This window comes from Odontesthes bonariensis, chromosome 8 (assembly GCF_027942865.1).
Source record: "Odontesthes bonariensis isolate fOdoBon6 chromosome 8, fOdoBon6.hap1, whole genome shotgun sequence".
NCBI lineage: Eukaryota > Metazoa > Chordata > Actinopteri > Atheriniformes > Atherinopsidae > Odontesthes > Odontesthes bonariensis.
The window spans coordinates 20,089,184-20,140,922 of NC_134513.1; the positions used below are offsets into that span (position 1 = coordinate 20,089,184).

General features: G+C 42.6%; 1 protein-coding gene across 2 annotated transcripts; it reads right to left on the reverse strand.

Annotated features, from left to right (window-relative positions):
* Nucleotides 1-1,145: 1,145 nt before the first annotated feature.
* Nucleotides 1,146-38,391, reverse strand: ipo8 (importin 8). Of its 2 annotated transcripts, none has more exons than XM_075472047.1 (25): nt 38,029-38,391; nt 35,944-36,025; nt 35,127-35,283; nt 34,863-35,021; nt 34,470-34,626; nt 29,000-29,089; nt 28,674-28,768; nt 28,493-28,577; nt 26,709-26,843; nt 26,052-26,151; nt 25,664-25,740; nt 25,296-25,412; nt 25,122-25,211; nt 21,722-21,887; nt 20,608-20,768; nt 20,231-20,356; nt 20,026-20,092; nt 18,252-18,377; nt 14,004-14,101; nt 13,817-13,912; nt 10,405-10,625; nt 8,199-8,404; nt 7,324-7,545; nt 5,140-5,269; nt 1,146-2,073 (listed from the first exon to the last, which is right to left on the reverse strand). In XM_075472047.1, coding segments are annotated over exons 1-25 (3,048 nt in total). In that variant the 5' UTR covers nt 38,113-38,391; the 3' UTR covers nt 1,146-2,072. The 2 variants fall into 2 exon arrangements, with proteins under 2 accessions (XP_075328162.1, XP_075328161.1); XM_075472046.1 differs by having other exon boundaries at nt 20,017-20,092.
* Between the last annotated feature and the right edge of the window lie 13,348 nt (nt 38,392-51,739).

Below are 51,739 nucleotides of genomic sequence, written 5' to 3' on the forward strand. Positions count from 1 at the left end.
CTTTCTGTAGTTTTTATGTAGAAGCCTCGCTCCACTGTCTGTTTCCTTGAATGACTTGCTGCTATCAGTTGTGTGTTTTGCCTTTAAGTGATATTTTAGACTGGAACTCCTACGCTGAGAAGACAATTCAACTTGGCAGTGTTTACAGATGACTTTGGTTCTGTCGACTCCGCCGTCTGGAAGAACTTTAAAATGAAAATGGCAGAGTAAAAGCTCCGTACCCTTCTCCATGTTTGGTGGATCCGCCAATTACTTTCTTTTCCGGTTCCGCAGCAGACAGCAACAGACTTTTCCAAAATAAAGCATGCGCCCCATGTACAGAGGCTACAGTCTTCGCTGCAGCTGGCCTCGGTTCGAGTCCCACATTGTACAGCCCTGTGCTGCGTGTCGTTCCCCCTCTCTCGGTCCCCTGCTTCCTGTCTCTCTGAACTTTCCTATCCATTAAAGGCAGAAAAGCCCTAAAAAAAATTTTTTTTACTTTTTTTTTTTTTTTTTTTAAATTGTAAAAAAAATAAATAAATAAATACATAAAACAAGCGTTAATGTGTGATAAAATATTTATTGACACCTTAACGCCTATATAGCTGTATATAAAAAAAAAAGTTTTGTGTGTGTTTTAGCCTTTAAGTAGATGGTAAATAATGCTGAGATTATTAATTTCACTTTTGCACAAAATATAAATAGAATTTTTTGTATGTTGCAAATTTGCGACAACAGGCATCCTGGTCAACTTGGAGTCAACGGTTACTCCGGCTACGGTTTGTAGCATATATGCAACAATAGGCGTTAAGGAGTTAAATAATGAATGCGTTAACGTGATAATAACGAGTTAACTTGCCCAGCCCTAATTAATATAGTGTTTAGTTTCCAAAAATCTTTGACACGCCAAAAGTAGTTTACTTACTTTGTTCTAGTGTCAAAGCAGCCACAGTTTCCTTCCCCTTGCTGCAGAAGATGATGATTCTGTCAAAAAGAATTGTAATACACTTTCCCCACCTTTCGAGGCAGCCATGTATTCCCATTACTTTTTCACAGACACGGCCTATTTCTCGCAGCTCTTCAACTCACCCGTTTTGCATGTACGTTCACGACTCCCAAATGCCCACAAAACAAGTGAAGCCAGTAAGTAAACGCCAAACTCCGCAAGCTGTTACATGAACTTTTATGATTTTCTTAAATTAGTTCTGAAAAGGTTACAAAAACAAAACCCATAGGGGAGAAACACAAAGACAAAAACTGCTTCCCCCGTTTTCCCGCCCCCCATTTTACATTTGAAATGTGTGACATCACAGCTGGAGGCCTTTGACCTCCGTCCCACTTGTCCTCCTACAGTCTCTATACAAGGCACCCAGACAGAACGGGGCCCTTCTTGCTCAGCGCGGGCCCTCATTTCATGAAATGAGTGTCTAACTACAGAGATATGAAGACAAGAGCTCACAGTACAAGCACACATTCTGAGGTCTCGAGCGCACGTGCACACACACACACACACACACACACACACACACACACACACACGCGCGCGCGCACACACACGCGCGCACACACACGCGCGCACACACGAAATGACAGACCATAGAACTGCACTGTACAAAACAATTGAACAAATTTTGCTGGTCAGAAACATTTATAATTATAATGCAACTGTAACTCTGGATCCTCACACACATACATGTGCACACGCGCACACACACACACACACACACACACACACACACACACACACACACACACACACACACACACACACACACACACACACACACACACACACACACACACACACACACACACACACACACAAACAGGCCAGCGGTCCTGTCCTTGTAAAATGAATATCAAAGTAGGGACCCTATAAAGTGCACCTCGGCTGCTGTGAGTTTAGCACACCCCAGCCACTGCATCCAGTCCTGATGATACCCTGGATTTGATGAGATCCTTTAAACCTGAAATGGTCTGATCTGGGCTGAGATTGTAGACTGAACCGAAATCCAGTTCAGATCATGTCAGACCAGCTTCTCTCGTCTCAGCTCCCACTTCTTTGATTGCGCCGTCCATGTGTCTCCTCAGCCTCTGAAATAACAAGGAGAGTTCAACTCAAGCCTGAACAACACATAGCCTGGGTGCCAGCCGAACTTAGCCCCGCCCATAAAAGTTTTGGTCGGGAAGTTCGGTCTGGCTCTGCTCAGTTGGGAAATCATTATGCCCGACCAAGAATTGGTCGGACCAATCAGATTGCCAGGGCGGGCTTTATACGATGATGGACAGATGATCAACAGGGACATTATCGACTACGTCACTAAAGAGCTGAACACGGCTGCCGCTGGAGAGCTAGGGCGTGTAGATACTGGCATCGAGTCTGTTCTACAGGATCTCCACATTGCATTCATTTTGAAAGACGAACAGAGGAACGCGATAAAGGCTTTTATCGATAGAAAAGATGTTTTTGCCGTCCTTCCTACAACAAGTGTGTGTCGCTTAATCTACGTCACATACTACGTTGCTCTGATTGGTTGTAGGTCTATCCACTTGAGCGAAGAGGCATTTTTTCTCCTGGTTCGGTTGAAACACGCCCATACCCAAATCTCTATTGAGCAGTATCAGACTCACATTCTGACTAGAATCGTGAGTATGACGTAGTCAGGCTAAACAACACAGGCTTCTCTGCTCACTTTGTTTGCTACATGTTTGCTACTGTTAAAATTGGCTTTGCTAAATGCTGTACTTTTCCACGATGGACACGATACATGACCTTAAGTGATCCAGGAATAGGGAGACAAAACAATTAGCCTGGGAAAGCAGGTGCAAGATTCACACACACATTATTTGGCTTATTCAGAGCATATGACGAAGCATGTTGAACCTACTCATGTCCAATCATACTCGGTCGAGTGTGAGTCCAACCTAGGCATATAAATACAAAATGTTACCGGAAATCGGGGCTCGGTCTGACGGATTTTTCCTGTGTCTGTCATACTGGGTCCAGCGCTGATATACTCCATTTGTTACCACCAATAAAGACTTTATTTAACTTGAGATTCCTCCGGCTTGTTCTTGAGCTTGCAATGAAAGAATCGAGCTAACAATTTGGTGCCGTGACCCGGATTGGCTGATTCAGACTGTCCGAGGCAGGACTGCTGGAGGTGATCGAGGGGGACCCTTTTTTCAGACAATTCGAGGCGCCCGAACATAAGGTGAGCAGAAAACCTCTTATATGTTTATATATGTGAAATTTCTGCACATTGGTCATGCTAAATTAAGTTGTCTGAATTAAGATGTCCTCTGATCATTAAAAATCAAAGTATAAATTTAACGTCTGTTAATTAAAATTGGCTCGGTCTGACGGATTTTTCCTGCGAGAGGTCTGTCATACTGGGTCCAGCGCTGATATACTCCATTTGTCACCACCAATTAAGACTTTATTTAACTTGAGATTCCTCCGGCTTGTTCTTGAGCTTCCAATGAAAGAATCGAGCTAACACTACTAATGCCCCTTTTCCACCGAACATTTTTGTACCAACACAGCTCTACACGGTACGACTCTACTGTGATTGGGAGCTTTTCCATCGCGGGTTGAAGGTGGGACCCGTTACGATTTTTAGCACCAGCTAGTACCTGCTTCAGAGATGGGTCTAGTCGGTACAAGCCGATACTAAAACGTCATGTGATCAGTGCTGTACACTGATTGGTCAGGTGAAATTACGTTATACACGCGACGAAGCTCGGGGAGCTTTAAATAATCACCCGCCATGTATGAAAACACACCTGCGAGAGCAACAGAGAATAAACAGAATTGCGAAGATGGAAGACCAGAGAAGGAAAGCCAACCCATGGACGATGAGCGAGGTGCAGACCTTTCTGTGTGTGGTGGCCGAGGACCGCACACAGAAGGAACTGGACGGAGCAACACGAAATGAGAAGGTGTTCCAGGAGATAGCCAAGCTGATGGCTAGCCATGGCTATCACCGGAATTCTCAGCAGTGCCGAGACAAACTGAAGAAGCTGAAGAGTGATTACCGGCAGGTAAAGGACCACAACAGCCGGAGTGGGTCAAACCGAAAGACGTGGAAGTGGTTCAACCAAATGGACGGCATTTACGGTCACCGCCCAGCGAACCGAGAGAGTGGCGTGGATACGGCGACGTCTTTGTTGGAGGCGATGGAAAATGGTAAGTGTTGTTCTTAACAAATGCATGTTTTATATCGTAACAAATGCATGTTCAGTCTTTAACTTGTGTAAAAAGTTACACAGGTGTCTCATGTAAGTTGTTCTGAGTGAGCTAGCAAACAACGCTGTTTTGGAAGGCTAGCACAGTGTCTCACCTATGCGGTTACGTGTATGCGTTTCGTATGTTCACACTTTTTATTTTTTTTCCACTCAAGACTCGGTTTGTGCAACCGATGAGTGTTCGGTTGCTGAGGTCAGCGAAGATCCTCCAATCCCGCAGGCTTCAGAACCGACACTGGCATCGCAATCTGCAGCTGAGGCAACAGCTGCTATCTGCATTCCACCGGCACCAACACAGACGCCTGTATCTGAGACAACTCCTGCCGTTTACTTTTGTACTGTCTTTTTTTAATAAAGAGATTGGTTTAACCAAACAATATGAACTGTCAACTGCATTACACATTACACTCCATCGTTGTGTTAACTTTTGACTAACCGCGGCGTGACACTTTGTAGTCACCTGAAACCGACGTCACGTTAGTAATGAACGGGCCGACTCCGCCCACTTCCAGGTCAAGGTTTGTGTGGAAAAGGAAATGGTACTGGTGCCATGTCGTGTGGTGTAGTGTCGCGCTATATCGAACCGAGTAAAGTAGGGCTAGCTCGGCGGTGGAAAAGGGGCATAAGCCCAGAAGGGACCCAAGGCTTTAGAAGTCTCAAAGCGTGCGTGTGTGAGTGAGTGAGTGAGTGAGTGAGTGAGTGAGTGAGTGAGTGAGTGAGTGAGTGAGTGAGTGAGTGAGTGAGTGCCTTCAAACTATGAAAACTGTGATAGAACAAGCCTCTGGGCCAATGCAACAATTCAGAGAAGTCTCTAAGTGAAAATCATTCTTTTTCTGCCTCTGCCTGAAACTCCCATCAGGGCCTCCCTCTCCGTGTTCATGTTTGACCGTCTCTTCATCGGCTCTCTCTCACCAGTGGCCCTTGGCAGCAGTGCTCCGCCTTTGCTGACAGATGCTGTAGATCTCCTGCAGCTGTTTTTTCTGGTCATCGCTGAGTGGAGCCGTCAAACACTGGTACCATGCTGCATCAGTATTCTGGATCCCTGTCACACACACACACACATATATATCACAGGGACAGGCTTCTTCAGGTTTTTTTTTCCCCTCAAGGTTTGCACTTAAAGAATGGCTCATCAGCGAGAGTAAATTCTGCCATCCCAACTTTTCAATCACCACCAGTTTGGTGACAAATATGCAGATATAAATATGACTTCAATTGGTCCTCCTGCCAAACTAATCTGTGTTTTATGTCTAAAGTACCACCAAAGCTGCTCATTGCAGTGCTGGTCAATCAAAACTGCAGGCCACATCAAGTGTAAATTATTTAGAAGTTTACCTCTTTAAGGTTCCAGTTATGTCTGTACAAGATGTATTAGACACATGTTGAGTCTAAATCTGTAGATTGGACTGTTGCCATTGGTTGATTTACTTCCGTTTCTTATATACAGTTTAAGTTAGAGGTTAACTTGATTACATTCCGCCTACTAACTTTAGAGCAAATGACTAGATTTTAGGTGCTACTGGAAAACCTCAGGGTTTTCTGAAAACTTGACAGAATTATAGAGAATTATATATAGAATTTTAGTAGTAATGTCCACTAAAACCTTTAGATATCTGAAAAAGTTAAGTGGAATAAAACCATATGAGAGTTTAAACTTCTTTGGCTTTTATGGTAACGAATCAGCTTCTCTTTGGCCTCATGTCGATCAGTTATTAGCAAGAAATCACTGCTCGAGCGTCTTGTAAATGATTACAATGATTACAAGCAGCTTCGCATCGGGCTTGAAAGGTAGATATTGTGTTGCATCTGCTCTTAAATGGTTGATAATGTCCAGTGAACTCGATCGGAAAAAAGGTGGAGTCCAAGTCAAGTCCTGGAAGTATCACAAGCACCACTGACAGAGCTCGGAGTCACCAATCACACAAAATATCGAACTAAATATCTATGTTTTGAAGAACTGAATAAAATTCTTTAACTCATTTTTGGTTTGTCAATGTGGAGCATTGTCAATGAGTCTGAAACAATAACAAGACACAGAAAACCTTCAAAAAGTTCTTAAACTTTCTGTATGGATGAGCGAAAAGTAAGTGTGCGGACGGCGCACACGCTTACCGAGGCTTTTGTGCCGTTTTGATACTGCACCAAATGTGAAACACTGCAATCTTTAAATCCTCTTTGTTTGAACATGTTGGGGGCTCACATAGGCTCCAGACTGTGAACATCACTCTGCCCTTTTCCACCGAGATGAAAACCGCACACGTCACACCTCTAAAATACTCTACTGCACATGTGCAAACCAATCAGTGGTCCCACACGTGTAAACTTTTATGTTTTTATGTAGGGCTGGGCAACGATTAAAATTTTTAATCTAATTAATCACGTGATTTCATTTGTATCAATTGTGTGTTTTGCCTTTAAGTGGTATTTTAGACTGGAACTACTACGCTGAGAAGACAATTCAACTTGGCTGTGTTTACAGATGACTTTGGTTCTGTCGACTCCGCCGTCTGGAAGAACTTTAAAATGAAAATGGCCGAGTAAAAGTTCCGTACCCTTCTCCATGTTTGGTGAATCCGCCGATTACTTTCTTTTCCGGTTCCGCAGCAGACAGCAACAGACTTTTACAAAATAAAAGCCTGTGAGCAATAGACTTTTACAAAATAAAATAAGTAATAAAACAGGGGTGTAGTGGCTTGGCGCCCCAAGTACAAGAGGCCATAGTCCTCGCTGCAGCTGGCCCCGGTTGAAGTCTCACATCGGACGGCCCTGTGCTGCATGTCGTTCCCCCTCTCTCTGCCCCCTGCTTCCTGTCTCTCTGAACTTTCCTATCCATTAAAAGCCCCCCTAATTTCTTTTTTCTTAATTTGCACATTTTTTTTTAAATAAATAAATAAATAAAACCTGCGTTAACGCGCAATAAAATATTTATTGGCGGTAAATAATTAACGAGTTAACTCGCCCAGCCCTATTTTTCTGTGATAAAACCATCATGGAATGAAAGAAGGGCTGGAGGTGACAGAAGGAGGGTCGCTGAAGTTAAGTGCTTCTTCTTTTGTAACAAAAAAAACAACAAAAAAAACTCAAATCATGACTCACTGAGGAGAGCGGAGGTGAAGAACTGATACTCGTCCTCTCCATTGTCATAGTCCAGAGGCGTGTTGTACTCTTCCAGGGGCGTTCCCTCAAAGCCATCTTCGTCCCAGTAGTCGTCCTCATCATCATCTTCATCCTCCCCTCCCTGGCCCGACGTCATGCCGGACTGCTGATGTATGGCGTTGCAACTCTCACTCATCTCATCTTCGTCGCTGGGAATCTCCTCTGAATAAAAAATAAAACGCATCCTTCAGAGTAGCACTTCATCACAGGGTGAGATTTTAAAATCAACATGAGCCGTAACAGGGAGCAGGTGAAGACAGGCGAGCACAGCGGGGATGCGTTCATGCCCTTTTTGTCTCAGTAATGACTCCAACTGCAGCGTTTGGAATCAACTGGAGACAGCAGAGCCCTGACTAATACACGAGCGTACACAATTAAAATAGTCAAGGTGAGAAGAGAACAGAAGCTGCAGAACGTTTAGTCAACAGTTGACAGAAATGTCCTGATCTTTGAAATTGTCTTCCGCTGGAATACAACAAGACTGAACAACATGTGAAAATGTGACCTTTTCCATTTATTCTGGAGCATTTCATGCAATGAAATGAGTACAGTCTAAATATCAGGCCTCAGGAGAAAGCCTGAGAAAGCCTTTGTAACTATTCCACGGGCAGAAGACAAGATTTAGGGATCTAATGCCCATGGTCGACTGTGGGAAAATAGAGCAGGCGGGGGTGAAAAAGTCAAATCTTGAAGCTAAATTTAGCTCAGTGTTGAATCACGGTTTGAACAGTGGAAGATCTGTCCGGCGAAAACAAGAGAATCTCCCTCAGGCCTTCTGCTTTAGCCTTTTTCCAGTGTTGCGGAGCTTTTCTCACCGTTCTGGTCTTCTTCCTGAGCCCCTGCACCGGCCAGAAGGCCCGGTTTGTTGATGAGACGGGAGGTATAGAGGTGTTTAAGACCCAGGAAAAGGAGCAGGACGGAGGGGACGATCTGGCCGGCGACTCTTTCGAGCGCCGCGGGCCGGTTGGGCAGCTCCATCAGCACACTAAGCCCGATGATGCACATCTTACGGTCATGGAGTCTGGGCAGTTTATCAGAGGAGGAAAGGCGGGACACACACTGAGAATGGCCATCACTTTACATTTACGGAAAAGCGTGCTGGCTACAAGGGGTTACAAAGAGAAAGTGCAAACAAACGTTAAAAATACATAACTTTACTGTACATCCACCTGCTTCACCAGGTAGCCAAAACAAACCAGAATGCACAAACTGACAACACAACTGTGTTCCCTTGCATCAGCTTCATAACGTACAGCACATTTATTTGACACTCTTTGCAAGTTATGAGCAATAATATCTCTGAGCTTTGTCTGCCATCCAAAAGTAACATTGGGCCTCATGCAAGAACATTTTCGTATTTTTATTCTAAATTTCTCTTACTTTTTTCGTACGAAGGTCTCGTACGAACACGCCACGTCAGATTCAACAAAAGCTCTTAACTTGGGAAAAAGTGTGTAAACCACCAGCATAAATGATGAATGCCACCCGTGCGTATTTAAGTGCACGAGGATAGTAAATTTGCATACTCCACGCCCAAAATTATACCAAATTAGGAGCTGTGCTTCCTCTCTCCTGTGCCAGGAAGTGTTGAGTGTTGAGTCATGAAAACGGCATCAAGGTGCAAAAAGAACAACTTTACGAGCTCTTAGATTGAAGTTCTGCTTTTAGAGATCCAAAAAGGAAAATCTGTCATTTTTAGCAGAGTCAGCAGTGGAATTACGGGACCTGCTAAAGCGAATAAATGGGAAGCAGTTAGGAGTGCTGTTAATACCATGTCACCGAAATAAAAAAGAAATGGTTTGAGCGTTTGAGCTTTTTTTAAAAAGACGCTATGGCCAGGCGCTCAATGACTGCAACTAAAGCCGTGCAATCAGTTGTTGCCTCATCATGATGGCTCTTTGATGGGGTGGTCCATGAGGGGGGGTCTTCTGGCACCACACCTTCTGGTCTGCCTGGGCTGGTTCAGGTGGAGACCCTCGTTCATGGCAATATTGCGCAAATCTGGCATGCCTTCTCTGGGCTATAGAACAGTTTGCCCCCCGCTGTATGGAGACATCCCCACCTGGCCTTCAGCTCAGTGCGCTCCACGACACCATTTGATGTGTATATGTGTCTCGTGCTCCAATTATGATTGGCAGTCCAGCCACGGCATGAAAGTCCCTCTTAATTTGTACTTGTTGGACAACAGTGTATGGGAATTTGATGTACCATGGGTGATAAACTGATGAGAGTTTTGATGACCAAGGGGAGCGCACGACTCACAGAGGACTGGGACACCCCCGATCTGTCTCCAGTCTCCCTCTGAAAGGCTCCAGTGGCCAACAATCCAAGGGTGGTGAGGACCTGGACGTGTGGTGGAATTGGGTTTGATCGGCGTGTTTCTCTCTGTAGTCGTGGCTCTAGCAAGCTGCATATTTGCAGCAGCACAGTCCTCGGGAATCTAAATCGCGATGTCAGCCATTCGTCTGTCTAAAACACGGTCTCTTCCAAGAGCCTGACGCGCTAAGGCATCCAAAAGTAGCGAGACAGCCGCTGGTTACACTTCCCATTGACCTTGTTTTATACCGATTCAAATTAACCTTCAATTAGTGCATAATTTAAGTCAAACAGAACAATGTCAGCATCATTATGGGGTAAAATGTATATATTTATTTATGTTTGCTTCAAAATAATTAAATATACAATCCATTAGTCAAGCAAACTTGATTAGAATAACAGCGGACTACTTTAGGAAACTCCTACGACAGGTCTGGATCACTCGTGAATTCTGTTCCTACCTGAAAGAAAACGTAAAATACGAAAAGATTGGTGAATGCACAAATTCTCTTAAATCACTCGTACGCACAATTTAAGAACAAATCTGTGCGTACGAACGGTTCTTGCATGAAGCCCATTGTTCTGCTTCTTCCAAGTGGAAAACACAGCCAGGTTCCCTACCTCATGAAACAGAAACACGCCTTTGTGTTGTGCATATCCCCATTCCCATTTACAGTCACATCAGAAACTCAGTGAGTCACTCACCCCAGGAAGAACTCTGTGTCATTCATCCACTGGTTGATGAAGTGAGCTGTGATGGGCTGCGGGTTGTGTGGGAAATGCACATTGTCCATGGTGTGGATGAGCAGGGCTGGATTGTAGTACAGAGCAGCAATGGCCACCTGCAGACACATGGTTCTCAGCTCACTGGACTTCACGCCCCGCATCAAACGCTCCAGCACTGCCTCCACAAACAGAGGGATACACTGTAAGTAGGAAACACACATAGCACTGCATGTTAGCGATCAGTCATGGCTTTGGCGATAGGAGAGAGGACTGTGTGCGGGGCGCAAGAGAGAGGAGTGAAGCCAGAGTCCCCATTCCAAATGCCCCACTGGCAGGACCACTCGGTCACCTGGGGTAAAGCAGTGCAAATTAAGTGCTGATGACACATTTACATTCCACGAGAAGATCCTTCCCTCATCAATATCTATATAACATTGCCATCTAGTGGTTACAGCCTGTAAAATATTTAGTAAAAATGAATAATCATTTTGTTGGAAGTACCAAACATTATCGTCCTGTAAGCATGGGTTACAACACTAAGAGTGGGGGAAATTTTAGGTCCTCTTTTTGTTAATGTGCTTTCTTTCTGTATTCCTTTGGATTCCTCATTACAAATCATTGTGGAACGAACCCGACCACCTCAGAAGATTCGCACTGGGGTTCGCCGAACTAACGAGCGACCCCTTCAACTTTTGAAACGGTCTTCGCGAGAACCCATTTTGGTTAGTTGCGACGCACCACCTGGGACACAAGTTGACATTGCAGGCATCGCATGACGGGAGAGACGACTGCCTCCTGTGACACACTACCCCAGATCCGTGTTTCGAGGGAGGCCAGGCAGCGGAACTCCGCTATCGGCGACCCCCTTTCTGCACCAAAGCAGGGCATGTGACTGAGGCCTCATAAGTAAGATCTCTCTATTGGTGCCTACTTTCCTCTCTGGTTTGCTCAAAGTCACGGTGGTGTCCTAAATGTAAATGTACTTTATTTATACAGCCCTTTACAGACAATCCTTACGGTGTACCAAAGTGCTTTACAGCAGGTAATAAATAAAGAGAAGAATAGTAAAAACAAATAAAAACAATAAAAGAACAGTGAAAGCGATAAAATACAACAAAATCAAATAAGATAAAAGTGTCGTCATACTACTGGGTATTGAAAGCAATCCTAAATAAGTAGGTTTTTAGCTTAGATTTGAAGAGGCCCAGGTCAGAAGTAAGATGCAGCTCAATGGGGAGCTTATTCCAGAGCCTGGGGGGCAGCTTTGGGAAAAGGCTCGGTCACCCCAGTGTTTGTATTCTGACCTGGGCACTTCCAGCAAAAAATTGATTGGTTGACCTCAGAGCTCTACCAGGATTGTGGACTGTTAAGAGCTCAGATAAATATGATTTATTCGATAAAGCTTTAAAAAGAAACATTAAAAGTTTAAAATCAATTCAATAAAGGACAGGAAGCCAATGGAGGGAGTTAAGAGCAGGAGGGAGTTAAGAACAGGAGTGATGTGCACACGTCTGTTAGTGTTGGTTAAAAGATGGGCAGCAGCGTTTTGCACAAGATGAAGGCGACTGAGAGAAGACTGGGAGACGCCAACATAAAGTGTATTGCAATAGTCTAACCTTGAACTTATTGGGGCATGGGTGGCTTTCTGAAGGTCATGACGACTTAAAAACATTTTAACTTTGGCCAGGAGACGTAACTGGAAAAAACTAGTCCTAAGACTGCAGCAGTTGACTACATCACCGTGAATATTCGGGACCACCGTTTTTTTCTGCACCGTCTCAGTTATTAGTCCACCCAAGTTATGATCAGTTATTTGAGTTTTCTATTCTCCGACCTCTTGACCCACGGTTAGTGATGGCAAAATGAGGCTTTGTGAACCAATGAGGCTTTTCAGCCAAAAGGTTCATTACCCGAAGCCTCATTGAAACGGTCTCTCTAGTGACACCTGCTGTGCAAAAGGAATATATGACAAACTAAATTAACTCTGAGTTAGAGCATCCTGCAATAAAAAATAAACAATTGTTGTCACTGTGTCTCAATGAAAATAAATGTGTGAAAACTGCATATATGGAAGTATTATTGAGTGCTATGGTGTTGATCACTCAAATGAAATATATCAATGATGCACACTGACTACAGTGCTAATGGAACTGGGAGTATGAAAGTGCTTATGGGACCGGGAGTCAGGAATAAACTGCAACCGAGCAGTATGGGCAACAAGACAAATATAAGTTATTGGTTTTTATTTTAAAAAATGTGTGTCAATAACGTCGCGGTTTAATATGCCCAGAAGAAAAAAGAGCGACAACAACTACCGATAACTAGGTTCTTCTCTCGAAAAAACACACCTGCACCGCGGGCTTTAGAAGAAAAAAACGCTACAGAGCGGAGTCAGGATGCAGCGGCTCAGTCAGAAGAGCAGTGAAATACACGTGAGTCACTATTTGTCCTACTGTAGCCTACTTTGTATTTTTTTTTTCATAATCATTTTTCATTTTCTCCCGTTCTAATCCAATGACTCGGGTCGCGATGGGGCGATGCTGATCTCCGCAATTTGAAGCCTTCAGTTCGTACTGATGATTAAAATTATTATTTTACAGTAGGCCTACAGTAGTTATTTGTAAAAAAAAAAAATAAAGGTTACTACTTCACGGATTTTGCCTATCACAGGTTCTTTTTGGAACGTAACCCCCGCGAAAAACGAGGGTTCATATCCTATATAACTATTCTAACACTATTCTAACCTAATTACGATATATTCTAATGCAGTATAATAATAATAATAGATGATATGACTGATATAATAACTGAACTTAACCACTAACTCTGATACAACCAACGCACACTCTACTTCTCACCAATACCAAACGCCAACTCAAAACCCTCGAAGTGCCGCAAGGTTCAAACCCTTTTTATGCGACAGTGACGCTCAAAATGAGTCAGTGACCTGTACACTGAATCCGAGGCCTCGTTTGTCATCAGTCACGTGATTTTTATGGAAACGATACAAGCCTCGAACCAACGCTTCATCTGGCTCGCCCCTTTTTGCTCGACACATGCTCCGAGGCCTCGCTTCAAACGCCACATCACTACCCACGGTGTCTTACTTCACACACATTCTCGCTTATCTAAGTGCTGGTAAATACACCTCAAGTCTCTGATCAATGACGATTCCTGATTCGTGAGCCACAGGCTCCTGCCCCCATGCAACCCTAGACTGGATTAACTTTAAATGACAGAAAAGTACAATAGCATGACGTGTACCCCCTTTGAAATGAACCCACATGAAGACGTTAGATGCTCAGGTTTTCCAGACTGTAGGAGTTTAGAAATGCATGTCAGCTTTATGATAAGTGGACTACCCAAAAAACAAAGAGAAGCCGCTTCTGACCTGGTCGATACCTCTGCCTCTGCACTGCAGGATGATCACTTCCAAGAGTTTAGCAGCGTGACACTCTGCGTCCTCACCTGCGTCTACAGTCAGCACCTGCAACGGGTGACAGTCAAGAAGCCGTTTAACCATCATGACACAGAAGCTTGCTGGGAAAAGGTTTTTTTCCAACTGAACACAGCCTGACCTTTTTGCACATGCTGTAGATGACCTCCAGGTGCTTCGGGTTGGACAGAAGCATGTCTGTATCCACAGTAACGTAGTTGTGCAAAAGAGGCATCATGTCTGCAACACAAGCACAACCATTCGTCAGCCTCACCTGCATCGTTTCAAAACACCAACTTCAGCATTTGTGGAGAAAAAACGAATGCGGTCTATGATTCAGTCAGGATAAAAAGGTTGCCATTAACCAATTACTTGGTATCCTGTAAACATAGTAGAGGCAGTCCTCTACTGTTGGAATGCTGAGAAGGCATTTGAGTAGAAAACTCTAAATTATTTGATCTACCGTGTGATGATGTCATTTTAGAGCCTGCGCCAGGGTTATCAGAGGCATCTTTAATTTGCGGTGTTGAATACAATGCGAATACATACACAACTCTTAAAGGGATAGTTCGCCTCTTTAGACATGAAGCTGTATGACATCCCATATTAGCAATATCATTTATGAACATTGACTTACCCCCCGCTGCGTCCTGTGAGCTGAGTTCCAGCTGAGTTTTGGTGTTGACGAAGGTATTCCGGCTAGTTGGCTGGGGTTGCAAAAATAAAGCGTTTTGCTTCTCAAAACAATATGTGTTCAAAAGAGTAATACATTTGCATCACAAAATCGATCATCCAGAAAAAGTCAGACCTCACAATCGCTTGGCGCTATTTTCTCTTTCCCTTCGTATCACTGCGGGCTGTGTAAACCGTGCAGACCGAAGTGCAGACCGAGCAGTAAACACCGTAACAGGTGCGGCTATCGCTAGGTGGCTGAACGCATTGATATGAAGGGAAAGAAAATAGCGCCAAGCGATTGTGAGGTCTGACGTTTTCTGGATGAACGATTTTGTGATGCAAATGTATTACTCTTTTGAACGCATACACTGGAAAAAATCTAAATCTTACCAAGTATATTTTTCTCATTGAGTATCTCATTACACTTGATATAAAGACACAACTGCCTAACAAGTATCATTTCAGCCAGATATAGGGACTTGTTTTAATACAATACATCTTGGATATCTTGTTAAGTGAAAAAGTCTTGAAAACAAATGGTTTTAAGTCATATTTCACATGAAACAAGCCTTTTTTTTCATTTGAAGAGGTTTTTAAATTTTTTTATCTCAAAAGTCCTAAATATCACATCTTATTTCAAGAAATCTTGACAAGCCGATTTTCACTAGTTCCATTGGCAGATTTTTTTGCTTATTTCAAGAAAAAACGTCTTTTATTTGTTGTTTTATTTACTTATTTTTGGAGGGGCATTTTTTCCAGTGTATTGTTTTGAGAAGCAAAACGCTTTATTTTTGTGGCCCCAGCCAACTAGCCGGACTACCTTCATCAACACCAAAACTCAGCTGGAACTCAGCTCACAGGACGCAGCAGGGGGTAAGTCAATGTTCATGAATGATATTGCTAATATGGGATGCCATACAGCTTCATGTCAAAAGAGGCAAACTATCCTTTTAAAGGAGAAGTGGGATCTGTACAAAAATCCAACAAATCTCCTTCTCCTTCAAGATATCGGGTCCTCCATTTTCCTCTTGCTAAAATCAGCTGTGATGTTGGACTCTGCAACTATATGTTTATTTAGCCAATTTGAACATCTTTGGATAATAATTTGATGGCATTCAGCTGCCATCAAGCCACAGCAGAAGACAGATGCGCAATGAAAGGGAAACGGAAAGCACCGGTCAACCTTCAAACTGGGGAAAAACATGAAGGAAATATCAATATATGACATTTTTGCTTGTTTAGTTCAACTGTTTGTGTCAAAAACAAATGGTTTTTAGAAATAATTGCCATTAAGCAGTTGTGTAATAACTGTGACAGGCCTACTGATGATAATGCCTGTCCGACTGGATTGTTTTTCAGGTTTGGAAAATCTAATTAAAATGAAGAATACTCTCTTCAACAAGCCGGCGCTCTTCAACACTCCCTGGGGAGGATTTTAAGTATTTAACGGTTACAACCCGAGACGAAAAACCTGATCCCATTTATCTACCACTCTGCTGCTGAAGTAAACAACAGCTTGGGTAGATAGATAGATGACTCCCCTTCCAGTGCCGTAACCAGCATTGAGGACGCACAGGTCATGACCTCAGTATTTTCACCGGTGTTTTTTTTTTAAATTTATTTATTTTTTTTATTCAGAGAAATGTCAAATTAATATAAGATGAAAATTGTTCTGACTTTGATTGGTGGAAAGATCAGCATGCATTCTCATTTGTTTTTCTGAAAATAAAGTCCACATAATCCCTTTATTATCACGTTATATTTTAAAACCGAGTGGAAAAACGCCACCCGACTTTTTTTTTTTTTTTTTTTTAACGCCACCTGCCATTGGAAACATGTTTATCATATTACACAGCTTCGACGCGAAAGTCGGCTATGGAAGCAAGATGAAGAAATCTACAAACTAAACTCAGCTTTGGAAGGCCAACTGGCCAGGGGAAAAGAGAGAGAGAAGGAGGTGAGTTCATTTCGCCAATCGCCAGTGAGAATGAGTGACAGTTCATAATGTTCATATGCGTTAAAGCGCGGCTAGGAATAGGAGGATGCTAGATCATTGTCCTCAGCATTTCAAGCAACAGTCACAAAGCCCCTTGGTTAGGATTTCGTTTTCCAGTCGGCACAAACACACTGCACACAAATCTCTGTCTCAATTCGATTTTCCAAAAAAAAAGTAGCGACTTGTAATGAAATTATTGGGAATCGTGACACGGCTTGGGCTGTTAAGCTAACCTTTTTTTTTTTTTTTTTTTTAATCAGGGCTTGACAGCTTTTGTGGCTAATGGTCATTCAGCCTCACTAGCTACAGTGTTGTTCAGTGCTATATGGCTTCCTACATGTAGATAAAGCAGACTAATAGAAACTGGGTCAGAAACTTATATTTTTCTTTTATTTAAAACAATTGATGATACACACGGGGCAAAATAACAGAATGAAATACCCCGTGTACTCTCTCATATGACACAATCTTGAGGTTAGTTGTGCTGCTCATGGTGCATTATGAAGCCAAGTTTTACCAGCATTTAGCCAGTTGTCAGGCCCAGCATGATACCTCTGTCTTCTCTGTGTTGAGTGAATGGATTGAATTGAGACTATACATCTAAAATACAGCCAACATCTTGTGGTCTGTTTGGCACATTCTACGATGTTAATTTAGTGGGTGGCTTCAACCAGTTACTTAGGTAAAATGATTGCATTTTTCCTAATGAACCATTTGGATTTTATTGCAAATGGTGTCTAAAATTTTGCACATCGGTTAGACCAATAACCCAACTCATTCATTTGACCTTTTAGTGGGTCATGCACATGCATGGTGATGATGGTGACAATAGTAATAATAATAATAATGTAATATTAATAATAACAATAATATTAATGGTGATGATGACATTTTAAAACAGATGACACAGGAGAGGATGAGAATGAGGGAGTTGAAGAGAGAGAGTCAGTAGAGGAAGAAAGGGGAAGAACTGAGTCTCACTCACTCACTCACTCAAATACTCTACTTTTGTGATCACATTGTTATAATAAACTTGTTCACCTACATATTCACCTCCTTGATGGGCTTGTGATTTACCTCTGTTTATTCACATTTACAAACTGTATTTTAAAAAGTCACCATATTAGGATGTTTTTTTTGTCAAATAAGATTTATCGCAATATTTGACCTCGGTATTTGAAAAATCCTGGTTACGGCCCTGTCCCCTTCCCCACACAGGTGGCACAATCAAACTGAAGATTCCCTCATAAATATTTAGAACCATTCAGTCAACTCTTCCCATAGACGTACCAGGCTTGTTCTCCCAACACTAAACACTGGAGAAAAGAATATGAAAGCAGAACTACCCTTTAAACTGCTCTATAAAAGATAAGAATGAGGAAACAAAAGAGGTCAACAACACAATCTATTCATCAATCTATTGATTTTCCAACTGATATAAAGGCAATTTCATATACACAACATGTATTCATGTGCGAAAGCTTTTTTCCCCCCATTATGTTACTTTCAGCTTATTATTGATACTGATGGCTAAGATCATCAACGAGTTGCTGGTAGGGGTGGGTGATACCTCCCGTTTTTAGAAAAGTGATAATCTACGTTTAGTATCAAAAACAATTTGTGAAGACAAACACACACACACACACATACACACACAGAATTGATGAAGATGCAAGCGGAGTTGCTGTGTACTGTTGGAAAGTTGGAGTGGCAGTTTACCTGTAAAGTAGTCAAAGCAGTCGTGCTGGAAGACCTCGTAGAGGACACCCAGCAGCTGCCACATCTGGGGGGAGATGGTCTGACAGGTGAGGCCAAATGCCAGTGACAGAATCTCCTCGTAGAATTCTGGATTGGCCATCAAAAACACACACAAACACACTTCCATCAATAGAGTTTTTCTTCTTTCCTGATGGTACAGTCATATTCCAACACGACAATGACACTTAAAGCTAAAAACTAGGGCTGGGCAACAATTAAAAATTTTAATCTAATGAATCACATGATTTCCCTGATTAATCACGATTAATCGCATTTGTACGTAAAATCCAAAAATGAATTCAAAAGTAGTGTATAGCTTTTAGCATTTAGTTTTATTTTAAATGTGCTGCCATATGCATGAAAGTGCCATAACATTTGTTGTGCAAACACACTTTTAACATCAGCATCTTTCTGTAGTTTTTATGTAGAAGCCTCGCTCCACTGTCTGTTTCCTTGAATGACTTGCTGCCATCAGTTGTGTGTTTTGCCTTTAAGTGATATTTTAGACTGGAACTACTACGCTGAGAAGACAATTCAACTTTGCTGTAAATGCAGTAGTTTTATTTAAAATTTATTTTGAAATACGTGATTTTATGTTGAAACAAGTAAAACAGGAAGTAGCGCCTGTTAGCTCCGTGAGCTTCATACAGAGACCGAGGAGCACCTGTAACGATGATGTTGCCTGCTAGTTTATTTTTATTTTATTTCTCCATGCTTCGTGGTGTTTGCTGTAACTGTGTGAATGTGATGCATAGGAGAAGTGGAAGTTAAAGAATCCTAGTTTTGACCGTGAAGATTGCCTCTGGGGAATGACTCTGCCGTTGGTTGAGAAGCGGCTAAAGTGGGCAGTATTACTTTGATTATTTATTGGTACCAGCGACAATGCTAAGAATGCTATTTCTTTAATGATTACAACAACTAATGTTGTCTTTTACTTTGTTTACTTGAACATTTAGTTCTACGGCGTTGATGTGGCGTTAATAAACATCTGTGAAAAGAACCTGAGTCTCGCATCCAATCAATGGGCGGCATATTGGCAGAGTTTACAGATGACTTTGGTCCTGTCGACTCGGCCGTCTGGAAGAACTTTAAAATGAAAATGGCCGAGTAAAAGTTCCGTACCCTTCTCCATGTTTGGTGGATCCGCCGATTACTTTCTTTTCCGGTTCCACAGCAGACAGCAACAGACTTTTACAAAATAAAAGCCTGTGAGCAACAGACCTTTACAATAATAAAATAAAAAATAAAACCTGCGTTAATGCGCGATAAAAATATTTATCGGCGTTAAATAATGAACAAGTTAACGCAATAATAACGAGTTAACTTGCCCAGCCCTACTTAAAACTAAAGGTGGTCTCGCTAATTATTCGACTGTGTGACTTTTCGTGGCCCGGTACTGCCAGCCAGCAAACTGGTGCTGTGGGAACCATCACGTGGGTGCCGGTTAAGAGGACGTCCCACACTAACATATGTGGACATACTCAAGAAGGACGCAGGAGTCCAGAGTACCAGCGAACTGAAAAGATGTATGGAGAATCGGGAAGACTGGAAGCAACGATGGAAGGCTCGTCTGAGGACGACCTAGAGAGAGGTGTGCACTTACTGATTCCGTGCTCTAACTTAGTTTTTCAGACAAAGGGACAGCCGAACAATTCCTGTCCAACCAGTGGAATGTGAATGGTGTGTATGAGCTTTAAAACACGGTACGTTCCCAGCAAACACACACCTGCCATACCTATGATGGGCTTCTGCAAGACCAGGCCGATCACCTGCAAACAGATCCCCTCCAGCTGCTGAGTGATCTAAGACATAAGAAGCAAAGTTCAGAGACAGCAAATATAAAAAAAAACAAAAAAAAAAACTAATTTCCATCAAGAAGATGGGAAGGTCTGCATGTGTGTGTATGTGTGTGTATGTGTGTGTATGCGTGCGTAAGACACCTCCTTGTGGTCTTCCATGACAGTAAGGATGGTGTCTATGGTACTGAGGATGCCGAGAGCCATGACAGTCTTGTCCTCATTCTCCTCGTACTCTTCACTCTGAAGGACCCGTGTGAAGATCTCTGCCTGGTGAAAAACAGACGCAGTTGTGTGTCCATCTATCAAAACTAAGTCAAACTTTTCCTGGACTTCCACCTTGAACACGTAGCCCTGCCATCAATGTGAACAAACACATATGCTGACAGGGGTGAGCCCAATATACACACAGCATTTGTGTGTCCTCTGGCACTGTGTGATGAATACGTTTGAGTCCTTTCCACCTTGGAAACTGTAATAAACGAGCTATTTATTTATTTTCTAAAGTGTGTGTTTCTTACCAAGTTATGCGTCATGTCCACGGCAATAGTGGCCATCTCCTGATTGTACTCGCAAATCATCTTCTGAATGACGTTGGTCAGGTCATCGTTCTCCGTCTCTTTGACAACGTGCAGCAGCTCCTGCATCACTGGACGAATGTACGGCTTGATGTACAGCTTGGCTACACACACACACAGAACAGGGCACATAGTGTAAGAGCGGTGCTGCTTCTTACTTGACAGTCAATGTAAGCATCTCATTTGAGGCTGCTGAAAAAGGTCATAACGGATATTTGAACCGTGGCTGTGCAGAAGCAACTCAGTATAATTCATTGTGTGATTCAACAGCAGCTAATTGAGTACAGGTGGTAAAACTGGAACATTACAGCATTAAAGCCCGGCTGTCGTTTGATGAAAATAAATTTGCTAACGTCAGCTTGGAACTGGAGGTATTAGTGGCCACAACCACTAAAAAAAAAAAAAAAAAAATTATAAAACAAATTGATGGAAAAAATGAAATTTTGTTCGATTCGTGATTGTAATGACATGTTAATGTGATGCACAACATCTAAGGAATCGTCCATCTCTCTTTAAAAGGGGTAGTTGCGTTTTTTACTGAATGTCAAAAATAAGATTAAAATGAATTACATAACAGGATGAACTTTTTTGTTTCGCTCCCCAAACTTCATGGAGATAATTAGATTAAATCAATGAATCTAATTAGAATGAAGACAGTTAAAGGACGATTCATTTTTGGAACAGGAAAGCAAACCCAACAACGTCCTGTTTGCACTTTAACATTCTAAATGTAATGGAGTGAGGGATTATCATTTCCACTTTGACTTGTACACAAAGTGTCTCAAAAACTTTTAAACTTTTTATTTGATATATTATTATTATTAGTTAGTAATAGTATTTTTATTAGAATTGCTTTTATATTGTTGTTGTTAATATACAATCACTGTAAATATTAATAATTTTTTTGAGCTACTTGACTAATTTGAATTTCCCCCCATTGGGGGATGAATAAAGTATTTTTCTATTCCATTTCTTTTCTGTACTGTAAATATCAATTTCCACACGCACTAATCGTCGCCAAATTCCCCAATAACAGAAAAACCTCCTTCAAACATACCTTGCTCCTGGTTGCTGACCAGTGTCTGCAGAGCAATGGCGGCTTCCACTTTCACAGGCATCTCTTTGTCGTCTATCAGATCCTGTTTGACCAACTCCACGGCATTCCGCAGCATAACCTCATGATGGAAACGCAGCGGGCTGAAGCAGTGCAGCACCCAGCAGGACTGCCAGAACACAGCAGACAAGCATGTTTGTACAATTCTCCCACATTGCTCCGAGATCTTTGAAACCACCACCACAACAACTGTCATCTGCTTCCCGTCAGCGAGTATGCAAAAGAGATCATATTGGAGTGTAGCAGAGACACTCATTGCGTGGCTCGTGAGCCACATGCGGCTCCTTAAGCTTTAATTGGTGGCTCGCACTCGCATAGTAGCTTATAACAATATGGTAACAACAACAATACATTTTTTCAAATAATATACAGTGAATACCGCACAGTATTAAGTAGTTTTTGTAGTATTAAAGGCGGGGTAGGGGATCTTTTTCTGGAACATTTTTTTACATATTGCTTGAAATACTCTTCACACCCCCATTGCAACCAATTAATTTAAAGTTTTGACACAAATATGAAAAGTTTTAGTGGCCTCTAGAACGTACAATCTAGGAAAAACAGTATCCAATCATTGTGAACGGACCGTTCACAATGATTGGATTCTGATGCCGTCTATCAAACTGCAATCTGCTCCTCCCTCCCCCTCCCTCCACCTGTGCGCGTACCCTGCTCCGTGAACGAATTACACGTCCAGAAGCTTGGCAGGAAGCTAAACTAGAGCCAGCTTGGCTAGCACCTAGCATTATTAAACGTATAGTTATCATTTACTAAATACTAAATACGGCAACGATCGATGCTTGCTGTCAGAACAGCGCTCATGCACCTTAGTGCTCGTGCGCGTTCATGTACTCTAGAGGCGTGCCTTCGGGAAGAAAGTGAAGAAAAGGGTTGGGACTTTTTACCTGTGTAGTTTCAAAATGCAGCTTCGCTGGACTCAAAATCCAGGATCTCCTACCCTACCTTTAAGTATTTTTATTAAGTATTAATTAAGGCTTAATGGTGTTTCCTAAAGGGGGCTCTGTTAAACCTGGCAACGCAGCCCGCTTAAACCACCGTAACACTTGACCGCAGTGCACGCTAGCTCCTTTAGCCAGCGCGAGATGCTGGCACAATGGATCGGTTTTTAATTAAAAAAGGGCAAAAACCAGCACAAAAACCAAACGAAAAGCAGCATGAAGACGCCAGAGAGGGGACGAGCAGGCAAACGTCGGGTGTACTGCGAGATGCAGGCACAATGGATCTGTTTTTAATTAAAAAAAAAAGGGCAAAAACCATGCTCATCCTGAATGTCTCACTATGATTACAACAACAAACTACAAATACAACATGAAGAAAGTCAAGGACATGCATGCCAGCTTCCGCTCAGCCCAGTATTAAGGTATATATGGTCTTAATTGAAAATGTATTGGCTGTGTTGTTTCTTTTTTTGTGGGATGTTTTATATGTAGAAATGCATATTTGCAAAAGGGGACTTTAGTATGTTGTCGTAAAAAGTGGCTCTTCCCTTGATTTTGCTCTGCCAATGTGGCTCTTGTGAAAAAAATAGTGAGTATCACTGGAGTATAGGATAAGTGTAGGAGAGATCATAACAGCTGAGCATTAGCACTGTGTGCAAGACTTTCAAACAACTTCATTGAACAAGCACGGTGATGATTCTCTCTGCAGTATGCGGCATTTCTACATCACCGCAAAGTATTGGATCGCCAGTGACCTGGGAGTTAAGAGGAAAAGGTGTAAAGAAAAAAAGCTAGCAAGCATGCCCCAGCATAACAGCACGAGAGATGTGCGGTGGTCAGGGATTAAAAAGATCACAGGCTTTCAGGTGAAAGAGGATCAGACTGAAGGAAGCCTGGATGGAACCAATGACATGAACCTGCTTTTCAATAGGTTCAGCTCAGATCAACGCTGAACAGCTACAAGGAATTCTACAGCACCTCAAAGTGCTGTGAAAGACACTCTGCCTTGCTCCGGTACCCAACAAAATGTCATGCATCTGCCCTCTATGATTACAGACCAATTGCCCGAACATTCTATACGATCACAGTCCTGGAGAGACTGTTGTTGGCTAACCTCAGTAAGCAAGTGAACGCCTTTCAGGTTCCACAATGAGGATCGGGTTTTAGGATTTCTTCCGAGTTTTTAATACAATAAACCTGTATTGTATATTCCCAATCACCTTGTGGCACGGTGTGGGAACAATCACCTCATCCTGAATGCACACTAAAGAGATGATTGTGGATTTAAGGAGGACCAGGAATAAGCCCAAGATTTTTCTTCATCCTGGGTGAAAAGATGGAGGTGGTTGAGGAATACAGATACCTGGGTGTTCACCTGGACAGCACACTGGACTGTCTTCAAGAGAGGACATAGGTAGAGATCTACCTCAAGATCTGGTTTTGTGAAAAGAGTGGTGACACCTTCTCATAGTGCAGGCCTATGTCCAGATTTGATCAATATTTAAAATGCTTTTTGGGAGAAGTGGAGACAACTTGGACTTGGATCCTTAATACGTACATACAAGAGTCAAGTCAATAAATTACAGTAAAGGACCTCATAAAAGCTATTCTTTCATCTTTCTAGTTTCTTCCGAGCCTGAAAAATGACACGTCTCAAACAGACTTGTGTTTTCCAGGATTTTAGAAAGTTTCTTGAAAACATCCTAGATCTGAATGGGTTAAACGACCTGAAAATATGCCCTGTAGGTCTGTAAACAAGACAGTTTGGGTATAAATGCAGGAACACGGTTAAAGAAATACATATAAGACAGTCAAAGTAAAAATATCTCAACTGCAAGTACAGCAAAACTGAAACGGCAAAAAAAAAAAAAGAATATATCCATTTTCTGAGCTGCTCAAATCAGGCGTCTGTGAGGACCATTTCAGAAGCTCCAGCTTGTATTTCTTTATTTCTTTTAAGTAATTCATGATAGACTTGATGAATTTTGTTAAGTATCTGCCTCGTGTCTTAATTTCCCTTTAGCTGCCATTTCTTAAAAGGACAGTGGAAGCTTTTATAACCTTCCACTGCAGTGCAGGCAACTCTTACCTTCATGTCAGATCTTCTGTCTGTAGTTTAAAGTACCCCATGGTTAATGAAAGGTGAAAACAAGAATCAAAAGGATTCATCAGCTCTGGAATAACTGCCCTGCTTTACAGTCTTAAAATGAATAGGTTAAGAGTCCTGAAACTTCATAGAGAATGGCACTTTAAGTTTTGCCAATGCAATGAGTAAAATAATAAAAATTCTAGCCAGCTCAGGGGTGCCCAAACGTTACTCTGTTCCCTCTCAAAATGAGCGAATAAAGAGAGTAGCCCGGTGAAGGAGCGGTGGGAAGTTGACTCACCCTGGCTCGCAGGTAACCCATGGGAGAGTTCAGCAAAGGGAAGACGTAGTTTTGCAGCATCAGCTCCATTTGCTCCTTGTACATCTGCTTCTGTAGAATGAGATACACAGACACAGCTGTCCAAAATTCCTTAAACACGTTAAAATAACTCGCACAGAGGCCACCTGTGTGTACCTTCAGTAAGAGCTCAGCCAGAGCACCGATGCAGTGCAGCGCTCCATCTTTCCTGCGGGGGTCAGCAGAGGGGTCCATCAGAATCTGGTGGCAGAACTCCATCATTTGAGGAAGGACCTGTCACGCAAAAAGTTCCATTTAGAATCCTGATGCAGAAATTAAACCTTAACGTGCCCCAAGATGCCATGTGCACTTAACATGAGGGTTATAGTTTTAATGTTAAAGATTTGCATTTGATTTAGACTTGATTTAGACCAAAGTAGCTTTTACATGGAAGTAGGAGGATCTCAGGGCAACGTCAAAATAAGAAACGACAGCTGAAATAGCCACTTGAGCTGCTCTGTTAGCAGTGTCAAGAAGTTTCTGACCTCTTTTCTCTTGCGGGCAGCTTTACACAGAAGGCTCTGAGCAGCGGTCGCTGGAAGGGCGTGGTCATCATAGAGATCTGCAACAGAGACATAGACGCTCACACTCAAAGATAGAACAGGACCAAACTAAATATCCCAAAATATGACCCCATTTTTCCTCCACTACTCAGTACCGCAGAGCTGCAAGTTCAAGAACAAAAGCCCGCTCAACTTCTGTAAGATTGCCTGTTTTCATTGGATGTGGCAGTCTTGAAACTGACCTTCATTCAAGCTAACTACAAATGGCTACCATGATTCATCTGCCAGCTGTAATGCTTGACGGCAGCTATATCAATAAAGGTTAGATTTTAAAAAGTGGCATATCACACCAGGATGTTTGAACACTCACTGAACTTCATGCGGATGTATTCATAAGGATCCTCTAGCCACAGCCTCTCATCTTCATCTTTGTAGCACATCAGAGGGAAGATGACCTCTTGGCATATGGTCTGTAAGAGACAAAAGTCTTCAGAAACTCTAGTGGACTAATAAGGGTTCAGGAAATGTTCACGACTTTACAACAGCAACAAAGAGATAGTGGAAACTTTCAATCCATCTAATAGTTGGACTTAAGAAAAGATAACAAATCCGATCAATCTGGTTTAAGGAAATGTATGCAAGGATGTAAAATGGCCGCCGAAGAGAAAGCTTAACACCAATTCATACCCCTGCTGAAGTGGAAGAACATTCTGAATGTTCACAAACATTTTCAGGAACAATGTTCTAGTAGTGGAAATTTCTAAATCCGCAACTAGGGTTTAGGGTGCGACGAAAGTCCAAATTGGCTGCTTCTATTCATCAAATTGCTCTGCAGGTGGTGCTTTGTTGATATGATTGATTGAAGTTTACTCCAAGACAGAGAGCATCATCCATTTACCTACTGCATATTTTTTCCAAGAGCCTGATCTTTACTAAATGATTTCCATAGAGGACTTTTCAGATGCTTCAGTGTACAAAAAACAAACAAACAAACAAAAAACATCTGCTGCATATCATTAGTCCTTACCTGCATATGCGGCTTCATCTGTTTCCAGGTCAGTGAGTGCGACAGGCCCTGGTTGAGGTAGTTGAGGCACTGTTGCAGGACTCGAGGAGTGACATACACCTTCTGTCTGTGCTGGTCCACCACCTTCAGCAGGACCTGGATGGACAACGATCAAAGATGTAAAGCATTACTTAACATGGAACACCATGTCATAGACAGAAGACTTAAGTGGTTTTCCCCAACAGGGGGTTGACTCGTTGTCATTTTCTGTTGTTTCTTTCCTTCTTTTTTCTCCTGGTTTGTTCCGATTCTGTGTTCTTCTTTTCCATTTGAGGCAAGGACTCATCTCCAACCCAGAGGGAGCTTTGGAGGGCCTGACTTTTATCCCAGCTACTTCACAATTGGCTGCGAACCACTCTAATGCGCAGTGAGGGCTTGAAAAAAGAGTCGGAGTGCAACCTTTCAAACCAGACACCCTGACTACTTCATTCACAACACAAATGGGATTGATGACATGGGGCAGCCTTGCTTGACTGTACAAAGGATGCAGACACAGCTCTTGCTTTGGGTATACAAGAACCAAGTAGCCTGCAAAAGAGACTCTGTGGCCCTGTACTCCTGAAGCAGCCCCCACAGAATCCCTCAGGTAACACAGTCATGAGACTTCTCCATTCAGCATGTTGATTAGATGGTCAAAGCTAAAGAGGAGGGTGAAGATCTGGTCAATTTTCCAGAACCTTGGCAAAAAAACTAATTTGAGGTTCGAAAACCGCCTCCTTCCAACACCCTGGGGTAAACTGGATCCCTCTATAGTTGGCACTCACTCTCTAGTCCCCCTTCCTAATAATGGGGACCACTGACCCGGTCAGCTGCTCAACAGGTATTGTCCCAGACCTCCATGTGACATTGAAGAGACGTGTCAGCCAAGGCATTCCCACAATGTCCAGCGGCTTCAGTATCATGGGACGAATCACCGGGAAGCTTTTAAACTACCTCAGCAACCTATGCCTAGGTGATGGGCTAGTCTTTCCCAGTGTCCTCAGACTTTGCCTTTGGAAACGCTGACTGGACTACGGAGCTTGACACAGCCTGACGATATCACAAGTTCGGGCCAGCAGTTCCGCATTCAGACTAAGCACATCTTGGAAAGGGCCCCGTTTTCCCTTTCTGAGCTGTGGACATATTTGCCAGAATTTCCTTGTGACCAACCGAAAGTCATTTTCCATGGTCTCACCAAGCCCACGTTTTGGCTTCTACAGCCACTGACGCTGTGGCCCTCTTGGCCTTTTGGTTATCCTTAATCGTTTCAGTTAACCTCCAAGACAACCAAGCCTGAAAATCCTCCTTCTTCAGCTTGATGGCTTCCTTCACTGTTGGTGTCCACCAGCGGGACTTCTGGTTCTGCCATGACAAGCACCAATGACCTTCTGACCACAACTCCTGTAACCTGCATCTACAATAGAGCTCTTAACATGGACAGTTCAGATTCCATGGTCTACGGTGGCCTGGTACCAAGTACACTAATGTACCACCTAATGCTCGAACATGGCGTTTTTTGTTTTTTTTTTGTACGGACAGTCAATGAAGTCCAATGACAGAAAATGCTCGGTTCAGATCAGGGAGGCTGTTGCTCCAAATCACGCCTCTCCAGGTTACCTCATCATTGCCCAGTACATTGTGTGCACAGGGTAGATGACTTCATTTATCAATGAATTGGTCAAAAAGATCTTCTATATTTACAGTCCAACACCTCAGACATATCAAACTGATGAATCCTTCATCTTTGTACACTGACACAAGCTTACCTGCTGTAAGCCTACTGCATATGTCTTCAGGAAAAAGTCTGCAAACTCGTAGTACTCCTTTGTCACATTGCCAGGGCTTCCATACCTGTGATGCAGATCATAAACATGAGGATGGCTGCTAATGTTACTCTGTTAACTCTAAATCAGTTTCCTAGCGATGTGAGAGCAGCTGTGGACTTACCTCTCAAAAAGTCTGGTAATGATTCGTAATGCCCACTTCTTACACTTCCACCATGCCAGGTCAGGACGATCATCCTCATCGACCTCCAATGTCTCCTGACAAACACAAATCATGGTTAGTTCTAGGAACTTGTGAAGAACTGAAAAAGTCAGACTTCAATCACATAAATAAAAGCTGGGTAGTGGGAAGATCTTTAATTTATCTTTACGAGCAATTCTTATCAGCAGGGTAAAGTTAATTCAAAGACTGGGCCAGATGTACTGAATAAATTTGAATGAAGTCTATTAACACAGTCTATTAAAACCGCTCTGAGCTGCGTGTCTTACAGCAGGAACGTCTCGATCCATTATAACTCGGAGGATTTCCATCCATTGAGTCATCACTGTGTTGTTGATCAGCTGGAGAGGCAGCGAGTACTGCAAGACAGCAACAAGGTTATCTTCATCATCACCATGACAACATAAACATTCTCATTCCTTTTTTTTTTTTTCCTTCCATCCTTACTAAGAGATTTCCACATGAAACTTACAATGATAATTTGACCATGTTGGACCGAACAAAACTTATAAAAATAAAGTAAAAATAAAGAAAAACCCTTGTTATGGTTTCCCACATCCTAACTAGAGGTCTTGAGATGTCTTGTTTTGTCTGACCAACAACCATAAACCCAAAGATACTCACTTTACCCCCATGCAAGAAAAAGATAAGCTGAGGTACTGGAACCCTCATATATGCATATTTTTATGTGTGCCATTAAAATGTCAACACGTGAGGTGACACAAGTAAATATGATGCACAACCACATCAGCAAAAGTCAACTTCAAGCAGTTCCGACCTTTGCTGCGCATCACTGCCCTGTTCTATTTCACACTTGTTTCCCGTTTGATGCTACTACAACTATCCAACGAAAGCATAATATAAAGTGAAAAACGGTCAGAATTCTTCTTAGGTTGAGCCATTAAGTGTCAAACTCTTGCAACATGAATCTCAATTTCACACACAAATTAGGTTTGGTTTATTCTCACTTGTGATGCATCAAATCCAAACTGAGTTTTCACAAGTTCCAGAATTTATATCCAGAGACAACTGGTAAGTTTGAGTTAAAGGGGACATATAATGTAAAAATATATATTTTTTTTTTTTCGCTGTTCTTGAAAACATTTTTGGGTGTCTGAGGTCACCAGTAAATTAAAAATAGATTAAAAAAAAAAAAAAAAACTCTGCTAACCCTAGACCTCTGAACTCCGTCTGTTCGCATCCAACCTGCTCGAGGTTGTCAGCTGTACTGAGAAGCATGTTTCTATCATCTACAACCAGCCTCAAAGGACATAAGAGTCCAGTGGATAAACTTTATTTAAGGGTAATGTTCCAACAACAATTAGACAATCTGCAACCTCTAGAGCTGTACAACTGCCCTTCTGAACTGTACAAGAAATGGGAAGCGAAGAAGAAGTTGTGGAAGTCTGCATTTTGGAACAGTTTTAAGGTCAGAGTGTGGGCATGGGAAAATGAACCGGAATCAGCGCAGAAAGCAGCCCAGCTGGTGGAGACCTTTTCTAGGTGCCAGAGGCACCCAAAAACAACCATTATGAAGTTTAACATTAGAATACAGCAGCAAAAGGTAGTTCTGAAGGAAAGCCCCAGTGAGAGTAAATGGGAATTCAGCATTGGCCTTGATGGAATACAGGTAGTATCCAAACCTTGGTTCATCCATCAGTTGTGAAGGAGGGGAGTAAGACAGAGAGGGTGGGCTGTCAATAACTTGTGTCCATGGAGATATACATTGGTATCCCACAGCTGAGGTGTAGGTGGGGGGCCATACTGACTTACTGGGCTTGTTAGCCATTTAGCTAAGCAAGTTATTCTGGAGCACAACAGGGAAGGAGAGGAAAAGTAGAAGGCAGAGAAAACAAGAACAGAAAGTACTTTGCAGAAATGATGTCAGAAATAAATGGGGAGCAGAGTGGCTCACCAGGTCCAGGGTGTACATTTCAGCAGCAAGATGATTCTTTTCGAGGCAGATTGCATGGAAATCCCTTACATGTTCTTGAGGGTGTGCTGCCGTATCATAAAACTAGAGGTTCTGGCTTGTCTAAACTGGTAGTGGCACAAAATTTGAGACAAAAGGTCCTAGAGCTTAGACACGGTATGACTTGGAATGGTCATTTGGTTTTACTGGCCTGGGTTGAAAAAGGGAGTGCAAGACTTTTTGTCAGATTGTGTCAGATTTCAGGGGATAAAGGAATCCGTAAGTTTGATGTTCCCTTCATCCATATTGCCATGGATACCTCCTAGACAGATAGTGTAAGATTTTCTAGAATGGGCATCCATTTCAGAAATTTTGACAGATTTTGACAGGGCAGCAATTTCTTGTCAAACATCCTTAGGCAGGTGTATAGAATGCTGGGGAATGGAAGTAAACGGATCACCACCCATCATCAGCAGACCGATGACATGGTCGAACATTTCAGTCGCACTTTGAGGAATATGCTGATGAAGTTTGTTTCAGCAAATGTCAAAAACTGGCATAGGTAGCTTCCCTATGTCATGTTTACCATGAAGTTCCGCAGGCTGAAACTGGGTTTTTACCGTTAGAACTGGCCGTTTGACTGGAAAGTTTGAGGTCCACAGAATGTCCTCAGAGAATCTTGGGTGGGTAATAAGGAGGAGCCAGTGTGTCCTTTCCTTTGTGTTAAAGAGGAAGGAGAAAATGCATCAGACTGCGAAGCTGGAGAAAAACCTAGAGAAAGGGCAGCACAATCAAAAAGCCTGGTATGATCAATCGACAACACAGAGGTCTTTTGAGCCTGGTCATCAAGTTCTTCTCATTTTCCCTACTACTGAGAAGTTGCTGGCAAAGTTCCAAGATCCATAGGTGGTGACAAGAAAACCGGGAACCACTACTTATGAAATAGAGATGCCAGAGAGAAAAAAAATCCTTAAAAAGCTTAAAAACCCCAGGATGAACCAGCAATGCCGCAGATGTTAATGCAGTGAATGGAGGTCGATGATATTGTGGGGGTTTATCAAACCTCATCGCTATTGTAATCCCTGATCACTCTCAAATGTCTTCAGCTCAGCAGGTAGAGCTCCAATCCATCACTCCCAATGATCTGTTTAAAGAGAAGCCAGGTAGCACAAATCTTGTCAGCCGTGACCATGGACTTCAGCTCTGCATTTAATACCATCATACCAAGCAGACTGGTCACAAAACCTCTGAACCTGGGACTTTCGCAACACATCTGTTACTGGATTTGAGACTTCCACTCTCACGAGAGTAAGAGTAAGACCCAATATCTCCTCAGCCCTCTTTATACTCTACATCCACGACTGCAACCCCACCCACCTGAGCAATGCTATCATTAAGTTTGTGCACGACACAACCGTGGTGGGCCTCATCACAGGCAAAGAGACAAAGAGGAGGTCCAGCACTTGTCTGTATCGTGTGAAGAGAATAATCTGATCCATTACTCCTCAAAAACCCCAGAACTGATACACAGACTTTAGGAAAATTGAACCGGACATTCAGCCACTCAGCATTAAGGGGGACTTTGTAGAGATGGTCTCAGACTTTAGCTTCCTGGGTACCCACATCAAGGAGGACCTGATCTGTACTGCAAACACCACTGCGCTCCTGAAAAAGGCTAATCAGAGGGTGAACCTTTTGAGGATCCTCAGGAAGAACAATTTTGCCGGGATGTTGGCGTCGTCCTACCGTTGCTCCGTCGAGTCGGTGCAGCGCTATGGCATCGTGCTGTGGTTCTCTGCACTGCTGCAGAGAGGAAAGCGCTTCAGAGGGTCATTTACAGTGCTCAGAAACTCACTGGTGCCCCATTTTCTCCCTTGAGGACATTTACAAAGCACACAGCCTCAGGTGAGCCCAAAGCATCCTCAGAGACTCTTCCCACCCTGGTCACCATGTGCTTAAACTGTTGCCCTCAGGGAGACACTTAACAACCACAAAAGCGCACACTGCACAAACCTGATTACTTAAACATTCAAGTGTGCAATACATCTCTTAGCTGGTGAAATAGCTGGCCGTGCAATATTTAACTCTGCTGAGCCTCTTTTGCTGTTAGTTATTATGTGATGTTTGGCTTTTTATTGCTTAACTTTCTCTTAAAGCACCAAATGTGAGTTCTACCTCAATTTTCTTGTACTTGTAAAATGACAATAAAGATATTCTGATGGCATCAATCTGAAAGATTCGATTCCTAAAGGGAAGAAGGTGCATCGATTACCTGAAAGGTTAGCTCCAGTATCAAAAGATGAGATTCGGGCAATGATTGACCAGGGTGTTATTAAGCCCTCTACAAGGGAACGGAGTAAATCTGCACTACCTGTGGTAAAGAAAGACGGCAGCATTCCATTTTGACCTCAGAATGTTCAGTCAGTTTTTGATGCATACCCCATGCCGAGACTTGAGAACCGTATTGAGAGAGTGGGCCAGGCAAGTACATCATCACTCTTGACTTGTGCAAGGGCAACTGGCAGGTACCCGTAATGGAAGCTGTCAAGCCTCTAACAGCTTTTTACACTCCTCACGGCCTCTGGTAATTAACAAAGATTGTTTTTGGACTGGAGTGGGCACCGGCAACCATTCAGCAGTTGATGGATAAACTTTCGGCTGGCACAGAGTCTTTTGCAGCTGCTCATCTGAAAAATATTGAAATTAACATCAACTCCTGGACTGACCATCTCATTCATTTGAAGGGAATTTCTAATTTCTAATTTCTAAGAGGATTTAATGTGTTGACCTGACCATTATCCAAAGAAATGTTCCTTATTCCAAAAAGAAACCAGTAAAAGAAACCCGGAAACCACGAGGTGTCATCCATCTACAGAAGCACAAGATGGAAGAGATCAAAGTCATTGAGAGACCAATCACCAAAACTCAAATAAAGTCCTTTCTAAGTTGAGTTGGCTGGTAAAGAGGATTCATTTGTGACTTTTCAACAAGAGCTGCCCCTTTGACAAACTTGACACGGAAGTCCCAAGGCAAGTTTGTATGGGGAGAGAAACGAATGGAAGCATTCCTGGACTTGAGGGCAGCTCTCTGGCATGATCCAGTTCTTCAAAGCCCAAACTTCAACCTGGGCTTTACAGCCCAAACAGATGGGCAGCAGGACTGGAGCTGTGTTACTGCAAGGGGTGGGAGGAGACAAGAGGCCAGTGGCGTATATAAGCAGAAAACCTTTTCAGAGGGAGATGTGCCATTCTGCTGACCTCACCAGAAGGGTGGGGGCTTACTCACTCTGCCCCTCCAACAGGCTGGTGTCAGGCGAGGTGAGGGAGGGCCACTGTGCTTAAAACAACAGATATCTCGCACGTTTCAATAAGACCTCAGGAAATAGTGTCAACTCGTTAAAACGGGCATATTATGTCACCTTTAAAGCAAATTGATTAGCTGTTCAGTTGGTGGGGATTTATTTATTTTTTTAACTGGTGTGAAAGCTGACACTTGAACCCCAACATGGACCAAACAATTTTTCACGATCCTATTGGGTGTTTTGTGGTGTGAAAGCAAACGGATTACGTTTCAGTATGAACTTAAGGACTAACCGACAGTTACAGCTGCCGTTCTTTAACTCTTCTGGAAGTAGACTTATAACCTGTGTCCATAAGTTACACTGCAAAATCAAGACATCCACATTCTCAAATATGGTGCGGACAGGTTTTGGTGTGAATGTTCCCCCTGGGTTAAATCAAACAGTTCTCATGCAAACAAAGCAGCCCCTACATCTGGGTCCTGCTGTGACTGTCCCTTGGATTATGTTCAAACACACACACACACACCTGTACAAGAGCATGGAAGATCTTGAGGATCTGTTTCTGAATGAGGACAGAGAAGATGGTGGCATCAGTCATCAGCTGGCTGATGAGCTGCTGAATCCTCGGCAAGAAAATCTGCATGGCTGCCAGCAGCGGCTCCCTCTCATCTGCCTTCCTGTATCTAAAGAACACAACAGGGACTGGATTTAAGTTTAGCCTCGATGAAAATTCATGGACGACTTTGCGCCAGTCTGACCATTCATCTGGAAGATTTAAAAGCACAGCTCTTGACTATTGGACCACATTGGTGGGAAGTGCCCTGGACGACCTGTGGTCCCTGGTGTGAGGATTACAGATGCCCTAGATGGATGTTTAGAGTGAGTAAATGGAATGCGGAAACACAAGTGCGTAACTCACTCGTATGTTTTGACCAGCTGGTAGAGAGCCAGCAGGCTGCCGTACCAGCTGCCACTGTTCTGAGACTGCAGATACATGCCAATCTTGTCCACGATGGCGGTCCAGCGGCCCGGGAAGTCATGCTTGATGATGGCTCTCAGACACATAGTCAGCTGGGCGCTACGGACGGGGAAATACAAACGTGGTCATAGACATTCAGGAGCCCACTGGAAAGTTTGAACGGATTTAATTTATGTCAAATGTGGAAAATGACTGCAAGTGTACCGTATGGATTCTGGACAGCGGATGATGCCCTCCACTATGTGCTCTCTGATCTGCTGCCGGTCATTCTCGTGAATGTTGAAGGGAAAGACGATCTCACCCACAGATGGTTCCCTGTCCTGCCAGTACTGACTCACCATGTTCTTCAGGTAGATGGCGGCTAAGCACACAAGTGCGCACACACACAAACATACATGTATTTAAACATCTTCAGAAGGAACCAGTGGGTTTGGAGCTGGAACTGAGTGGCACTGAGGGGAGCTAGTGGGAGATGAACTAACACACCTCTGCTTTCAAACTGTACCAGAAGTATGCTTTAATGGGGTTACGCCTCATGATTCAATTCAATTCAATTCAATTCAATTCATTTTTATTTATATAGCGCCAAATACAACAAATGTCATCTCAAGGCACTTAGATAATAAAGTCCAATTCAAGCCAATTGAAATTCAATCATTTGTAATCATAATTATTCATAAAATAATCCAATTCGTTCATATAGAGCCAATTCAAAAACAATTTCCTAGCTAAGGAAACCAACAGATTGCACTGAAACTTTGTGTTCGGTCCAATCTCCCATCATGATGATGCATAAAAAAAAAGATTTGATAAATAAGCTTTTGCTTTGAATAAGTCATCACTTTGCCCTCTGTCGGACAGACCTCAGATTTTAAGCAGAACCAAAAACCCTCCTAACAAAATTTTAAGAAAGGGACATGAAAGGTATGGCGTGGAATTCACTCAAGAGACTTCATTTTCTGTATTTGTTTTAGAGCAAGATGAAAAAGTCAATAGTATGAGAAACAGTTGAACGTCTTACCTGCCTGGCGGACAGGGAACTCCACCTGCTCAGACACGATAATCTGAAGCAGGGTTGGGGCAAAGTTGATGATTTTGTAAGACTGCAACACACAGGCAGATGGACTGTTTCAACATGTTGTTCAGAGAAAACTGGAACCATTTCAACAAATTGAAATTCAATGTTTTTGGAGGCTCCACCAAATTGAAAGCCGGGCATTTTTTTGGACGGACATACAAAACAAAAGTGGTTTCCAACAAAATGTTGGAAAATCATCAGGGATGACGCAGCCTACAACAATATTATGACATCTGTCAGTACGTCCTGAAACTATTAAACGATAATAACTGAATGAGGACAATGTGATGTGACTTCACATGTATTGCAGCTGCATTTTGTGTCTAATGTTTGACTAAATTAACTGAAGTCTCACTTGTGAGCCTCTGTAATAATCAAACATGATGGGTGCACACGATCCTGTCACAATTTAAAACACACCTGTTACATAGACACTTAAGAATGCTCGTAATGAACACCTTATTACATAGAAGCACCTGTGGTCCATACTCTGGATTGGACTAAATGGACCTATTCTTTCATTTCTACTTTATAGTACATTGTAGAACAACACATATATCCAGAACAAGGATTAATGAAGTACTTGAACCGGTCCATTTGTTTTCTATCAACACAAGTGATGGTTGACAGCACAGGAGGCCGAGAAAAGGACGACGAGGCTCAGCTGTGAACTGGACCCCATTCCAGCTACGGTGCCCTCCATAATGCTTGGGACAGAGTTCTGGAAAAAGGTGTAATGGACAGATGAGACCAATATGAACCTGCATCAGAGTGATGGCAAGAAGAAAATGTGGAGACGAAAGGGAGCTGCCCAAGATCCAAAGCATAGCAGCTCCTCTGTTAAACCATGGTGGTGAGGGGGGTTGTTGCTTTGTCATGTATGGCTGCCCCAGGTACTGGCACACTGATGATGAACCTGCTGATGGCAGCAGCACAATGAACTCTGAGGTGCATAGAAACATCTCATCTGCTCAAGCTCCAGTAAATGCCTCAAAACTCATTGGATGGGGCTTCATCCTGCAACAAGATAAGGATCCCAAACATGCAGCTTAAGGCAACACGAGTGTTTCTCAAAGCTACAAAAGTGGAGCCTTCTTGAATGGCCAAGTCGGTCACCTGATTTAAATCCAATTGAGTGCGTCTTCTATATGCTGAAGAAGACATTTAAAGGGAAAATCCCCGGGAACAAGCAGGAGGCTGCAGGAGAAGCTTGGCAGAGCATCACCAGAGAAGACACTAGGCACGTGGTGATGTCATCAATCGTCAGTGCGCGTAGGGGTCCCTAACATTACTTTGTCCCAAACATTATGGAGGGCACTGTGTCTCATAAAGTTGCTGCTGATGTGGACAAATGGAGAGCAAAGCTGTCATCAAGGCAAACACTGGCGACTACCGAGAGGATTCCAAAATCGTTTAGCTTTATTTGAGAATTATGACTCTCACCATATAAAATATCATTTAACTGTGTGGCCTTTGGATTAGTTCTACTACAAGATATGTGATAATTTGGCTAATATGTACTTGGATCATCATTAAGTCATTCTCAACAGCTTTTCTAAAAAAAAAAACTGAACACGCTAAAGCAAAATAAATATATAAATAACTCCGAGAGGTGAATCATTATCAATTAACAATAGGCAGGTCAGCATAGGCCTCAGGGGCTTATTGCGGGTTGAGCCAATTCTGGTGCAGTAGCTGACTGACTTGGATTTCGCAGTGGTTCATAATAATCATTCTTCGGTCATTACTGACCACTTGGTGCTCAGTCCGGCGACAGTTCTGCATTGTATTGTTCTTAGGAGCTCAGTGTGTTTGTGTATGTGTGTGTGTGTGTGTGGGCAGTTTTAGTCGAACTGCTGCTCTCTGGCGCGATATACGGACAGTCTGACAGAAACTCTTCCAGCGTGTGCTGCGAGCTGTGACCAAAACACGGCCTTCATCCGTCCACAAACACCGGCACCATTCACGGGGCCCCGAACGGTCCAGGATGCAACATTCACTGCAAACAAACAACTTTCAGCGCCTCACCTGATTGAGCTCATTCTCCGCAGCTATCCTCAGGTTAGGGTCGATGGTCCCCTTCAGAGCCTGGATTATACGGTTCGGGTCCATGAGTGTTCGGTTCCACGGTTCCCTTTAAGGTTTTTTAGCGACAGCGTAGGGCTTCTTTTTTTTTTGCACTAATGATGGCTCTGCATTCAATGGCTCGAGCACAGAAAGACTTCCGGGACTTCCGAGTACAACTTCCCATCATTGCGTTCAAAGTAAAAGGCCACGAGCCTGGAGCCGGTTAGACTGGGGTTTTATCGGCGAAACAACATTTAAGTTGAAGGGACGGTCTCTCTTCATTCCGTTGAGTTTGACAGAAACGTTTTTTCCTTTTTTTTTTTTCTCCAAACTCTATTTGTCTTCGTAACGTATACAGAAATGAAGATAAAATCGACCATTTCTCAGATGTCAACACAAGGTAGCTGCGGATACAAAAAACAATAACGAACAGGGGTCAGTTAAAAAGTTCGGGTCTCCGTCCGCCGTCATGTCAAATGCAGACAAAGGAAAGTCTCTCTGTTTTTTTTTGTTGTTGTTGTTATATTCGAGCTCGTCCTTCCATCCGCTGACTTGCGGCTAAACAGGGGCGATTTTAGGATCTGTTCTTTAGGGGTGCCCAGCCCCCAGTGCTCACAGAGGCACATTATTTCTCACTAATTGAGGCGAACTAGTACATTTATAAATTCTGGAGCCGTATTAGTTTTGCTTTGAGTAGTGTTTTCCCCTACAACATTCAATTTTGACCTCTTCATTTCAAAAGACTGTGGCTTGACAGGGATAACAGAGAGCCTGAGACAAATATTGAAGATAACTCAACATTTATTTTGGGAGTAAAGAGTTGACAAATGCTCGAAAATAAATAAAATGGTCACTAAAATAACGCATCCTTGAGCAAAAAAAACAAAAAAAAACACACTTTGTAATCACCCAAGGCTAATAATATCAAGAATGCCTTTTGAAAATAAATAAAACACACAAAAATAAATAAATAAAATAAATAAACAAGGTCTCTTTCTGTGTGGATTAAGAAGGGCCCACTGCCAACCAATCAGAAGAGATGTAGTTGATAAGTGGACTGGTCACAAGCCTCGTTTTGAAGCAGGGTTGCCAGACACACAAGGTTGCCAGATTGGCCAGTCGCACCAAAGTATTGCGCAGGGGCAGAGCAAGTTTTTTGCATAATATAATATTTAAAAAATGTGCTGAGCCAGGGGGTGCCGAGGTATCTCACGGTGGTGCCTTGGCACCACTAAAAATACCCTAGCCTCGCCCCTGCGGCTCAATATGTCACATATTTACACTAGTGAGCAATGTGTTGAGCCAACAGGAGCAGAAGAAAATCCTTCTTAAATAGCCCTGCTTCCACAGACAACATATTTTTATCAGTGGCAGCGGCTCCTGAGAAATTCCTCATGGGAGGGCAATTGCTGTTATGACGACAAAGGTTACCTGCTCACTCGGTAAATTGAGCTGGAAAGCTGCTAGCCTAAACACCCTGTCAGTCAACTCACACTAACGGTGCGTTCACACCAGACGCGGTCGGGCGACGCGATTACATACAAAGTCAATGCAAAAACGCGATTAGACGCAGATTCGAGCCGGCGGCGCGATGAGGCGCGATGAGGCGCGGTGGGGCGGTGCGGTGATGCGGTGGCCGCCGCGCGAGTGAAAATATGCGATTCGCGCGAGTTCAAAAAATCCAACTTTGGCGAAATATTCGCGCCAGACAGCCTATCAGCGTTGAGATTCTGGACGACAGTGACGTGGAGACAGATGGACAGGCGCTCCGCAGCTGAAATGGAGTCGTGTCTGTGACATGCAGATGAGACTGCAGATGGAAATTAGCTTCTAAGCTACAATCTGGTGTAGGTCATCTCTTTACTTTGTAATTAATGTACTTTGCACATGGTCCCTGACTAAATAAAATAAAAAAATTAAATCACCGCCTTCTCCAGGAGTTCCGTCTGGATGATGGCCGCCTCCAGCGGCACCCCAGGCCCACCAGGACCCAGCCTGACGACCCGCTCGGGAGGACCGGCGCCGCGATCTCTCGGCAGGACACCAACCACAGGCGCCCCGCAGCTGAAACGGAGCCGCGGCCCAGCTGCGGAGCGCCTGCAGCCGGCGTCCCGCCGAGAGATCACGGCACCGATCCTCCCGAGCAGGCCACCAAACTGGGTCCCGGCGAGCCCGAAACACCGCTGGAAGCGGCCGCCACGGGAGGATCGGTGCCGTGATCTCTCGGCGGGACGCCGGCTGCAGGCGCTCCGCAGCTGGGCCGCGGCTCCGTTTCAGCTGCGGGGCGCCTGTGGCATGGTGTCCTGCCGAGAGATCGCGGCGCCAGTCCTCCCGAGCGGGTCGTCGGGCTGGGTCCTGGTGGGCCTGGGGTGCCGCTGGAGGCACCCCAGGCCGCGTCTAATCCGCGTCTAACCGCGTCTAACCGCGTCTAACCGCGTCTAATCGCGTCTTTGCATTGACTTTGTATGTAATCGCGTCGCCCGACCGCGTCTGGTGTGAACGCACCGTAAAGGCTGATTCATACTCGGCGCAAACGCGCAACTGTTCTGGCTCGAGAACCATTAATGACGTCATCGAAAGCGCCAGTCCCTTCACAGTTCCTTCAGCTCATAAGCGCAGTTTGCGCCGAGTACGCGTCACATTTGCAGTTCTCTCCAGACCAGCGGGCGTCACTGTTGAGGAAACAAGCTGAAGAACCGGACGAAGAAGAGCATACACAATGCCACCTGTGGTGTCACGTCAGCAGAGGCTGGCACATCTGATGCGGAATGAATTTACTCTGGGTGTAGAACTGAATGTATCTCAGAGCTGACAACTGCCGTGTTGTCCCAGTGTAACTTCATAGACGTGTCGTACAGATGTTTGTAGAGGCGCACCCTCTCGGTCACCGCGGTCTCTGCAGTGTTCATTTTTTCTTTTTCTTGGTCAGCTGTTTCCGGTTGAGCGCGCGCGAAGTCAGAAAAAAAGTTGTGTGCGCGACCTTGCGCCGCGCGAGGATTTTCTAGCTTGCGAAGGGGGGCGTGGCGGAATTTTGGGACACGTGACCGTTTTCACCATTTGCGACCAGCTAGTATGAGCGAGGTTGCGCCGAGTATGAATCAGCCTTTAGATTTCCCTTTAGCTCTATAAACCGCATAAAAATATGCACTAATGGCGTCATGAATATTACTGTTTTGGTCAATAAAATGAAAAATATTTTACTTATCCCGAGGTAAAATGATATTATTGCAGTACTTTAAAAAAAAAGAGAGAGAGAGAAAACGATCATTATCATCTTTCATTACGTGTGCTTATTGCTGCTGGTAGGAATTACGTCCTGCATCTCTCTGTGTTAAAGCATAGCTCCAGTCCATAAACAGCTCCAGGGGCTCTAGATTCAAATCAAATCAAATCAAATCAAATTTATTTGTATAGCACATTTCATGTACAAACAATTCAAAGTGCTTTACATAAAATAAAAGCATTGAAGAAGCTTTAAAAATACATAAAAGAATATAAAGAGAAACAAATAAAATAATTTAAATTAATTTAAAAGCAAGCAACAGTCAAGATAAGTTAAAAGATACCGTGCAGATTTCATGCATAGACACTTGAGAAAAGAAATGTTTTTAACCTGGATTTAAAAATGTCTACATCTGGTGAAATTGTCAATTGTATTTATTTTATTTTTTTTTTCAGTGTTTTTATTTTGGTCATTAACTTTATTCAAAACAACAACAACAAAAAAGAAGAAGTTACATTTGAAAAAAAGAAAAAGAAATGTTGAGAATCAAGAACTGAATTCAATGAGAAGAACATTGACCGAAAAAGTGTAGCCTGAAGCATTAGCTTATTACACCTACGCTTTTTACTTACAACGGATTCTAAACGGTAACACTTTTCTCACTAGATTTCACCCAAACAAACACCAAAAAAAATACAATATTAGAATTAAATATTAAACAAGGACAAAAACATGCACGACTCACAAAAGGTTTGGGATATTTGGCTTTTGGGTGAAATTTATGGAAAATGTCAAAAGTTCACGCTACAGTGATATTATATCATGAAAGTAGGGCATTTAAGCAGAAGCATGCGCTGGTGATTTCCTCATCTCAAACAATTTATTGAAACAAAAGCCAACAACAATGGTGGGTATGCCACAACAGGAAATGTCAATGTCTCAATAACTTGTCATGTGCCCTAGAGCATCAATTACAGCTTGACAACGACGTGTCATGCTGTTCAGAAGTCCACTTATTGTCTGCTGAGGCATGGCATCCCACTGTTTTTGAAGGGCGGCCCTTAGGTCATTGAGTTTCTGGGGTACAGAGTTACAAGCCTCCTCACAGCGACTCATCTGATCCCATAGGTTTTATATGGGATTCAGGTCAGATTCAGGTGAACGGACGGTGTTAATGGGAAAAGCAAATTCAATTCAATTCAATTCATTTTTATTTATATAGCGCCAAATACAACAAATGTCATCTCAAGGCACTTAGATAGTAAGTCCAATTCAAGCCAATTGGAATTCAATTAATTAATAATAATCATAATTCATAAAATAATCCAATTCGTTCATATAGAGCCAATTCAAAAACAATTTCCTAGCTAAGAAAACCAACAGATTGCACTGAAAACTTTTTGTTTTTCGGTCCAATCTCCCGGCCTGAGCGGCGTGCCTGAGGCGACTGTGGAGAGAAACGACTCCCTTTTAACAGGAAGAAACCTCTGGCAGAACCAGACTCAGGAAGGGTGGCCATCCGCCTCGACCAGCTGGGGTTTGAGAAGACAGAAAAAGGGGGGGGGGGGGGGATGGGGAGGGGGGCATGGGGCCACCGCGACGGCGGCACTGTAACACCATTCAAAGGATATCTGTTGGAACAGGGAAACACGAGTTAATGACCACAATAATATCACATATACATAAAGAGAGTAAAGTGAGGAAAGGTGTGTCAGATGAGGCCCCCCAGCAGTCTAGGCCTATAGCAGCTTAACTATGGGATGTTTCAGGATCACATGAGCCATCCCTATTCAAGGTAAACACAAGAAACTTGTGCTAACGAAAAAATAAATAATAAAATAAAGTAAAGGACCAGACTCAGTGAGTAATTCCCTATACTCCCTATATAGATCTGCTCCTCACACCACAACAACCATCTTTTTACAGCCACAAGCTACCTCAGCCTCTCACCAACTGCACACCAGTCACAGCGGGGTGGGGATGCAAACCCTGGTTCGGGTAGGGGGAGAAATAAAAGAGGTAAGAGAAGCGGGAATGGGATTCAAACCCTGGTTCGGGTAGGGGGTAATGAAAGTATAGAGAGTGCCAGAGGTGGAGGCAGAACAAGACACACTAGCAGACACACTATCAGATTCAACAGACCTAACTATAAGCTTTATAAAAAAGGAAAGTTTTAAGCCTGGTCTTAAAAGTGGAAAGGGTGTCTGCTTCCCGGACATTTACTGGCAGCTTATTCCACAATTGAGGGGCCTGATAACTGAAGGCTCTGCCTCCCATTCTACTTTTAGAAACTCTGGGAACCTCAAGTAAACCTGCAGTTTGGGAACGAAGTGCTCTGTTAGGAAAATATCTTACAATGAGATCTTTAAGATATGATGGAGCTCGGTCATTAAGAGTTTTATATGTAAGGAGAAGAATCTTAAATTCTATTCTGAATTTAACAGGGAGCCAATGAAGAGAAGCTAAAACTGGAGAAATATGATCTCTCCTGTTAGTTCTCATCAGAACTCTGGCTGCAGCATTTTGGATCAGCTGGAGGCTTTTCAGAGAATATGTGGGACAGCCCAATAATAAAGAATTACAGTAGTCCAATCTTGAAGTAACAAATGCATGAATTAGTTTTTCTGCATCACTCTGAGACAAGATGTTCCTGATTTTAACAATATTACGAAGGTGAAAGAAGGCAGTCCTAGAAACCTGTTTTATATGCGAGTCAAATGATAAGTTCTGGTCAAAAATAACTCCAAGGTTCCTCACTGTAGAACTAGAAGCCAAGGAAATACCATCTAGAGTAACTATATAGCTAGACAATTTCTCCCTGAAACGCTCAGGTCCAAAGATAACGACTTCAGTTTTGTCTGAATTTAGCAGCAGACAGTTCTGAGTCATCCAGGTCTTTATGTCTTTAAGACATGCTTGTAGTCTGACCAACCTATTGGTTTCTTCTGGTTTTATAGATAAGTACAGCTGAGTATCATCAGCATAGCAATGGAAATTTATGCCATGCTGTCTAATAATGTTACCTAATGGAAGCATGTATAAAGTAAAAAGAATCGGTCCAAGCACAGAACCCTGAGGAACTCCATGACTTACTCTGGTGTGTGAGGAAGATTCTTCATTTACAAGAACAAACTGAAATCTATCAGATAAATATGACTTAAACCAGCCTAATGCAGTTCCTTTAATCCCAATAACATGTTCAAGTCTGTGTAATAAGATACTGTGATCGACCGTATCAAATGCAGCACTGAGATCCAACAGGACAAGCACAGACACAAGTCCGCTATCAGAGGCTAAGAGGAGATCATTGGTAACTTTCAGCAGTGCTGTTTCTGTGCTATGATGCACTCTGAATCCTGACTGAAACTCTTCAAACAAATTATTTCTGTGTAAATGATCACAAAGCTGAGCTGCAACTATTTTTTCAAGAACTTTAGACATAAAAGGGAGATTGGATATAGGTCTATAATGAGCCAACACTTCTGAATCAAGAGTAGGTTTTTTAAGTAAAGGTTTAATTACAGCAACCTTAAAAGTCTGAGGTACATATCCTGTCAACAAAGACAGATTGATCAAATCCAATATGGAAGTGTCAATTAATGGGAAAACCTCCTTGAACAGTCTGGTTGGGATTGGGTCTAAAACACAAGTTGATGGTTTAGAAGAGACTATTGCTGTTGTTAGTTCAGAGAGATCAACTGGGCAGAAGCCGTCTAAATACAAATCAGGTTCTAAAGATACTTCTAAAGCTGCTGTACTTGATGATACATCACTGATAATAGTGGGAAGGACTCCATCAATCTTCTCTCTGATAGAAACAATTTTATTAATAAAGAAGCTCATGAAATCATCACTGCTGAGAGTTAAAGGAATAACTGGCTCAGCAGAGCTCGGACTCTTAGTCAGACTGGCTACAGTGCTGAAAAGAAACCTGGGATTATCTTATTCTCATCTATCAATGATGAATAATAAGCAGTTCTAGCTTTACGAAGGGCTTTCTTATACATTGTTAAACTATCTTTCCAGACTAACTGAGACTCTTCTAAATTAGAGGAACGCCACTGTCTCTCCAGCTTTCTTGCAGTCTGCTTTAAAGCACGCAGCTGTGAATTATACCAAGGAGCCAACCTCTTCTGACTGATTACCTTCCTTTTCAGAGGGGCAACATTGTCCAGTGCTGTACGCATTGAAACTATAGTGCTGTCAACAAGAGAGTCAAGTGCTGCTGGAGTAAAGTTTATGTAGTCGTCCTCTGTCATATCTGCACATGGCAGTGAAGAAAAGGATGATGGAATTAATTCTTTAAATCTGGTTACAGCATCCTCTGATAGACACCTTCTATATGTACATTTCTTCTCAGAAACTGTATAGTCAAGTAATGTAAACTCAAAGGTTATCAGAAAATGGTCAGATAAGACAGGGTTATGAGGGAACACTGTTAACTGTTCACTCTCAATGCCATAAGTCAGAACAAGATCAAGGGTGTGATTAAGGCAGTGAGTCGGTCCGTGAACACTCTGAGAAAATCCAATAGAGTCTAATATAGAATTAAAGTTCATATTCAGGCAGTCATTTTCAACATCTACATGAATATTAAAGTCACCCACTACAATGACTTTATCTGTACTCAGCACTAACTGGGATAAAAACTCTGAGAATTCAGACAGAAACTCAGAATAAGGGCCAGGTGGACGATACACAACAACAAACACAAGAGGTTTCTGGGATTTCCACTTTGCGTGGGAAAAACTGAGAATCAGATATTCAAAAGAGCTCAAACTAATCTTGGGTCTGGGACTGATGAGTAACCCTGATCTGAAAATAGCTGCCACTCCTCCTCCTCTGCCTGTGGTTCGAGGAACGTGAACATTTAAACAGTCAGAGGGAGTTGCTTCATTAATGCTAACATGATCCTCCTGCTGCAGCCAGGTTTCTGTAAGACAAAATATATCAATATGATGATCACAAATCAACTCATTCACTAACAGAGACTTCGAAAGGAGAGATCTGATATTCAGCAAACCACATTTAATAGTTTGATGTTTTTGTTCAGTTAAAGTTTTTGTTTTAATAATTTCTTTTTGCACAAGAGGATTTGCTCCTTTTGTGTTAATCGATTGAGTGGGTAGCAGCAGGTGGGAAGCTGCAGAGAAGTGTGTAAGACTACAACTCTGCATCCTGGTCTGAGCCCTGGGTTGTCATGTTTTAGGGTGGCAAATAAATTCGTCCATATTTCTAGAAATGAGAGCTGCTCCTTCCAAAGTGGGATGGATGCCGTCTCTCCTCATCAGACCAGGTTTTCTCCAGAAAGATTGCCAATTATCTATGTAGCCCACGTTGTTTGCTGGACACCATCTAGACAACCAGCGATTGTAGGACGACATGCGGCTAAACATATCATCACTGGTCAGATTTGGCAGGGGTCCAGAGAAAACTACGGAGTCCGACATTGTTTTGGCAAAATCACACACCGATGCAACATTAATTTTAGTGACCTCCGATTGGCGTAACCGGGTGTCATTAACGCCGACGTGAATAACTATTTTACCATATTTACGTTTATCCTTAGCCAGCAGTATAGGATTCTATGTCGCCCGCTCTGGCCCCTGGAATGCATTTGACTATGGCCGCTGGTGTCTCTAATGCCACGTTTCTGACTATAGAGCTGCCAATTACCAGGGTTTTGTCCTCAGCGGGTGTGTCGCTGAGTGGGGAAAATCTGTTAGAAGCGTGGACAGGTCGATGGTGAACAACGGGCTTGACTTTAGAGCTATGCCTCTTCCTGACAGTCACCCAGCCACGATGTAATCCCGGCTGCTCGGGTTCTGCCTGGGGGCGGCTAATGGAGCTAGCTACGCTAGGTGGCTCCACACTGGCAAAAGGGGCCTGGCTCGCTATCGGTTGATTTTCAACAGTGCAGAGCCGAGCTTCCAATTCAGATAACCTCGCCTCCAAAACTACAAAAAGACTACATTTGTTACATGTACCATTATCGCTAAAGGAGGCAGAGGAGTAACTAAACATCTGACACACGGAGCAGGTGAAAGCAGGAGAAGGAGGAAGAGAACCGGTAGCCATGCTAAGCTAGAGAGCCAGACACACCGCTAAAAAGTGAGAATAAAGATTAAAGATCTGTAGGAGTGTGTTAGAACAGAACGGTAAGCTATAGAGTTTAACTATGCAAAATTGTGTAAGTTATAGATCGAAATAAAGTGATTATCAGTACTCCAAGCGGAGCAAGAAATTCCACAGTGCACAAGCAAGGTAACAGGAAGTGATGCAACACGTCTTACCATCATGGATCATCATCACGGTAAAAGACCAAAGAAGCCATCAGGTGCCCAATTTAGAAAGAGAAGAAGAGGAGAAACGGGCAAAAGATAAAAGTATGCAGATTTCTATGAGTGACGTAGACTATACGCTATTTATTAGCCTCTTGCTAACATGTTGCTATGAGCCACGTCTGTATTTGATTTTTAGTTTTGCTGAACTAGAATTAGAATTGAGGCGTCATGCCATGCAACTAATTTCACCCATAGGCAACCTAGTCTAGTTTGTATTTGCAACACAAGTTTGATTAATTATCAAAGAAGGCTAGAAAAGTCAAGTTTTAGATTGCACTTCACACCTGTTGTTAACGTTAATGCCAGTTGTAAACAGGGTGAAAACAGGGTGCTACAGTCTGAGCACTGTTGTTATCCTAACTTCAGGAATCTTTTTTTTTTATGCTCCATAGCGTAGCTTTTATTTTTTAGCTTTCATTGGTTATTTTTAGGTTATTTAAGGATTTGTGATTGATATTTATATACTGTATTTCATTTATTTATCATGTTTTTTTCTCAGTTCTTTTAGTACCTTTTTGTATTTAAGGTTATATATAATAAAATAATACAAATAATATAATATGTTGTTGTGTTGGTGGCAGGGTAAGTGTTTTTTTTTGGGGGGGGGGGCAAGGGATGGTTCGCCGAGGGCGTAAATCTAGCCAGGACCGCATCTGCCAACTGGTGACAACGGTGGCTGATTGGCTGATGCATAGTGCTATCCTTGAAGTTTCCAACATCGTTGGCAGCCATCATTTCTGCTCAACGTGAATTGACTTTCATCAGAGAACAGCACTGAGTCCCACTGGTCCAGCGTAAATGCTCCCTGGCCCATGCAAGAAGATGACACTTGTGCCTAGTGGTGTGGCCAGGTTCCCTTGCAGGTCGTGTAGCACGCAGACTGCGCTGATGTAAACGGTTTTGAATGGTCTGACGTGACACTTGGGTGCCTCTCACCTCCCTTAAATGTGCCTGGAGTTGAGTGGCATTCATCATCCGGTTCCGCAGGGCACTGTTCACAATGAAGCGGTCATCAGTGTGGGATGTGGCCAAAGGACGTCCACTTCTATGCCTTTCTGTGACTCCTCCAGTCTCTCTGTTGCAACCTGCTGATGACACTCTGTGACACTCTAAGCTCAGTGGCCACATCCGTCTGAGAACATCCTGTTTGAAGCCTCGCAATGACGAGGTCCTGTTGATCAATCGTTAGGTGTGGTCTTGGTCTCACAATGTCAAAATGTGAAGAGCATGATGAGGAGGACTGTTTGAATACCAATTCTAATCGAACCAGAAAATGTATTGATTGTTGTGTTGAATGATTCATGGATCAAACACCTGTTGTGAATTTTGCCGTTAAGCTCCTTGTTAGAGAACAGCAACTTGTGCAAAAAGTACTGAAAGATTGAAAATTTGGACATGTGCATTCAAAAGTTTACCGAAGGTCACATTAAGTTCACCTGTAAAGGTTATAATGCATGATGTGCATTATGTATATCTAATAGATATGCATTTAAAAAAAATATTTCTCCTGACCCTTGCTTCTTTTTAACATACACTTTCCTCTAAATTAATATTTTTTTCTGATTTCAAACAACTTCTGAATACAGTTTTGAAGATTATTTTGTGCATTGTACATTATCAGCCCAACTAAATCAGAAAATTTGAAAGCGTGCACTGTAATGAATATTCTGTTTGTTTGTGCATAATAATCCATCCACTGACCCATTTAGAATGATCATAGCTTTCTGCACATAAACTGGATTAGTGTTGGTTCTGTATCTGTTTACCCATGCCTCCACACAGTAGGAAATTTATGGAACAATTAGGGAGCAATATAGCATGTATAACGGCTAATGATTTGAAATTTCTAGTTTGGTATGATATGGCATGGTTTTAGATGTTTTTTCAGCCTTCCAACATAATCTGCCAGTTATCACTCCCAAAATCTGGCTTCATACTCTTTTTCAACATAATTTATCATAATTTCTATAGATTAGGATCTGCAGCGTATACTGTAAGGACTGCAGAGCACATTATCGGAGCCGCTCTGCCCTCTATCCAGGATCTGTACTGCTCCAGAGCTCGAAAGAGGACAGGGAGCATCATGGAAGACACCTCTCGCCCCGCACACAGTCTCTTTGAACTGCGTCCCTCTGGCAGGCGCCTCGGGAAAAATTGACCAAAGAATGAGACCCACGGACAAAAAAAAACATGAAAGAAAATTCCCAAACGTAGTCGGCTAAGGTTAGCACAGCTACTTACTGGGAAAAAGTGCAACAATCAGTAGGCTATCCTCAGTTCCCAAACCATTAAAACGTGTCATTAAAAGGAAGCTAAGATTAAGATCAGATTTATTTGTCGTGCATACACATGAAATTTGTCCTCTGCTTTTAACCCATCCAGGCTGGCACCTGTTGACACACACATGCACAGGCTCACACACTCATAGAGACAGATGCCAACCTGGAGTGGTGGGCAGCTGTTCGCAGCGCCCGGGGAGCATGGGGGTACGGTGCCTTGCTCAAGGGCACTTTGGCCGTGACAAGGAGATGGACTGCCACCCCTCCAGCTTTCAGTTCCACCAATGTTTTTAAGTGACGAGAGTGGGAACCAAACCTGCCAACCTTCTGGTTATTGGATGACCGACTCTAACCACTGAGCCACGGCCGCCCAAGCTAACGGAACATGATGGAAACTTGACTTTTATATATAATTAAGTTGGTCAGAGAAGACAATTTTAATCATTTCTTTATTCAAATGTCTGAAGTGAAGATTTAAATCAAGATTTTCAGATTTAAATTGATTATTATAAATAAATTATTTTATTTGTTGTATATTAATCCTTCAGGAAGAGGGATTGTTTCTTTGTTCAATTCAATTTTATTTGTAAGAAAATAAACCGGTAATCTCATCACACATCAGATCACAAACTGACGACAGGTTTTTACGATTGAAATATTAATTAAACATATGGACAAATACATTTCTTATTTATATATATATATATATATTTTTTTTTTTTATTGTAAATGATATGTTCACATGTAATTATAGAATAACAATTAGATTTTTTTTAAAAAGAGGTAAAATTTTAAAGATATCTGGGTGTTTCTGTATGTTTTCATGACTTTTCCTGAATTCTTAACTCTTCTTCTATGTTTAGTGGACGCCTGGTCCTCTCAACATTTATAATCAGAGTTAGATTCAAAGCATTTTTCTTAAAAAGAGGTCAAATTTTAAAAGATATCTGGTTGTTTCTGTACGTTTTCATGACTTTTCCTGAATTCTTAACTCTTCTTATATGTTTAGTGGACGCCTGGTCCTCTCAACATTTATAATCAGAGTTAGATTCAAAGCATTTTTTTAAAAAGAGGTCAAATTTTAAAGATATCTGGTTGTTTCTGTATGTTTTCATGACTTTTCCTGAATTCTTAACTCTTCTTATATGTTTAGTGGACGCCTGGTCCTCTCAACATTTATAATCAGAGTTAGATTCAAAGCATTTTTTTTAAAAAGAGGTCAAATTTTAAAGATATCTGGGTGTTTCTGTACGTTTTCATGACTTTTCCTGAATTCTTAACTCTTCTTATATGTTGAGTGGACGCCTGGTCCTCTCAACATTTATAATCAGAGTTAGATTCAAAGCATTTTTTTAAAAAGAGGTCAAATTTGAAAGATATCTGGTTGTTTCTGTATGTTTTCATGACTTTTCCTGAATTCTTAACTCTTCTTATATGTTTAGTGGACGCCTGGTCCTCTCAACATTTATAATCAGAGTTAGATTCAAAGCATTTTTTTAAAAAGAGGTAAAATTTTAAAGATATCTGGGTGTTTCTGTATGTTTTCATGACTTTTCCTGAGTTAGATTCAAAGCATTATTCTGTGGGGATGGAAGCAGAACTTTCACCCCCACAGGAGCAGCCGTGGGAGGGAAAATGTTTTGTCTCGTGAATTTAGTGAATAAAGTCTCTTTTAGTCGTCTTGTGGAAAGCTGCAGTTCTCAGTCACAGCTGCGTCAAAGTCAGAGCTGGACTGGATGAAAGCAGCTGAAAATGTTTCTAAGAGTTCTGTCAAATGTGTGTCTAAAGAAGGCCCATGAAACTATGGTGACTAAGAAATATAAGCA

What these genes read in the sequence shown, in the direction of transcription:
- ipo8 (XM_075472046.1), bottom strand. Translation starts at nt 38,112, where the DNA reads ATGGACCCGAACCGTATAATCCAGGCTCTGAAGGGGACCATCGACCCT. An exon ending in TGGATCGAGACGTTCCTGCT is followed by an intron (nt 28,769 to 28,999) that starts GTAAGACACGCA and finishes TGTGTTTGTCAG; the next exon opens with GAGACATTGGAGGTCGATGA. An exon ending in TCTACAGCATGTGCAAAAAG is followed by an intron (nt 13,913 to 14,003) that starts GTCAGGCTGTGT and finishes CACCCGTTGCAG; the next exon opens with GTGCTGACTGTAGACGCAGG.